Raw genomic sequence first — 71277 nt, 5'->3', positions numbered from 1 at the left:
TTAAAGTAGAGACACTACATACTGATATGAAGCTGACAATGAGCAGAATAGAGCCCCTCTAAAACCACTGTGCTTCATATTCTTTCAAACATCCAATGCTACTTTTGGTTCTATACACTACCAGACCACTGATTGGAAATTACATGCATTAAGTTAAAATTTCATTTCCTTTTTTTTTTTAAATATCATTGGAGAGAAGACATGAAAACCCTAAATCAGAAACAAATCTGCCACACAGACATACAGGTCCCTGTCCAAAAGCTTTTAACAAACACCAGGAAAAGAGAGTATCATTTGGTTTTCGGTACCCCCTCACTGGCAGCATTCATGATGGTAAATCCCCTTTATGAATCTATCCAAAACATTCCACGCACAATGGCTGATGAGAAGAGGAAGCAAGCAGCTGAAATGTATTTTCTGTTCAAACATTCACACTGTAAACAGAACATCTGAAACACTTCCTGATATCAGAATTGAGTTACAACACAGCTGTGTCTTAGGGCTGCTTTCATTATGATGATGTTGAAGAGGAGGTCACGTAGCTCAGTCTGAGTAAAACGATCAACTAAATGATTATGTCTGTACAATTAACGTCATATTAAAGGGGCCATATTCTGCTCATTTTCAGCTTCATATCAGTATGTAGTGTCTCTCCTGGGACATGTCTCCATGCTTTAATGGTTATAAAGCTCTCCATTTTTCTCATACTGCCTGTACTGCAGCACCTCTTTTCACCCTCTGTGTGAAACCAGTCTGCTCTGATTGGTTAGCTGCCCCTGACTGTTTGGTCAACCTCTTAGAGGTGCCACGAGTGTTAGTAGTGATGTCACGACATTGCAGAGGTAAACAAAGGAGTCTAATGGAGGCATTTCAGGCGGTGGGGGAGGAGTGTGTGAGAGAGAAACTCCCTCTGGAGGGAACACAGGGATTTTAGCCTTTGCAGACCATTTACATGCACAGAAACCTAAAGAACACAATACAGGAAAAATCACAATACGGCTTCTTTAATCTAACACAGATGTTAGTGTAGAGTTGTGTTTGTTGGAAAGGAGGGAATATTCTACTAATTACTCAAATGACTTATTACTTTATTTCAACTGTATATCATTGGCCTACACATGAATCTGGTTCTGACACATCTCTCACGGCTTCCTTCTTTCCATCAAGCCACTTAGATGCCTTAACAGAGAGTTCCAACAATGTATCCATTAATTTACATATTAATATTACACTCTACACGAAACAGCCTTAATAGGGCCTCTTTAACAACCGCTGTCCAGTTGTCCCGCTCAGTGTATGTTTGGAAACAAAAAGTGGATATTTGATTTTTGTTTTGAAATTGAAAAAATGTAATTGAAATATAAGTGTTTTCCTTTCTCAGGGTCAAAAGGGCACTAACTGAACTTAATTCATTTTTCTTCTTCATAAAACAAAAATAAAATCACCACAGAGCAGAAACATACACTGACCTTTCCCTGACATGCACTTACTGTATATCATAGCATAATGCAGTATATAAAAGCTTTTGTTACATATGTGGTTATAAGTTTGAAATGATTGGATGTTTCTAAATCAGAATCTAGAACAACACAGCAAATTGCTGCAGTGATCATTTGTGACGACTGAAATTGTTTGAAAACTTTAACAACCTGCATCAAAGCAATCTATTATCAGGGCTCCTAAAGGTTTGAGAATAAAAGCTACTGCTACTATGCTAACAGGACGTTTAGCCACATGACCCAATACAGGTCCTGATTTATTGACCAATGAAACTGATAAGGATGAAAGTAATAAAATGTATTTCCCCAAATAATTTGTAATATTTCTTAAAGTTTTACCATTAAAATGTACTAGTGGATACCTCCTAAGGCCTTCCCTTTACTAAGTGTGTTTCTAATCTGCTCATTATGTACTTTTCAGTTTTTGAATGTAAAGTTTTTACAGTCACAGTAACATGAGTGCTACACAGTCTGTGGAGCCTACATGTTGACCCAACTTCCCTTTTGCAACATTCCTCTGTCTCTCTCTGTCTCTCTCTCTCTCTCCCTCTCTCTCCGTGTGTGTGTTGAAGAGAGCAAGGTGAGACTACACAAAGGAGCGATTGAGCGAGTGAGAGTCAGCTGCAGAGAGCTGTTAGAGTGAGGGAGTGTTAGGCAAACTTAAAGCTAGCCAGAGAAAAATTGAAGAGGATCTCTGCTGACCTGATAACTGGATTTGAAAAAGGGAAAGAAACTCATTGGATACCTAGGAAAAAGAAAGACATAGGGTACATAAAGGAAAGGGTAAAAAATAGGGGAAGGGCCTGAAAATAAACATTCAAAGGGAACCCAGAGGAAAGGAAGAGGAGGGAACTGATACCCTGAACTACAGTGAGTATGTTCCGGTTGTATTTCAGGCTCTAAATACACTGAAAAACCTGAAACGTTGACTTCAATGGAATCTGTTATGAACTGTATGAAAGTTGAAAGCAATAATATTAAGTTGAACCTATTTTGTATTTAAACTTGATATTATTGCTTTCAACTAACCTAATATAGTTATGTGAAATGTTTTGACATACATTTAAATAAAGTCATTGTGTTAGTATCTTCAGTGAACCAGCTGAGACTGGTATTGTTTAGTATGCATAACATCGTATGTTGCATTTACAGTTAAAACTACAAACGTATCCTTCCTCTCCTCGGATCTTTGCCACACATGTTTCCATACCACTTTCTTCACGAGAATTGTTTGTTTTGTTTACATTTATAGCATTCTGTGTTATTCTGTGCAACTTTTAAAATGTTAAATGGTTTCAAACTCAATTCTAACGTTGACATCTACCAGTCTGTGATAAACCATCAATTCATATTTCTCTGATCTTAATAAAGTCAAAAAAACATTAGCCTTTTGTTTTGTGAGAATGAGGTCTGTTGAGCATACATCTGAAAAAAGTTCAGAAAAATGTGTAGAAATGAGTTGTAATGATATGGGTTTAAAAGGTGTATCCCAGATTTGGGTGATGATTTGTTAAATATGGTTTATTAACAGTCAAACCAGTAAAAAAGAAAGCAACCAAGTTTTCCATGCATTTAAACTCTGGGCTGTGATAGAAATGATCATTTCCCTAACACCTCATGGGTTGTCAACCATGTCAAAATATTGATTATATTATTGAGATGCATGGTTGAACAATGATACTAGTGATGTGCGGGAACTTGTTGGTTGCGTCTGTGTGTTCTTCCCACAGTGTGAACACACAGGTTTCCTCACTGTTCGAGGTGAAAACACAGTGTTGCACAATCTGTAGAGTTGATTCCCTTCATTCTGGCAGTTCAAAGCATGGTGCAACCTGATAAATTATGAGTGTGACAAATATAACTTGAGGAGATTATGGATTCATTCCAATTTTGTGCAAATAGACTATTAAACATAGCTTTTGACCGGACAGACTGATGAAAACTGACTTGTAGAAATTATGCCATACATGAAGCAACACTCAGGTTACTGAAGCTCTTACTTTACTACGTTTATTAAATTGTTTACTCGGCTGGTTTGCCATTTATATATATTCACATCACGTTATATTTTTCTCTGAAGTTACGTTATGCTACAGCACTTCTTAGACAACACGCTGCTGCAGACCACTTATCTGTTGTTTCATCTGCTCATTTGTGTACATGTGGCTTAACCATTTGCATACTTGGTATTCAAATCATTCCCAGGAATAGAGGTTAAACATCAGTCTGTCAATAACAGCACAGAATCTTTCCGAGTTATGTCACCTTTGGACATTTATATAATGTAAAAACGTATATTACATTTCATTACATTAACTGACACGTCTTTTGGCTGACACTTTTATCCAAAGCGACGTACAATAAGTGCAATAAACAGAGAATCAAACTGCGCAACGAGGAAAGTTCAGATATATTCACTTCAAGCAACTCATACCATTGTTAGTGCTGATGAATTTGTTACAAGGCCTAAGCTAACTTTATAAAGTGCTTTTTTTTGTGCAAGAATTGAAATGCCAAGATGAAATTGACATTTTCAGTTTGACTAAGGAAGATCTGCAGAGTTCCTGCATTCACATAATAATCAACTTTGCATTGAAAAAACTGAAATGTTGACTTTAATTAAATGTCAACATTTCATATAACTCTATAAAGTTCATTTAAAATAATACTGTTAAGTTTAACCTAATAGTTTTTATTTAACGTAAATATTATTGCTTTCAGCTAACCTCAGTTATGTTGAATCTGTTGACATAACACATTTATTTAAAGTCAACGTTTCAGTTTTTCAGTGTGGGTGGTGTTTCAGTTCTTCGATGGGAGTTGGGTGGGTTTCAGGTCTGGCTTCTTTAACTGGAGGTGGACCAAATTCTTCCACACAAAACTACCAAACATTTCCTGATGAAGATGTGCAACAGGTCTTGCCATGTTGAAACACGGGACTGGAACAATAAATCAATAAAACAGTATAAATAAGAAGAATAAAGATTGGGGGTGTTGCTGTTAAAAAGCTAATCTTAAAAGGTGCTGTCGTTCTGAACTCGGTTATCAGCATGCTGTGTGTGTTTTTGTGTGTTCCTATCCATAGATGGAGGTCTACACTGTAAAAGTAGCAACTGGTACATCAGAGTATTCAGGCACCAACAACTACATCTATGTGACCCTGGTGGGGGAGAAAGGAGAGAGTGAACGCACCCTGCTGGACAACCCGGGACTGGACTTCTGCCGGGGAGCGGTAAGTGTCTGTAAAACTGTGATCACTCAGCGTGCTGATGTGCGTTTAAACAGCAATACCAGCAGTGGTGGCTGGCCAATAGAGGGCGCTAGGGCGCCGCCGCACCACTCACCTCACCACATTTCCTTGAATAAGTCATAACAAAAATTAAATAAAAATGAAATAATTAAATAAAAATATTTCGAAATATTTGTATATATTTTTTTATGTGCAAGATAAATATTTCATAGTTAATGATGAGTAAAGTTGTTTCGTTCGTTGACATTGTCTGATTGGTGACGTATTTCCGCCCTGGGGCGCAGGAATCTTTGCCCATAGACTCTCGTTAAAAGTTGTACATGCGCAGTAGCTCCTCTTCAATACAAGAGATAGGACGATGTTGGGGCGCACCTCTCCTGCGCCCCGAGCTGAATGCAGCTGGATTTGGCGGCGGGGCTGACGTCACAGCCTTCTGTCATAAAGTATGTGTATTGTCCATGTTATATATGATATATATTATTTAAATATATAGATATAGAGATATATCTAGAGATAGATAGAGAGATAGATAGATAGATATTTATTATATATGTATATTGGCCCTCTGTATAGTAATATAGCACATCTGTATATTTGTTCATACTACATCTGTTTATACTATGCCAATTATTCCCACCTCTTTATACTGCCCTTATCTTTACATAATCACTAACTGCATATACTGTACATACTCTATATATCGCACTTGTTTCTCTTTGCACTTCTATATCTATCTATAATGTTGTTTTTGTTGTTTTCATTTATGTAAATACACTCGTTTGATACCTTAGTACATGTATGCGTGTGTGGAGAAGGAGGTGAATTATGTATATTAGAGTCACTACACGTGCTTTTATTTTTTATATACATTTTGGAGTTATAGCCCCCCCTGGAGAAAACTCCACCAGCCGCCACTGAATACCAGGTATAATTAAACGTATTCCTTCCTTCTCCATCAGGTGGGTGAGTACAAGGTGAACAGCCCTTCACATTTAGGCCCCCTGCTGCTGGTCAGACTGGAAAAACAGAGGTACTGGTTGGAGGATAACTGGTTCTGTCGCTACGTCAAAGTGCAGCTTCCAGGAGACACAGAGCTCACGTTCCCCTGTTACCGCTGGTTTATCGGAGACACCAAGGTGGAGATAAGGGAGGCAACAGGTAGGACTTATCAACTCCTATTGTTCCGCTTGAAAGGTACCTTTGAGCAAGGCAGCCAACTCTGAACCGACTGTTCGTCTTACATTGCAATGGGATTCAGCAACTGTCTCATATAGCCAGGCATTAGGCGTGACTTGTGATATGCAAATTCTGGTTCACGATATCTGTCCAACTGATCTGCGATAAACCGGTCGTAATATAAACCAGCCTGTTCTGAGGTAGATGCAAGCAACCACTGATATTATATTACTGAAAAGAGTGCGACGAAGTTGTGTAGTGTCTAAACTACATCAGTTTCCACTATCGTTAAGGTTATCGAATGTATTGAGGAAGTGGACCTGATCACATGATGTCACCCATTGATTTTTGGAATTCTTTTTAGGAACCTTGAGTTACATTTACCGGTAGTCATTTTTGGAACCACAACTGAAAGGAGAGGACAAGTGAATGCTGAACAAGACATTTTGAGGCGACAATTTATTCTCAAAAACTGTAAAAGGGATAATGTTGCAAGATAAAAACATATGGACAAAGTCACATTTCACTTTGAGAAGCAAAGGTTGCTCTCTTGGTTTAGGTATGGCTAATGTTACACACTGAGTTGTGGATTGGGGGTTACAGCTAAAGCAACACCTAACAAATAGTTGTAGTATGTTTTCCCTTTCAAAAAGAGGTGGATGATGCTTGTGTGTCGGGAGAGAGGAAGGTAATAAACAAGCTTTATGGCCAACTGCCCTGGGGTTTACAACCTGAAAACTGAATTCAGCCAGTCCACATTCATATGACTTAGACATGACATTGTACCTGCTAGTTGAAAGCACTTCTTCCCTTCACGATAGGTCGGGACGTGTCACGTGGGCGGACTTTGCAAAAAAAAGTGCCTTAATGAAAAAAAGGGACCTTTAAAAGTCCGCCAATGGCAACCAACTTATTTGCAAATTTGGATAGAATGACGATGCGGACAGAATAGAGATAGGGGGCTTTTATGAAAAGGCAAGTGTATCAGATGTCAGTATCACATGCCAAATAAAGGGAGCCTATGTTTCCACCCAACAAACAAACAAACAAACAAACTGTGAACTGAACTTATGCTCAATATGCACTTTCATGTTTCCCTCCTCTCCCTAGCGAAGACCCCAAGGCAAGATTCCTTACCCCAGCTGCTGGCACACAGGAAGAAAGAGCTGCAGGAGAGACAGGCAACCTTCAGGTCAAACACACACAAGCTCATAAAAACACACCTGCACTGTACAGACTGTGTGAATAATATTTATATGTATATGATGCACTGTTTATTCTCCTCTCTCAGATGGGTCACATGGGCTCCGGGGATTCCCAGATGTATCGACGCCAAAACAGAAGCTGAGTTACCCCAGGATGAACGCTTCGACAATGAGAAGAGGAGCGACTTTGAGCATTCACTCCACTACGCGTAAGTGGTTCACACACACGTTGCTCAGTTTTGTTTATCCTGCTGTCAAACTAGATGTCGTTCTCACCAAGAATGTTGTTCCTTTGATAAGATTTGACTCCCTACACGTCAGAACGATAAATAGGTTAATTGCCAAGTATATTAACACATACGAGGAATTTGCCTTGGTTTATTTGTGCAGAATCCGGAGGGTCGTGCTGGACTGACGATAAACAAGATATTGTTTGCAATGTGATGCTCTCTCTCTCTCTCTCGCTTCAGCTTGCTCGAGTTGTCTCTGAAGAAACTGGCCATCAGGTTTGGGAAGTCTTGGAATGACCTGGAGGATTTCAAACGAATTTTCTGGAAACTGCGAAGCCCCATAGCCGGTAGGTAACAGAGTGACTACAAGACAACATGTTGCGACATGACTTCATAATAACACAGCAATGAAAGATGGGAAATGAAATATATATAAAAAGATTAAGTTGTGTAAACCTAAATTTCCCAAAAGGATCTATACCTTGAATGTTTTGAGTTCCTCAAAAATCCTCTTAATTTTTGAGTTAAGATCATTTTTTATTAACTACGGCTATTTTGCGGATAACCTAAACCCAAATGGAAAGATAACATTTAACTGAACTTGTGCCTCTTGTTTATTGATGCGTGTGTCTGTAAGTAATCAAAAATATTTAAGTTCTGAAAACATTAGTCTTTTTTATCAACTCATAATACTAAAGTCAATCAGCTGCCTTCTTCTTCTTCTTTTTTTAGCCCTGGTAACTTTTTAGGGTTTTTAGTGTTGATTATACATACAGAAAGACAATGGGTTGATTACTCATCCAGTGTGTGTGTGTTTGGCCCAGAGTTCTGTATGGAGCACTGGAAGGAGGATTGGTTCTTTGGCTACCAGTGTATGAACGGCTCTAACCCAAGGATGATCCGCATGATCCGCAAGCTGCCAGAGAACTTTCCAGTTGTTCCCAACATGGTGCAGAGCTCCATGGCTTCCAGAACCAACCTGGACAAAGAACTTAAGGTGGAGAAAACCTCTACATCCTGTTGATGCAGGCTTTAACATCAAAACAAATGCAACCTCAGAGTCATGTTTTTAATGTTTTTGTATAATTTTATTGACGAGTGGGTAATTGAAAACACATTCAACATTTCAACATGACACAAAATGCCATGTTCTGTGTAGTAGTTTTTCCTTATTACTGTCTTCTGACGTTGTTGTTCTTCTAGGTTCAAATACACTTTCATTGACATTTTCCCTTTGTGAAGTAGGTGCTTCCTTCAGAGTCATGTTTGTCTCTAAATGGTTCCTCCCAGGCAGGGAACATATACCTGTTAGACTACGCCATCATGGACGGGGTTCCCACCAACACGATCAGAGGGAAACCTCAGTTCATCGCTGCTCCACTCTGTCTGCTCTACCTGCACCCCGATGACGGACTCATGCCTATTGCTATACAGGTACATTCATCTTAATCTATTTAACTCCTATTGTGAACTCTGAAACTCGGAGTACCCCAAAGTTTTCATCTCTCTATATCCAAAGGACGCAACACTTCTCATGGTAAAATCAACCCAAGAGAGTACAAATATGGACACTTACTGGTTAAAACTGACATTTTTTTTACTGTTGTCCACATAGGCTTTAATCCTATTCATTTAAATTTACGCAACATATGCCAACAGTGCAAATCGCCCAACATATGTAAGTTAGCACCCGGCAGTTTCTATGTGCTGTGGACCCCTACTCTACATTTCTACATAAACTTTGGGGGACTCAACATTTCCGGGTCCACAGTGCTGAGTAGCTACGGCCCATATAACAATAAGCCTTTAAACTCTGACTGCCGTTTATACTTTCCCTTCCTTGTCCTCAGCTGGAGCAGAATCCGGACCGCGACACACCCATATTCCTGCCCAGTGACCCCCCCATGGCCTGGCTGTTGGCTAAGATGTGGGTGCGTCACTCTGAGTTCCAGGTGTTCCAGGTGCTGTCCCACCTGCTCAGGACTCACCTGGTGGTAGAGGTGTTCTGTGTGTCCACTCTGAGGCAGCTGCCTGCCGTGCACCCCATATATAAGGTACACATCCTCGCTTTCAGTTCGATTATTCATCTAAGTCGGTTTACAATTGTGGTTACAAGGTCATGGTAATACCATACCATCTTAATGACGGACAGTTCAGTGCTTTGTTGTTATGTGAGTTTCCTGTTTCCCGGTGCAGCTCCTGTACCCTCATCTACGCTACACTCTGGAGATCAACTGCAGGGGGCGCACTCAGCTCATCTCGGCTAATGGCATCTTCAAAAGGGTGTGTCACTCTGAAAAAGAACAGTTCATCGGAAGGTTTTACATTACTACGGAAGAGGATGAGGGCCGCATTTGAAAACATTTTGGATGTGACCAAAAGTAAAAAGTAATTGAGTTCTGACTCTTTTTTTTGAAAGTCAGAATTCTGAGAAAACAATCTGAATCCGAGCAAAAACATCAGAACTCAATTTATTATTATTTTTATTATACATCCCAAGAAATAAACCTCATGTGGCCCAAATCCTCCCCAACTTATCTGATGTTTATGTGATATGACATTATTACGGTTTGATTTCAAACAATCCGACTGTAATGACAGAGCTAATCATGGTGGTCCTGTGTGTGTGTGTGTGTGTGTGTGTGTGTGTGTGTGTGTGTGTAGGTTGTGTCTACAGGGGGGGACGGCCTGTTGATCCTGGCTCAGAAGGAGTACAAGGTGCTCACCTACCGCTCCCTGCAGCCCCACCACGACTTCGCTGACAGGGGGGTGTCCCAGCTGCCTAAATACTTCTACAGAGAATACAGTCTGATGCTGTGGGAGGCCATACACAGGTACACAACACACACTCACACACTAGAAGTATACACACTCTGCTTTGATCTGCAAACAAGGACAACAAGGATCTCAGAAATGGGTAATAACAGACCAGTTAGAGTGTCCTTGTGTTTGTAATGTTTCTGGTGGAGCTACAGAAGGGATAAAAACCACCTAAAATGTTCAAATGTGATCCGAACATTGCAAATATTATATTAAAATGTATTAATGGGTAGCAGTGTATCAGTCAATATTTAGCAGATCTTACTTCCACCCCTAACTTTCCATAAAGGTCCATTTTATTCCATAATAATATTGTAGATATGAATTATCATGCCTGTACACATTTAATTATAAGGGTCTTATAAAGCCATATCACACTGCAGGGTGTTTTACCTTTCAATATTATTATTATATATTGAGGTAACTGATATTATTATGTTAGGGGTGGGTGGGAGAGAAACTCCCTCTGGAGGGGATTTTATCCTTTGCAGACCATTTACATGCACACAAACCTCTAGATCACACTACAGGAGAGGGAGAACACCAAGAAGCATAATAGGGCCTCTTTAACATTGACATATCAAACACAAATGATTCATCTAAAATGATTAAGTCTTGATAGGGAAAACAATTATTATGATGGTGAAAGAATTCAGGAACTATTCACCTATTAATAAATGACTTGTTGTCAGGAGAAAGTTCCTTTCCCATAGGTTACTTCCTCTGTTCTCCTCTAGGAGGGACATTGATTTGTCATTGATGTGAAGTATCTGTATCAATAGAGCAATTAAAATGTAGGTTAAAGTTGATATGCTTTATGTATTTGTGACCCTTTACGTGCCTCTCTCTCTAGTTTTGTCTCCGGCATCGTGGGCCTTTATTACCAGTCAGATGAGGACGTGCAGGAGGACCTGGAGCTCCAAGCCTGGTTCAGAGACATCACACAGGAAGGCTTCGCAGGGCTCCCCAACTTTGGTCCGTTAAATGTGTATCATTGTTTTATGTTTTATATTAAGGGGTTACAATGTAAAGACGTGAAAAACAGAATAAATACCTAAAATATATTTATTTAAAAATGTGACATCTATTATGCTTCTTAATCTTGATCATTTCCCTATGTTCAGGTCTGCCCAGTACGCTGACCCTCGAGGAGCTGTGCACCCTGCTGTCAGTGGTCATATTCATCGCTACAGCCCAGCACGCTGCCACAAACAATGGACAGGTGCTGAAACACACACACACACACACACACACACACACACACACACACACACACACACACACACACACACACACACACACACACACACACACACACACACACACACACACACACACAAAAACACACACACACACACACTGAATGGCTCCTTTTGTTTATGGGTGTTCTGAAAGATGGTGTGAGCTCTGAGATGTAAATCACTGGGGGAAAGAGCTCTGATTCTCTCTCTGTGATGTTTCTTCCAGTTTGACTGGTGTGCCTGGGTCCCGAACACCCCCTGCACCATGAGACACCCCCCACCAGCAGACAAGGATGCTGTCACCATGGAGATGATCATGGCTACCCTTCCTGATATCAGCCAGTCCTGTATGCAGATGGCCATCACATGGCATCTGGGGCGAGCACAGCCAGATGCAGTGAGTGTATCTGTCAGGGGAAAGGTCCTAACTTAAGGAGGGCTCCATTACTTCCTCTCGCGGCATTTAAGTCCTTAATTTGTTTCCAAATGTAACGTTGCATCACATAATATTTATTTAGCAATCCAGGCAGCATATAAATAAAAGCGATCAATATAAACTTCCTTGATATAAAGGAAACAAAAAGGAGTTCTATGTTTAATCCAATATAACAAAAAGAAGCTGTCTAAATACTTTACCACTTCACCGTCTTTATCCGCTGTGTCCCTCCTATCACACACACACACACACACACACACACACACACACACACACACACACACACACACACACACACACACACACACACACACACACACACACACACACACACACACATTTTTAAAATTATTTCATTTTACATTTCATTTATCAAGCACTTTATCAGGTGCTCAAAGTCGCTTTTAAGGGGTAAGTCAAAAACAAATCAACCAATAAAAGAGCATTTAACGCAAGGACACAGCATTAATCACACATTAAAAGCAAATATTTATTGACAGCAAAATGAGAATTATTAATAACCTAAATTACACTAATATGTTTTAAATCCCAGTGAAATTTCCCCCAAAAATAAGAAAGTAAGTTCAAACCCTTTAGCAAAAATTCAAACAATAATAATCTTATCATAGTAATAAAATGGCTTTAAAAAAAGGATAGTCAAACACCTGTTGATATGAATTCACTTTCCTCTGTAACTTCCTGTTTCCTCCTGCCTAGATTCCTTTGGGTCAATACGCTGAGGAGTATTTCCTTGAGGGGCAGGCCCTGGAGGTGATTGACAGGTTCAGAGCAGCGCTGAAGGAGATCGAGGAGCAGATCGTGCGTCAGAATGAAGGCCTGGAGCTTCAGTACCTCTTCCTCCTGCCCAGCCGCGTGGAGAACAGCATCACCATTTAGAGAACACACTGCGTTATATTCAATGTTGTTATAAAAAGAAACTCAAGTATGGAGAAATATTTTTGTATGTGTATATTAAACCATTTATGATGTTTAGGGGTCAATATCACCATAAGGTGCCTTTGAGACTTAGCCATTTCAACACAAAAAAAAAGCTGAGATTTTCCATTGAACTTCATATTCATTTTTTCATATTCATTCGAGATGTTATGCTGTTAGAAATGCATGTTGGTCAAGCTCCAACACTTTTAAATAAATTAACAATGTACATGCAAACTATGACAGGGTGGACATTTTTGGCTAATGTTAGCATTTAATGAGCACATGGTGGACCTTCAGTTAGCAACATGATTGAGTTAGCAAGGGGACTGTACTGTTTTACAAATATATTTGGAATTTCTGAAAGGTTTTTATATTATTTGATATTTCACTATGACAGAGTGGACATGTAAAGCTTGACAGCATCCGACCACACACATAATATCATGAAACGAAATGTAAGTGTAAATATTACTCTGCTACAAGCCACTGTTTCAGCCTCCATTGAAGAGAGACAACATGATGGTAGTGACGTCACTGAAGACATCAGTGGGATACCTATAGGGCCAGTTACCCCATAATGACAGGGTGGACGGCAATTTCAGGGACACATGCAAAATGTTGAATATGATTATGAAAATAGAATATACATGATCAAAATGACTTGTTTTTATCAAATAACTTGTTGTGGACAATACAACTATACAATTTCTTATTTTTATTTAGTCTCATTTAACCACTTATTACACATTGTAGTAAGCAGAGCAGTGTGTGGGACATGCCAAAGTCACGTACATCCAATGAAAGAAACTGTATAAAATGAAGGAAACACATTTTCAAGAGCCTTATCATTGTACTGATATGTGTGTAAATGTTTGGCCATTTATAATAAGACCTCAGAGTTTCATTATTCTGCTACATTTTCATGACGACTGAGTGATTCTGATGAGGACACCAAAGGCACTTTATAGTGATATTGACATTTGGTATGGAATATGCAGAGTGTTGTACAGTGGTGGAAGAAGTACTCAGATCATTCAATCATTACTTAACTAAAAGCAGAAAAGTATTGCCATTAAAATATACTTAAAGTAACGAACGTAAAAGTACTTGATATGCGTAATGGGCCATTTCAGAATGAAATATATTATTTCACTTCATTAGCAGTGTCAAGCATTCATTTATCCATCACAATTCGATACGTTTGAGCTAATTTGATCTACTTGTTTGTGGATTTGGATATCTTAGCTTGAAATGAACTGCTAACGTTAATTTGTATTTTATTAGATGATTTATCACTGGTTTTATCTCATAATCTGAATCTTTAGAGTAACTAAAGCTGCCAAAGTAGCATAACATTTGAAGACTCAGGTAGAAGTACCTCACATTTGTACAGTACTTGTAGTACTTCATTAAACTACACCACTGGTGTTGTACAAAGTTTACAATGTTTTAATTTGGAATATCAGTAAATGTATTTTGTCATAAACTAATATTTTTTAAATATATTATATACTATTATAGCTACATCTTAAAAGATATATTTACAGATGTTGATGTGTAAAAATATGGATAGTCAACTAACTGTGGATATGATGTACTGTTGAAATGTAAGGACATATAAAAGTATAAATAAAGGACATTTTACGTTTGTGAGTGCGTAATGCAGCTTTTAACCATAAATAAGAGAATATGCTGCTCTTCAGAAGTACCTGAAGGAAAGTAGTAATGTGATCCTAGCACAGGAGGACACTGACAAAATATAAGAGCGACTTAGTATATTATGTAATAAAAAGTCATTGTATAGCAAAGCATGTCAAAAATCTGTGAACAATTACATAATATAGTATGTAGAATGAATTAAGACAAATTAATTGAGTATGATCCAAATATTACACTGTAAATAAATAAATAGTATGTCGAGAATTAAAGAAAACATGGTAAAGTATGTCGAAAATATGCATACTTGGCATATTTTCGACATACTATACTACTATTCGTTTTTAAAAATATTTCGTAATGGTCAAGGCAGTCTACTGAAGATAAAAGCATGGACAAGTTTTTCTAGATCCTGCTGAGACATTAGTCCTTTAATCCTAGATATGTTCTTCAGGTGATAGTAGGCGGACTTAGTGATTGTTTTAATGTGACTGTTGAAATTCAGGTCAGAGTCCATGACTACACCTACGTTTTTTTGGCATTAGCTGTTGTTTTGAACAGTGCTGACTGAAGCTCAGCGCTGACCTTTTTGTCGTTCCTCCTTCGCTCCCAAAACAATTACCTCAGTTTTGTCTTTGTTTGATTGGAGAAAGTGCTGACTCATCCAGTCACTGATTTGTTCAATGCACTAAGTTACTAGGTGTTTTAATTGGAGCATAGTCTCCTGGTGAAATGGTAATGTAAATGTGTGTGTCATCTGCATAGCTATGGTAACCTGTTTTGTTGCTTTTCATTATCTGAGCCAGTGGAAGCATGTAGATGTTAAAGAGAAGAGGCCCCAAGATGGAGCCTTGAGGAACCCCTCTTGTCATATTGGTCAGCTCTGATGTGTAGCTGCCTATAGAAACACAGTGTTTCCTGTCCTTTAAGTAAGATTCAAACCAATTTAGAACTGTTGCCGAAGGTCCCAACCAGTTTTCTAGTCGGTCTAGTAATATGTTGTGGTTAACAGTGTGAAATGCAGCGCTGAGATCCAATAATACTAACACTGAGATTCTGCCTCTGTCTGAGTTTAAGTGGATGTCATTGAAGACCTTAACAAGAGCAGTCTCAGTGCTGTGGTGCAGGTCCAAAGCCTGTTTAAAAACTACTTTTTCAATGATTTTACCTCAAAATAGGAGGTTTGATATGGGCCTGTAATTATTCATTGCTGAAGCGTCCAGATTATTCTTTTTTCAGAGCGGTTTAATGACTGCAGTTTTCAGGGCCTGTGGAAATACACCTGAGTGAAGACACCTGTTTACTATATGAAGTAGCTCTGAGGACATGCTATGAAAAACAGTTTTGAAAAAGCTTGTAGGTATAATATCAAGGCAGCAGGAGGAGAACTTCAGATGTTGAATGATGTCCTCTAGGTCTTTATCATTATCTGATGGAATTGTGTCATGGTGATTGAATTGATTTTAAGTGGACACAAGGACAACACATTTGCTGTACTTGATACAGGAACACCGACAGCCTGTCTGATTTTCTGAATTTTGTCAGAGAAGAAGGAAGCAAATTCATTGCAGGCCCTGGTGGATTGAAATGCAGAGGCTACTGACACTGGGGGGTTTGTTAGTCTCTCAACGGTAGCAAACAAGGCACGTGAGTTGTTTGTGTTTTTGGCAATGAAGTCGGAGAAGAAAGACTGTCGTGCCTTTTTAAATTCCAAATTATAAAACCCAAGTCTTTCTTTATAGATTTCAAAGTGAACCTGGAGATTTGTTTTTCTCCACCTGCGTTCAGCCTTTCTAGTCTCTCTTTTTTCTGTTCTCACGCTCATGGCCTTTCTCCATTAGCGTGAGAACAGATATTTTCTTGCCACACACCTCCTTTACCTTAGTGGGAGCAATGGCATCTATGACTTTTTTTACTTTTGAATTAAAATGATCGACTAGCTCATTTACTGAGACGTTAGCGAGGTCTAGTGTGGGAGAAGACTTCTGAACAAACATTTCCCTTGTGTTTTCAGAGAAGTGCCTTTTTGTGGTCATTTCTTTTTGAACATTTGTGTGAACAGAAATGGAGCTCTCAAAGAAAACACAGGAATGATCAGAGAGTGCAACATCAGTCACTGCAACCTCAGAGATGTTCAGACCCTTTGAGATGATTAAGTCTAGGGTGTGCCCCTTGTTGTTCATCGGAACCGTTACATACTGAGTCAGTCCGTAGTTATCCGGAACACAGAACAGTTCTTTAGCCCGTCTGTCCTCGGGCTTGTCAACATGGTTGTTAAAATCACCAACAATGACGAGACGGTCAAAGTCAATACACATTATAGACAGCAGTTCAGCAAAGTCATCAAAAAAGCTAGCACAGTATTTGGGGGGTCTATAGATGTTTAGGAACATAGCTCGAGAGGAGCATTTCAGGTGAAGGGCCACATATTCAAAAGATGGGAAGGTTCCATAAGAGGTCTGCTTGCATTGAAGGGAATCATTAAGCAATTAGCAACTCCACCCCCTTTCTTATGCATTCTAGCCTGACTCATCAAACTAACGTTGGGGGGGGGCGGGCGGGGTTGATTCGATAAGAACAGCTGCACTTTTATTTTGGTCTATCCAAGTTTCAGTCAAAAACATTAAATCCAGATTGTGCTTGGTGAAACAATCCTTGATTAAAAATGTCTTTCCTGCTAACGACCTGACGTTTAACAAAGCTAGTTTAAGTCGTTCAAACTGTTTTTTCATCGACATACTATACTACATCGTTTTTGGGAATATTTTTGACACACTACAGTATAATATGTAATTCTTATAACATTTTTGACACTTGGAAGCATTGATAGTTTATAACATCTGAATTTTAGTTTTATTAGTCAAACACAAGAAAGTCCAAGTAGGGGAAAATACCATTTTATTCTTTTTTAAATATCAGACCATTTGAGAATAGTATTGACTTGTTTAAAGGAACATTTAACAACCGTGTTGTGCAGTGTGTGCAAGTTTGAACCTTGGTATTTCAATAAATAGCCAATATAACCACAAATATGTAAGTTGCGTATTATAAAACTTAATTTACTGCAATTACAGATGATAATGTCTTCAGACGTTGAATGATCCAGCTTACAGTGCGCTGCACTCCTGCAGGTTTGAAATTAAAGGACTTATAAGCATGTAAATACAAATATTTCCAGGATTTATGATAAAGCAAACACCCTCATACATTTAATACGAGCTTGGAAATAAATAGAGACAGGATATGATTTTTGGAGGCACTGTGCGGAGATAAGTAAGCACGAAGGAAATGTGATCTAATATTTAACATTCCAAACACAGCTGGACACTGGCAATTTTAAACACATCAACTTGTACAGTACATAATGAAAGAGGAAATCAAGACAGTACCATTTACAACCCTTACATTTGCTTAACTCTGGAAGAACCAGATGCCTCCAGTGGGATTCTTCATGGCACAAACAAATCACTTTAGCACTTGCGATCAGAGGTAGAATCAATGTAATTTCAAATACAGAAAGGTGCACGACATTGATCCGCTCGGAGACAGCGTCCAGTCTCCTCCCTGACGATCATCACCGGGGGTTTAAATCCTGAGACGAAGGACAATGATTGGAGAACTTCTCAGCCAATCAGGAGGCACTAGTGCACCAGGTACTCCTAAAGAACAGAAAACACATTCAAACTTTATTTTTGATCAATTATTCATCAGTTTTATCATTGAATATAACACTGGTTAAGGACATGTTTAATAAACAATAAGAGATGCTAGAAGTACTCACGCTTTTTCCTTTAGTAAAAGTAGCAATACTACAGTGTAAAAATACCCTGTTACAAGTAAAAGTACTCATATATATTTTGATTATTGATGCATTAACGTGTTTATCATTTCAATGTTGCGATTGGCAAAAGAGGGGTGTGTTTTAATGACTTCATGCTGCTGGGAAGTTTTACTTATAATAATAAATGAAAGGAATTATTTGATTTCTATTTCCTATTAATAATGTGAATCTGAGAGGTTGGACCATTAAGGGTTCCTTCTCTCTGCATTACTGCACACCTGGGGATAAGAGATGGAGAAACGGATAGAATATTGCAAACTAAATACAAATGTAATGCTCTTTTTTTTTTATTGATATATATATTATTATTGGGGCTAAAGCAGCGAGAATGTTTTCCTTTTTCTCCAGAGCCTGCTGATTGTTTTTAGTAGTGTAGACCTGCTAAATAAAAGGCTGCACATGTAAATATGTGTGTGTGTGTGTGTATGAATATGAACAGGGCTACGAGTGTGTATGTGTGTTTTGTTCGACCCATGAACTGTACGAGTCATTGCCTTTTAACCAGCTTTAATTTAACTTTAAATAAAACTTTAAATACGTTACTGCTTGGATTCTCCATTTTTTCCCTTTTATTTACTTATTCATTTTATTTCCGTTTTTTTGTTGTTGTGATTTACCTATACTATTCGTAGAAATATGAGCTTATATCTGAACAAAGTGCATCATTTAATAAAATAAGCTGATCAATTTAAAGTTTTTTTTAAAAATCCAGGATTTGACAATACCTTTAATTTCTCAGCACCAGTTAAATCCCACATCTATATAACCTGTTAGAAATATATTCAGCACAAACCTCGTTACTATAACAGAGGAAGAAAGTTTTGTCCTGTTTTAAGTATTTATGTACCTGAGGTCTGGACTAAAAACAATAACAGACTACAAAAGGACAACGAGTGGTGCTGAGGAAGTGTCTGTATCTCTCCCAGATGAACTGAACACATTTTATGCAAGCTTTGAGAGGCCCCTGCTGTGGGGGCACAGAAGGCCCAGGATCCCTGCTCACTGGTTTTAACCAGTGCAGATGTGTGTAGATCTCTGAAAAGGATTAACACACACAGGGCTCCTGGACCTGATGGCATCCCTGGCCGTGCTCTCAAGGTGTGTGCAGTTCAGCTGGCAGATGTGTTCACAGGCATTTTCAATAGGTCACTGCTCCAGTCTGTAGTCCCCACATGTTTTAAAGAGTCCATCATTGTCCCTGTCCCCAAAAAGACAAAACCCATCTGCCTCAATGACTACCGCCCAGTTGCACTCACCTCCATCATCATGAAGTGCTTTGAGCGGTTAGTCAAAACTTTTATCACCTCCTCCCTCCCTGACTCACTGGACCCCCTGCAGTTTGCCTACAGGGCAAACAGGTCCACGGATGATGCCATCTCCCTCACCCTCCACACTGCCCTCTCCCACCTGGACCAGAGGAACCCTTATGTGAGAATGCTGTTCATTGACTACAGTTCAGCATTCAACACCATTGTGACCTCCAAGCTCATCATTAAGCTCAGGGACCTTGGGCTCAACAGCGCCCTCTGTGACTGAATCCTGAGCTTCCTGACGGGCAGATCCCAGGCAGTGCGGATGGGGAACATCACATCCTCCACCTTGACCCTCAACACCGGAGTCCCTCAGGGTTGTGTGCTCAGCCCTCTCCTCTACTCCCTGTTCACGCACGACTGTGTGGCCACACACAGCTCCAACACCATCATCAAGTTTGCTGACGACACGACCGTCATCGGCCTGATCACAGACGGCGACGAGACGGCGTACAGAGAGGAGGTCAGAGCCCTGACATCTTGGTGCCAGGACAACAACCTCCATCTCAACGTCAGCAAAACAAAGGAGCTGATTGTGGACTACAGGAAGAGGCAGAGAGAGGCACACACACCCATCACCATCGACGGGACTCCTGTGGAGAGAGTCAGCAGCTTCAGGTTCCTCGGGGTAAACATCAGTGAGGACCTGACATGGACACATCACACCAGGGTCATATCCAAGAAGGATCGACAGCGGCTCTTCTTCCTCCGTCTTATAGCCTGTGATATAAGACTGCTGAACTCCTGAGCTCTGTGAATGTCTACTCGCATCCGTTTATAGTACACACATACAATTGACCATAGCCTTGAAACCGAAACTTGAGACCAATTCAGTGGTTTCTTCCTCTGTCCTTTACTGTGTCCAACCTTTGAATAATCAAATAAAGGACTTACTTCGTGTGAGCTTTCATTGCAGCAGAGAAGAGTCGACGGACTAGAGCAGCGCGATGAGCATGTCCAGTAATGCCCACCTTGTTGTCTGATGTAGATCTCTGGGGGGATTATGGTCGTGTAGGATCATGCGTGAAACAATCAGGACAGACCGTTAAGCATTAAAGGACTGACTCAAACATTTTGGGATACAAGAAATATTCTAGTATTGTGGTTGATATGATGGATAAATTACCCCACATTGGGAATCATTTTTTCCAGCGCAGTGTGTCATGCCATACACAGCAGTTAAAATAAGATAGAATAGTATCCTAAATAATTTGTACATAGGAGAACAATGATACTTTGTTGCTATACGAATCAGCCGAAAAGTTAAGGACGATTCTGATTTTCCATTTTGCTTATTTATATTTATGTTTGTCTTAAGTTGTAAAATTGATTCTATAACTGACTGACATGTATTTTGGTTGGAATTCACAAAATCTGGAGGCTTGCCAGACATGTAGAATAAAGTTTAAGCATTTGGTGCTCTTAATTGTTCGGACTGTTTTTTGTATGTATACACCAGAATGCCTTTATGCAATATATGCGGCCTTCAGCATGAATAGGCTCATGCGCTGTGGGCAGGGATTGGGGTGCGAGTAAGTCTTACCTGATGTTTCTGTCAAGGTGAACAACTCTTCAAACAGCACGGCTGAGTGTTGTGGAGAATCCCAGCTGAGAAGGGGGGGTGGGCGGGTTGTCAGGGCCTTTTCTCTGTGCTGTGAATTAAATCTATAATAGTGTGACTTAAAGACACGAATGTTTCCTTCACATCGAAATATAATGGGACTTTTTTCAAGTGCAACATTTAACACGGAGATACAGGCAGTTATAACATTAACTCAATTTATTGTATTTATTTATATATATATTATACACATCTGCCATACATATCTGTTTATAGTACACATATCTATATATTAAACATATCTGCCATATACATCTGTTATACGTAATATATGCATCTGTCCATACCTCCTCATTCAACAGTGTAAAGTATTTAAATACTTTCAATGTATTCCACATATGTATATATTTCACATCCTCAAATCTTTATTGTTGATATTGTAAATATTCTTCTCTCTTTTTGCACTACTTTATTTATCTTTTGCACCATGCATGTTGAGTTGTTGGAGGAGCATGGGACATAAGATTTTCATTGCCAACATACGTTGTATATGCTGTGCATATGACCAATAAAACCTTGAAACCTGAAACCTTGAGACACAATCAGGGGTTTCTTCCCTTTGTGCTTTACTGTGGTCCAACCCTTTGAATAAATCAAATAAAGGACTTCACCTTCCGCTTGTTGAGCTTCATCTGGCAGCAGGAGAAGAGTCCGAACAGGACGTAGATAGCAGCAGCGATGAAGCAGTTGTAGCCCACCTTGTTGTACAGATCGTAGATCCTCTGCGGGGGGTATGGTCTGAGGGGGAACATCATCAGGAGACAGACACAGTTAAAACATTAAAGGAACACGTCAAACATTTTAGGAGATACAAGAAAATATTCTTAGTATTTGTGTGTTGATAGATGGATAAATTACCCACCACAAATTGGGGAATCATTTTTTCCCAGCAGCAGTGTTGTCATGCATTACACAGCAGTTAAAAATAAGATAGTAATATAGTATCTAAATAATAAATAGTATAAAGAGAACAATGAATACATTTGTTGCTAAGCTACAGAAATACAGCCCCGGAAAAAAGTTAAGAGACGACTTCAGCATTATCATTTTTCTTGATTTATTATTTATAGGTTTGTCTTAAGTTGTAAAATTGTATTCTATAAACTACTGACAATGTTTCTCTGTGTTGGAATTCAACAAACACTGGAATGGCTGCCAGACATGTAGAGATAAAGATTTAAGAACATTTGGAGTGGTCTCTTAATTTGTTCCGGAGCTGTTTATATTTATATGCTATACACAGATCCCTTTATGCAATATTATGCGTGCTCAGCATGAAAGTATGGAGCTTCAGTGCAGCTGTAGAGGCAGGGATCTGGGGGGTGAGACAGTAGAGTCCTTACCCCTTGATGTCGTCTTCTGTCAATGGAACATCTTCAAACAGCACGGCTGAGTGTGTGGAGAAGAAAATCCCCAGCAAGGCCTGAGAAAGGGGGGGTGGGGGGGTTGTCAGGGGCCTTTGTTTTGTGTGTGAATATAAATACTATAATAAGTGTGATTAAAGAAGACCGAATGTTTCATTACATCAAAAATAATGGGACATTTTTTCAAGTGCAACATTTAACAACAGAATACAGGCAGTGCTTATAACATTAACCTCAAATATAGTATTTATTTATAAAAAATATAGAAAAAGATTAGTCAAAACTCCTGCTATACTATGTCGATACGATTCCAGTATTTTAGTCATTTTAAATATGTGAGAGGTCATATTATATAATGTTGAAAATGATTATATTATTGTTATATGTTATAAAAGTATAATGTTATACAGTTTAACCTCTTTCTTAATCTAAGCGGAAACCCAGTTGATTTCAAGTACTTTAGAGAAGTGTTGACTCATCTTCACGCTCATTAAGCAGAAGTGGATATTAACAAAGTATATTTACTCATACTTTACTGTGGATTTACCTGAGGCATGAAAAGTGCTATACAATTTAAGTGTATTATTAGTATTATTATTGTACTTAGTGTAATTTTGAGGTAGTTGTTCTTTACCTGAGTATTCTCAGTTAATGCTACGTTATACTTCTACTGCACTACCTTTGAAGCTTTGCTTTACTTTTAAGATATAGATTATTTGCCAATAAAAACATCGAAATCAAATATTCAATGAACATATATTTACAGGGTAAGATATCCAGCAGCAGTATATAAAGTTATTTAAATGTAGCTCTAGCATGTTGATATAGAATTCATCAATAATCAGAATAGTAACCCAGAAACTCATGACACCTTTCTGAAATGGGCCATTACTTTTACTTTTGGTACTCCGAGTATATTTTGTGACTGATATTTTAAGACTTCTGCATCAGGAATAAATTGAATGCTGGACTTTTACTTGTAACTGAGTACTTTTAAAATGGAGTATTGCTACTTTTACGTAGTTATTTTTTTACGAGTATTTCTTCCAACACTGTGATTTAGCAAGTTGTAATTTCCTGCTGCTGTTCGTGATAAATAGTTGCCTCATAAAGTGGAACTCAAAAACTAACTGGGAAACCTGTTCTCTGTGGGAACTGTTGAAGTGGGACTGAATGGCTGTAGTCTGTCAACGAGACTAAAGAAGTAAACAAAGAAGCTTACTCACCAGCATTATCACCCCCCACGCGCTCAACACCATCCCGCACGCGGCTACTTTTGGTCCACAAATTAACCCCCGCATGATTAAACGGTTGTATTCCAGAAGAAAGCTGATTTACTGCTGGACAAACTTCTGTCCCTGTGCGGGTCATGTGACTGTGACTGGAAACCGGAAGTTTCCCGGGTGTTAAATCCGCTGAGTTAAAAGTTAGATTTAATTAAATGTCTCATCACTTATTTGATTTAATTACGCAAAATTATATATTAGATTTGAGGATACGACATAAGCTAAACAATAACACAAATATGTACATAAGGAATACAATTCCATTAATGTCAGTATGAACACTTTAAATCACGTGACCTTACTATCCGTCACTCATCTAACTTTTCTTTGCATTGCTACATTCATTCAATGTCGATAGAATGGGAATAACAGGGAAGCCTTCCGCTAACCCTGGTCATATGCTTCTATTGTGTTATGTATTACCAATATGAACAAAGCACAAATAATCTGTGTTTGGCTCCTGTCTAAAACAAGAGCACATATTTGGATTTCATTCTCTATCCTCTCAGCAGTGATTGGCTGCGCTGGCTATGACGAAGCGAGACATGACCGTGACGTGTTAATACGCTGCGTTCGAGTTCTGTCGGAATTAATACAAACTTCAGTCCACCCAGACAACAAAACGGAATGATACATTTCTTTCTGCATTTCCTCTTACTTAGCACTTTCTGTGTTTTTTTAATGTACAGTTTTTTGACAAAGTCTTGTAATTGTGGTGGTAAAGAAACAATATGGTGCATTCAGGCTGCTTCTTTACGTTGTAAAACATATATACCCCCTGTTTATTAACAGAAAGTGGCCTCAAACTGCTAACAAAAGGCTGATTACCAGTGCTAAACAGTCCAGTTTTATATAGTCTACAAGAAATGTTTCACTTTTGCAAATGAGTGACAACTAGCCTAACATTGTAAAACATAGACCTAACCTATATATCAGTTATAACTTGTTTGTAGTGTGTATAATTTAGGCTTCCATTGAGTTGCACCTACACTGCCTAAGTGATCTGTTTTAACATGATGCCAAATATGTTCTGACTTTAGCTGATGAAGTCTGCCTTGATGATCTTTTGAACCCAGATACGCCTGCAAGGTATATTGGGACATTTAGGGCTGCAAAAGATGCACGATTGTTTACTCCACAGTAATAGAGAACATCTTATGTGTGCATCCGTATTTTATGAAGCCAAACAATCAATAGACATATTGTATTGCAGTGTGGTGTAACAGACTAAAGCAATTCTTATTTCCTGAAGAGTGCTTCAATACTTGACTGGCTGCTAACATTTAAGAAACCCAGCAGATTTCAATGTGAGTATAACACCCCTGCATGTTTGAATTTCTTACGGCACAAAATCAAAATGTCCAACTTTCTAGAAACCTGTGTGATAACTAATTAAAGTACTTTAATGTAAATGTTAACATACATCTATATTAATGCAAAAAGACTTTTCAGTTTGTCCATACCTAATGTTTATTAAAGTAATCTTCAATGTATTAAGTAAAAGTAGAAAAGTATACACATGAAAATGTACTTAAAGTAACTGAATTAAAGTACTTTACTGTGTACTAACACTCATCATATTTATTGATTACAATTATTGATGTATTAATGTGGTTATCATAGCTGTAAAGGTGGATCACATTTGAATGTATTATTTACTACAGGTGTAACCAAAGTCTTATTTAAGTGTTACTTAGATACATGAAATTAAGTGAAAGTTAAATATTTACCTCTCAATTGTAGTTGGTTAGAAGTTGTGTCGTGTCCTTCAAAATTGTACTTGAGTGCAGTACTAAATATACTTAGTTACTTTACACCACTGACGTAAATCTCTCAAACACAGGGCGAAATAATACGAGTGTCATCGAAGGTGAAGATTACGAGGAGACATCGAAGGCGGCTTACGCATTATCGTTTTATTGTGTGACTTATTTGTGTGCAGTGTAACCTAACGCAGACACACTTTAATGCAATATGCAGCACTGTGTACAATGTCGGAGTTGTCCAAGCAGTAGCAGTTTAAGAGCAGAATTGTAGCTGCTCTGCTACATCAGTATGAGCACCAAATGCTAACTTGCCTAGCTACGCTGTTAGCATCTTAGTAGCTGTTCCGTCCAATTGAAGGCAGCATTGAGTCCTACTAAACAGACTACATACAGTCCATGGTACCGAGAAAAGCAGCAAAATGACCTCAGCTTCCACTAAAGTAAGTCATTTTTACATATGAAGCACTGAGAAGTAGATATCCCATGCAGTTAGCCCGGTTTAAACAATAGCACGTAATGTACACACAGGCAGGAGCCCCTCAGTGTTTCCCGCTGCTGTACAATAACAGTGTATGGTCACTTCAGTGTGCAGAGATGGACGTAGGAAAGTTGGAGACTTTTATCAGTTCTCTCGGAAACGCTTTCCAAATCAATTCTCCCGCCTAATGAAATTGATGTGCCCTTTATGTCTTCTAAATGTCTGATCTGTTTTAAAGTTTGTGCAGTCATTAATCAGCCCTTAAATCAGACTGTAGTTCACCTGGAGTAAATTCAGCAGCTACCCTGCAGTATACAAAGCCATTCAAACTAGCTGCACCTTTACCAGCTCTGAGAACACAAAAATACTTAAATAATTGTAATCTCCAAATATGATGTTATTCGGAAATGAGCCATTCTGCATCAAAAGTACTTTTGTTCAGCTGCTTAAAGTATATTTTAATACTAATACTTTTGTAATTTTACTTTACCATATTTGAAATGCAGGACTTTTACTTGTTACGGAGTATTCACACACTCTGGTTCTTCTATTTGTACTTAAGTACAATATCTTAGTACTTGTCCCACATCTGCTTCTTGGCCTTAGTTTGATACTCCAATATTAAATGTTTTTGTGTCAGAAAAAGGGAGTACATCCCTGGAACCACCCTCCAACATCATCATTATTCATAGATTTTTTACAATGATATGTGAGGATTCTTCCCGATTGCATAACTGATGTAAGTGCTTGTTCCACAGGTTGGAGAGATCTTCTCTGCAGCGGGAGCCGCCTTCACCAAACTAGGAGAGCTCACCATGCAGCTTCACCCGGTGGCAGACTCCAGTCCTGCAGGGTAACACACTACTACTTCTTAATATACAAAGAATACGTTAACCTGTTAATAATACTAAAGTCAGTTCAGTTCCCATCCTCCCTCCAGTAGTCAGACAAAGGGCACCGTGAAGAGGAAGCTGTATGAAGACGGAGCTCTGCCGGCCATCTCCGACGGGCCTAAGAAGGGTACCAAGAAAGCCAACGCTGCTGTCGCCATCGCAACGCAGGGCACTCCAAACGTCATTTCCGTGCCCACTGGTCGGGGCGTCGTAGCGTCAGGACTACAGGGGGCCCCCTCCAGACAGCCCGCCCTGAAGAAACAGAAGACTGCAGGTGGGTCAGGAAACCTGCACGGATACTACAAAATAAAAGCTCTCTGCTGTTCATATCACAACCACTGCTTCATCACACCTGACAGTTAAACATATATCAATCAGTTATTGATCTCCATCAGACAACATATCTCCAAAAGCATCATATTATTTATATCTTGTCTGTCTGTTTCTATTCATTCTGTTGACACCTGGTATTCCTGCACATTTGCAGGTAAAGGTCAGGCTACACTCATGAGTGTTACTGCTCTTAGAATCAGATTCCAGCAGTGGAAGGCTGCGAAGCATTTTCTCTTAAAAGATTGTGATCCAAACATATCCAAAACTTCAGAGCGTGGTAAAGGACCAAAAGTCCAAATGTATTATAAACGTAGCAGAAATCTAACAGCCCCCTAAATTACATTTATATAAATAAAAAAATCATGTTTTCTAAGGAGTGATGACATTGTTGACATGAAGGTATTTTAAACAGTTCATCACCATACCACTGGAACCGCTGTCATAAATATAACAGATTCCTTTTTCACCATGATTGAAAACACTACGTCCATTTCATTTAGTCACTTATGTAATTCAATTATTTGATGATGATTTTGTTAGTAAACAAGCGTATCAGACTTATTGTATCTGCTTTGTATCTTTAAAATGGATTGTTGGATCATATGGAAGTATTATTTCCATCAATCAATGTTTGGTACCGTCATGTCTCAACAGTTTTTCTTTCGTGTGTGTGTGTGTGTGTGTGTGTGTGTGTGTGTCTGTAGACGTGACCTTGAGTGCTCTCAACGACTCAGATGTCAACAGTGATCTTGTGGACATGGAGGGACTCGGTGAAGGATCCAACTCCAAGAAACTCAACAACTTTGATCAAGGTGAGTTCAAGAACAGCTCCGGAAAGCGCGGGGTTTAAACCAGGGCTGGGGACAGAACATTTATACTGTTTGGACCTGGTGGCTTTAATTCTAACACGCAGGCAGCATTCAATAATTCACAATCCCATTTATACACCGCCAGAATGAATCTGTAAGCACTTCTGAGAGGGCCCTTAAACAAATACGCTTTTAAAAATATGATTTTATAAGAGCTGTTTTTAAAGATTCAGCAGGAGCCGATCGGATATTTATTTAATTCATGTAATGGTTTTGCACAATAAAAAAAGTCCACAAACACAACAGATAACAAATGACATACAGTGCAGGGACAGGCAACATTTAAATAAAATAACCCTGATTGAATATGGAACCAGGCATCATACCGTGGTTACTTTATTTTTCAGGTGTTTTTTAAAGCAGTGCAGCGATGGACAGTTTTTATAGTCGAGCTGAGCACATAAACTCAGATGTAATTCTGTCTGAATTTGTTGGCCATATTAAAAGCTTCCCCCCAGACTTCAGTGCTTTAATGTTGGTGCTTTTTTCTGTCTCCACAGATAACCTGAACCTGGACTCGGGCCTCATCATGAACCAGAGTGACCTGTCTCTGCTCTCCCGCTGACCCATCGCTTCCCGTGGACTCTGAAGTGATGGACAGAACTATGGAGTTAAAACCCAAGTTGTAAATAAAAAAAAAGAGACTTTTCCTCTGAGCCAGAAGACGCTGACCACCCACATCGGGACAAAGATAGCCAGAGTATTGAATACTGTGTTGTATCGTGCGGGACTCTAAGAGTTATCAGCACTTTCAGAATCGTGTTTGAATCATTTACCTTTTTTTACTGCTATAATTATTGTTTTCGACCATTTCCTCTCCTAATTGACTTTTGCTCTGTAGGAGCATCCAAAACAAATGTGAGGAAGCTGTTCCAACATTCGTACTTCCTGTGTTTCTTTATAAAGAAGTCAGGAAAACAAACACAATGCAGCAGAGAAACCTCGGCTCCATCAAGGACAGAAAAAGCGGGACAGAGTTTAGTTGGATTGTATTTCATGTCCTCGCCACATCTTGCTAAAGGTTGTATTAGCAGGTGATTACACACGTCTTAGTTTGGGTTAAACATATTTAAGTAGTTATTAAAGTCTTCAGAACAACAAAGACATGTTGGAGTCCTGTCTGAGTGAATGGCTGCAGTGTATTTAGTATGCTTTGTCTGAATTGCTTCCTTCCTTTTATCACGCCAGTAAAAGAGCTACAACCGTCAGATTGTATTGTCAGAAACACTCCAATAATGAACTAACAATGGTGTTGGCTTATTTTTTAAGAGCTGATAAGTATGAACTTGAGTGCAGTACACATTTTGAAGGCCTCAAAAAACACGAGTTGTTGTGGAGCAGTAATTTGGATATATACTGTAAATGTAAGTCATAAAAAAAATCTCTTCACTTCATTTTGTTTAAGAAAACAATCCTCTGCACAAAAGATGGCTAAAAGTTAGAAAATGTTACTTAAATGACCGGTTTTCTGTATTTGAGGTATAAAAAGGTAATAATTGTAATTATTAATACTCTGGTTGAAATCATGATATCACTCAAGCTGTCTGAGGATGAGAAAATTCAACAGTAAATATAAAAAATAAACTTGTATTTATTTGACTTACATTCAAATGAACTGTTGAAATTCTAATAACATGACAAGGGATGAGTTCTGTTAGTGTATTGTAGAGTTTACCTTCATACATAGTGCAATTCAAATATTACACATGCTTGTTAGTTGAGACACCTCACTATGTTTTATCTGTAGAGAATATTTTATAGGGACGACATTTAGGAGGGAGTGACTGATAGTGATTTAATAAAAACCACTAGATTGCACTGATGATTTATTCATGTGTATCTCCAGTTTATCAAGTGGGGTTAGGGTTAGTAAAAATAACCACAACACCATAAAATCCTCTCCTTTTTTGGAAAATTATCTCCTTGGTCCAGTTGGAGATTCTATTTGCGGTGCATTCATTTTAATTGAATTCCTTTTCCAAAGTTAGGGAAAGTGAGCCGAGTGAAATCAGCAGTGTAACTCTGGCCCCTGTGTGAAGAAGAGACATGAAAGAGGAGAACAGCAGACACTGGATTTGTTTTTAGTTCTTTTATTCATCATTAATGTGACAGTGAATTTCCCAATTTAAGATCAATGAATCATTTTTTCTCAGTGGTTACAAAACAAGTATGAAAGGTTGGAAGACATTTCCTTGTTGAAGGGGAGTGTGAGTCTGACAGGAGCAGCACACGTCATACTGGTAATACAGACAGAGGAACTACCAGTAATGATGTGCTGCTACCGCCTGGCACACGGAAGGTTAACCCCAAATACTCACAATCAATGTATATCAACTAAAACTGTAAAGATAGCATGGCTTTTACAATGTGTGTCGTATACATGTGGTACAGAAATGTATTTTATTTGTACCGGTGTGTTAAAGGAACTACTCCAACTCCATGATGTTCAGACTGACAGCATTTTTTGTTTCTACATTTCATCATCCCGTGTTTATATTATCCCAAACCCTTTGCGAAATACTTTCTTCCCATGTTAAATAGAATAAGTAGACTGAACATTTACAGAGCTCACATTTTCCTAGTCCACCTCTTACAGGGAGCGTTCCCTTCCACCTGCTGGAAGACACAAATGAAAATAATAAATATTATTATTTTACCAAGTAAAACAGATAAACTGCTCCGGCTGCAAGCATGGACAAACTAACTGACACCAGAAAAACAGAGTACAACCAAACATGTCGTCTTCTGTGTCTAATAAAATGACCATGAGCCAATCAGAGTGGAGTAATTGTCACACTCGTATCATTTCTAAGAGGCAATTCAGCTTTTTGTTAAGGCTTGGATTCGCAGCAGACTGTGATTCATTTTGTTATAATCTATCTTCAGCCTGACTCTTCCACTGCCACAGAAAAAGGAAGTAACAATGCTGGTGTGTTTTATTCTTTCCCCAAAATGAATTGGTTTGAAGAGTGAGGAAGACACAATTATTTAGTTAACACCGGTAATGAAAAGGAAATGGTCCTCCTGCTGTTAGCCCTCAAAATAAGGAGAAATAGGAAAAATGGAAGTGGATTTGCAATATTTTACTCCAGTGACTCATGACACCACTCAGACCTGTCATGGCTGTAACAGATCCTCTGGTTTTACACTGAACTGGGTAGAAGTCAGGTTCTGTTTGTAATTTCCCTTTTTGAACAATAATTGACAATACTTAAAATAAAAAGGCACACTTTTAAAATTCAGTCACTTATTTAATTCAATTATTTTACCTAAAAGAAGTACCAAAAATTGCCAATGTGATACAATTTAATTCCAAACAAATTCACTAGTTCTAGAATTTCGACAAATTCACTTTATTGAAAAAGAGCGTAACCACTTTCCTTAATGTGATAATTTATCACACTTTCATTTAGGTGATCAGAGCCCATTGACATAATGTGGTGTTAAAACTAAATGCCTTGTAGGACAGTGTGTGAATAAAGGCTCACAGTTTTCATTCTTACACAATGTTAATAAAACACTAATCGTGAACCCTGCTTTAAGGTAAAAATACAAGTGGTCTAAATACAATAATTCTAGATATTTTAAACTTTTCCTCGATGCTTCTGAACAAAACAAACCAAGAGTGTCATTTAGCTGCTGTCCCATGGGCACTGACACAGTGAGGCAGATGACACACACACATACGTGGACAGAGGACATGTAACACCTCTGACCTTTCAGAGGACAGACGTGGGAAGAGTGACTGCAGATACTGGGAGCTCCCAGTGGCTGCTGGGAATCCCAGGGCTCACGGTGGCAGCACAAAATGATTTGGAGTGATTCAGCAAATATCTGCAAAACATGATGTGCTGCTAGAGCGCACCCTGGACACCGAGTCCATCACATTTACTGGCTCACACACACACACACACACACACTCACACACACACACATGGAGGAAAAACAGTTTAACACTCAAAGAAATAACAGGGAAATCCAAACCTTCCTTTTCTCTTCTTTTACAATATCTTCATTTAAACGTACAACACAAAAGGATTTCTCTTCAAGCAGCTCAACTCAGTCCAATAATCTGCACTAAATGACACAATTTATTCTTTTATTTTAAAGATTAATAAAGAGAGCGTTTTGGATGTTCTGTATTATTTGTGAGGGGAGTGTAACAAACAAAATGGTTGAAGAGAACAAAATGGAGGAAGACAGAAAGAGGAAGGACTAGAGGTGAAGAGTCCATGAGACACACTGCTGTTCTGCTTTAAGAGTTACACAGGGAAAATGGATCAAATATGCAGAAAAGTGCAGAATAAAACCACTGAACAGGGTACATTGGTAGAATAACAATCCCCTTTTTTGTTTCCTCCATTTCTATGTTTTTTCCCAGCCTGTTCCACATGTCACAATAATCATTAAATATGTTTTAGAGACAACATCATTAAAAGTACCACAGAAAGCTGCACACATTTAGTAACCCTGCAGATTGTGCCTGTAGCTGTGTGAAAGGTCCCAGTGAACATGTTAAGAACACCAAATGTCAAACCCTAGGCAATGACCCGCCTCAGTCTGACATGCATTCTTTTATTTACGTTTAATTTCATATCTGCTTTTAGTGTCATTTCTATACACTCACATGTTGACACTTTCTGTGTTGCTATATTGCTTTTTTATTTACAATTTCTAGTGCACATCTTTACCCATAAAAGAGCCCCAAAGAGAGCCAGATATTATTTTCGTTACACTCTGCTTGCAATATGTAATGAGAATAATCTAATCTAATCTATTCTAATATTAACCAGGTGATACAAATTGTTATTTTAAAAAAACCAAAATGAAAGGAATAAAAAGTGGAATGGATGGGAGAAGAGTTAAAGATGGAGGGTTAGATCAGCTCCTGCTCACATGACACACTGGGTAAGGAGAGAGGGGCTGCTGGTGTATACAGGCTATGCTTCAGAGGCAATTCATCCCTACTTCATTTTATTATTTTACACGTTCTCCATCCTGACTCTATTCAGCAGGTTAAAGTGCAACGAGGATCAGTCTATCACAATTATCAATAAAACTTGGATTGTGCTCAGTGGGGCAATTGGTTATGAAGCAGTTGGATTGACACACAAAATACACACACTTTAAAATAACACAAAGACCAATAAGGAAACAAATAACAGTAAATACTCAATTAAAAAACATGAGGAAAACAATTCATAATCAGGAGTCATTTCTTTAACAAATGCAAAGAATGCAAGGTATGACATTTACACAGGAAGCAGGGAAAAGCAGCAAAGCCCCCCCTCAGGGTAAACGGACACCAGTTTAGCCAACAAATGTTTTAATAAAATAAAAAATACAAACCAAGAAAAGCCTGTAAATGGATCCTATTTTACAAGTGCTGTTGTTAATTATGAAGTTAATTCATTCCATCACCCAGAGCAGCTTTAATAATGCCACATACCCAGAGCTGAGCCACGTGAGTCAAATTAAGCTGTCCATCAGAAAGCTGAGTTTATACCCAGAGGACAGGGTCTGTTTTTGGCTAATTTTGCTAATTATTTAACTAATGATTAATAATAAAAACATCATGTCTTTGAAAACTGTGAAGAGCATTTTTTTAATCACATTATGAGTTCTGGTGTGTCTTCAAAAGGCCAACATTCCAAACCCTAAGACATTTCTGCTCGATTAATGACTCCAACAATTAATTGCTTATTAAAAATGTTGGTAAAATGTTCTTAAGTTCGACAAATGGTGAATTAAGTCCCTAATTCACCGTTAGACTACACTATAAATGGCATGTGAGTGTAAACTCTGAGGTGTGCTGTTTTGGGCTGCAAATAACACTTGTTTTGTTTGTTTTTATCTTAAATTGAATATATTCATTAATTAATTAATTTTCTTCTTGAGTATTTCATATATATTTTTTCTATTTTAGAATATAATGAAGAATGGCTTCTTTTCCCCCTCAATGCAATGTTGCTTTTATCCAAACAACAGTCAAAATCCCCAAAATATTTATTTGACAAATAAAAAAGCATCTCAATCCAGAGATTGCATGCCTGAAGTATTAATTAAAACCTTTGTTTATGAATAATTGGTTATCAATGGAATAGTCAAATAACTGACAATTGTTTCCACACGAAAATAAATGATATAAAGTACACATGATACATAATGTAACCGTAAACTAAGAGTTGTGATATCCTTTTACTGTAAATCTGAAGCAAGGTTTGAGGGCCACAGAGAGGGAGGCCTGTAGCACCACACCCTACTTCATGTACTTAAGATTTTACCTTCCGAAAAGTTTCATCTAAGAGGTAAAAACACCAGTTTACTTTAATTATCTGCCACCAATTACAAATAAGAAAATCAAATAGCTTTTTAAAAATCTGATTAAGAATTTAAAAGGTGGGGTCAGCATGTAACACATATGAACGTGATCAAGTGTAACTCCTGCTGAGTGAAGCCTTATTACAGAGCCATACGACCTGAGCCAGTCAGAAAGAGCAGTGCTGAGGGATTCAAACAAGAGGTCATGTCAGCAGGGAGAGCAGACAAGCTTTAAATTCAGACCCAAACTTTCAGCTTCATTCAAAAGAAGAAAAAAACGGAACCAGCCAGAGAGTGGTAGACAGAGGAGGGGGTGAGGCAGAGAAGGAGAAAAAAAGAGCACAACTCAAATTGTAGTGCAGGGAAAGGAGGGAGAAAGAAGCAACGCAGAGCTGAGAAAAGCTCCCTCTGTGGCCTGCTGCTCGCTTCATTCACATCAACAGAGGCCATTTTAAACGCTTCACAGAGGAAAAAAGAGATTCACTTACCGTCTGCTGCTGAGATCATTAACCAAGTGATGGGAGCAATAACTACCCTGACTGCTGCCTAACTAACACTAGTTATCTGAAGCCTCTCTGCCCTCACTGTGTATGTGCTCTTACCAAAAGGCCAGTGACACCAGCCAGACACAAACTCAGCTATAACTAGTCCTCAAAAAAAAAAAAAAAAAAAATAGCAATCAACACTCACATGCTCACACGAAGAGATACACATATTCTACATTCAGGCTGCAAAGATATTTCAATAAAAATCTAAAACGTCACACGAACCCATGCTGCATACAAAAACATGTCAAAGGGAATATACCCAGTCTACTATAGTGACAGGGAGAACAGAAAAAAAGGCCTGTTAGGGGATTGCTCCTGCTCCTGTTCCTAGTGAGAGGGGGGGTTTCAGGGGGGGTTGGGTTGGGGGGGGTCCCAGTCCCAAAAATTGGCCCCCCAAAAACTGAGTGTCCCCCCCTTAATCCTTCCTTCCTGGCCCTTCACATCTTCACCTCCTAGCTATGTGAGTGTGTGTGTCCCCGTCCTCCTCAGTGCTGCCTGCTGCCTCGCTGGAGCCCCAGCTACGCACACTGAGACAGTGAGGAGGCTCAGTAGGCATAAAAACCTACAGGGCTGCAGCCTTTTTCCCTGGCCCTCACTTTCTACAATAAAATCAACATTTTTGGGGCCGCCGAAAAATCTGAGAAAAAATAAGGTCGCCCCCGTGGGTGTGTGTGAGACAGGTGTGAAAGGAGGGATCTGCCGGAGCTACTGTTGGGGAGTAAAAAATTAATTTGTTACGAGGGCGAGGGGGCTGCTGCGCTGCGCCGAGCGCTGAGCTGTAAGCCTGCCAAGCTGCTCGGCTGTCAGACGGAAAGAAAAAGACTGAGGGTGGGAGGAGAGGGAGGGAAATAAAATGAAGAAAGTGTGGCTCTGAGAGGAAGCTCTTTTCCCTTTCATGCAAAAAAGTAGAGAGTAAAGTTGCAAAATATAAAGCATAAACCACAGAGATGACATGAGGGGAGTGAGAGCAACAGGCTGGCTCTTACACACACAGACAAAGAAGGGAAAGGGCTGAATGGAGGCACAGGTGGAGAGGGCATTAAAGCAGAAATATGATGCCAAATGCACTGATAGCTGGGATACATGTTAGCCTGGCTCTGCTGTATTTTCTCGTGTAATTTGGTCATGAGATGGGAGTCGGCGGGAAGGAGGCCGGCCCTCAGCATGCAGAAAGTGCTGCTCTCAAACTACACAGTTTTACCAAGAGGACACACAGGCCCTGCCCACCCCCTTTCTGTTACCCGTGCACACAGAAAAAGAAGTGCACATACAAAAAAAGAGGTTTTGCTTTCTGCTGAATAATGACTTAAGAAAAGAGACAAAAAATGGGCTGAATTCTCCAGCACTCCATTGTCCTTGCTAACAGGGAGGCCCCTGAAGACAGGGCCTTCTAATTTTACCCTTATTGTACTCACTAGAAATTATCTCACTTACACAGAAATAATGACCATCAGGCTCCAGACTAATCCCATCAAATCGTCCCAGGTGATAAAAATGTAAGGCATGGCATTAAAAATGATGCATCCAAGATTACCCTTTTAAAGGCACAGCCCAAGTTTCGATCCTCAGTTTTGATCACAATAAGTCACTTTAAAGATTGGAACTGAATGCCTTGGTCAGACTCTCACACCACTTTATCTTTAATATTGTGGTACGTCCATTTTGTGTTCGACCACAGTAAAGACGTGGCAGTTGAAGAGCTGGCCCTTTTTTGTCATGTGAAATAGAAAAAGGGCTTCAGTGGAAAACAGGTGTTAAGACAAAGGTAAACTTTTGGATATCTACATTAAAAATCAGGCGATGGCACCAGCTTTAAATAACCAGCTTTAATTAATTGTTTAAACCTTTTAACAGATTAATTGTTAGTAATTCATTGGGCAAAACAACATCAGGTTGAAATGAGGGGATTTGCTGCTCTTCTCCATTTTATATTTTAGTAAACTGTATATCTTTGTCTTTTTAATGTCTGCCGAACCAAACGAGGAAGCTGCACATGTCACCTTGGGCTCTTGGAAAATTGGAAAGGACTTTATTTTTTCTGACATCTTCTAATTTATACAAGGCAAAAAGTCAAAAATGTAAAAAAAATATGTTGTTTCTGCCCTAAACAGCTCAGTAGATTATTAACTTTACATTTAAAAAAAGACTAATAATATGAAGGGTAGGTAACATCTGAACATGAGGGTAAACCATGGCAGATTTAGGTTAATGAATACAGCTTAATGTAATACAAAAGGAAAGTCATTTTTTGGAATGGACAGTGTTTCACTTTCTGAAAAAAATCGAAATTCATTTAAAGCCTACTCTGAATCATCTCCTTGAATATGACGTGGCACTAAAATAAGTAATCAGTTGATAGAAAATAGAAAGATATCCAGAAGAAACTCAATAAATCCACTCAGCTTTTGAAAATCGGACTGCTTTTTTAGAAAATGTTCTTGTTGATTTCATTGTGAACTGCACTTTGGGGTTTTTGGATTGTAGCCCAGACTAAGAAAGCTATTTGAGAATACATAATTATTTTTCCCCTCTAAAAAAGGTGTGATAAACAAAATGTTTACTTAAAAAAATATATGAATAAATACAGTATCGGAGCAGCCCCTGCTATTTTACTTCCATGTAAGCACCTGTTTTGGCAAATCAATCTGTATTTATCTCCAAATAAGTTACATTTTCCAGAAATACAGTTCCTCGTATTAAGACGAGGTTCAGTTGACTACTCCCCTTTCCTTCTAGATATTTCAAAGAAGTCACTAACTTTTAAATTCATATTTCTTTTACAGAATTTTGAAGACATTATATGATTGTCTTCACTGAACTTAAATGTAGGGCTACGGTTGGTATTTGTAGATGTTATCCCATAGTGAAACTGTATATTAGATTTGAAAAACAGTTTAACTAAATGATTGCTGAGCATTAGGAGAGGGCCAGGGGAATATGTGGACTTCTCAATGCATTCTGATGAGAGACCCTCAAACAGTTCCAAATGACTACACTATTTGATCCATATGTGAAAAATGTGGCTCTCTATATACATTTAAAAACTGCCTGCACTGTGAATTGATAGGTAATTTTGTTAGAGGTTAAGGTTCTAATAGTTAAAATAAACTGCTGTTTTTTTACACTTTGCTCGAACATCACACTTACATACACTTCAAACCCAGCTCTTGATATGACATACACCACATTCTAGCATGTTCGTGAGGGACTATTTTGTTGTTACATGTACATTACAAATTACATTTAACGATATATTATGGTGATAATTATTAGAAATAAAAAACTCTTAGTTAGTTATCAGATACTTTAATGTATATTTAGTTGACTGCACCTGTAACCTTGTACCTAACGAGCTGTGTGAATTGGTGGTAATGGGTCGGACTGTCGAAAGTCTGCTCACACTGTACTGACAGATGACAGACAGCGCGAGCCCTCGGGAAACTGCTGAGTCACTATCCCCCCCCCCCCCCCCCCCCCCTCCCAAAAAAAAGAAAAAGAACGACGATTTCGCTCTCGTTTTTTTCCTTCAAACTCTAAACTGGATTAAACTAGTTTATCCTCGAACGGACTGCATTTTTAGCAATACTTCGATTTAATTTAAGTGTTATTTTAAAGCATATTTAGTCAGGCAGGAGTGGGTTGGGGTCTTTGGGGAGGGGGCTATGACTGGGGGAGTGTCCGCTTGCTTAACTTACTCCACTAAAACTCTTTTGTAAAGAAATATAAAACAATTCCTTCCATCTTAATGTTAGCCCGTTTGTTAAAAAGGACTACGACTTTTTAAAACCTACTTGCCTTGATGTAAAAAAGTATAAATGCGCAGCTGAAAAAATAGAGCCACGTAAAGCTTTGTTTGTAATGCGACACAGCCTTTGTTTTAAACAGCAGCTCATTATTGCCCACTAAGCAGGGGGTTACACAACGGTTTCACTGTAGTCTACAGTAACGCCAAAACCACTCAAAGGAGCTTTCTTTCTTCAAAATTATAAGAAGGAAGAAAAGTATACTGCCTAACCACATATTAATAAAAAGCAAAAGTATCTCACACAAAATAAAAAAATATATATAAAAAATATTTGACAGAATTGCTTACCTCCCGAAGAAGAAACATGCCCAAGAGCGAAATGATGTTAAAATATTCCTCGACTTACAGTAAATTATGAAAAGAGGAATTAAGTGAATGTATTTGAAGCCGGACTCTCATTCTGTGTCAGTGGAGGATTTGAAAGTGGCGCCAACCGCTCTGCTCCTCTGCTCCCCACACACCGTCACACACACAAAAAATAAATAGAAATTCAAACGAGCGCGCAGCAATATTTTACGAGTACCAAATTGTGCCTATGGACCAGCACGATCGATCCCCGTCGTTACTTTTGAATAATATCACTCCTGTGATTTTTATTTATTTTTTATGTTAAATTAAAATAACCGTCACAGGCTTTTCAGGGCCGCGGTGCAGCACGGGAGATTGTGCAAGGCGGTTGTGTTTTGAATTTCTAACCGGCCTGAGAAGAGGAGGGCAGTGTCTCCCCCTGCAGGGGCCGTGTGTGTGTGTGTGTGTGTGTGTGTGTGTGTGTGTGTGTGTGTGTGTGTGTGTGTGTGTGTGTGTGTGTGTGTGTGTGTGTGTGTGTGTGTGTGTGCGTGCGTGCGTGCGCGCGCGCGCGTGCTTATCTTTGGGACTATCAATTCAAACTCTATACATGTGCATGCTTGCCATTGAAACATATACTGTATATATATGAATTTAACAAAAAAGTCCTTAAACTCTCCTTGCTATCTTTGAGAGGTGGGCCTAGCTGTAGAAAGTATGACAGTTGTCAAGAAAGTAGCCGTACAGTTCATGGCCCCACTTTTTCATTTATTATCTTTCAAATATGACCACACTGCCACATATTTAATCACTTTTAGTGCATAGTATTCCAAGTCTGCATTTCCACTATCATTTTTGACACATTGTAACTAGTTCCGGAATTTGCCACATCAACAAAAATAAATGTGGTAGATATCCTCACAATGTCTTTAACTGTAGCTGACTCATTCTCTCAACCTTACTGTTTAACTGTAAGTACATCACAAAAGAAAATATTTTAACCTCCCTGTGTTTGGGAGGTGCTCATTTTAATTTAATTGAAAATAAAGGCAAACAAATAAATGATTGAAACAATGAAACATCTTGAATTAAAGCATATGACATCTATTAAGAACAAATTCAAACGTTTTCAACCTTAAATTTATTTCAAGAAAAGGCATGTGTCACAGGCCTATAAAAACAGAACAAACCCATGCAGTTTTGGATTCCAAAAGTCACAATCTACAGGGAAATAATTAGCATTTCCACGTTAATGAGATTCGTTGTTGAGTGTTTTGCACAGTGTTTTGTTACATCAGTAAATTCTTTTAAAGTAACCCGTGAAAGGACCCTCATTTACCAGCAGAGGGCCCCAGAAGCATGAGTGCTAAATGAATAATGGTAAATGGGAGTTGGATCCAAAATGAATATTATGACATATAAGCCAAAGAAAGTGTGTTTGGATAATAAAGACACAATGCACAATCAGATTTATATATTCAAGCACACAAAAACTCAGTATTATTATAATTATAATTTTTCAGAACTCAATGATTTACAGATACCTTCATTAATGCATTGCAATGCATGCATACTTAATTATAAGACTTGCTCTTTGATATGATTTAATTGGTAAAGCAAGTGTATCTCTTACTGTATAGGCATATCGAGCTAACTGTTTCATTTAAATGCAAGAGGTAAGAATTTAATATCAAACCGTGCTATACTGTAGGTATCTGGGTCATCTAGTGCTTTATTTCATCTAGTGCCTCTAACAAGTAAACTGTCAATCCCTACAACACTTCAGTTAAAGTCAGGTCTAGATTTATTTATAAGCATTATCACACAAAAATGCATCACATTTACAGAAAAACAGTATTAGAAAAGGTTCTAACACTGTAGTTAATTAAGATAATATACGTGCCTGTAGAATAAGATAGTGATACAGTTATAACCTCAAAAAGCTTTAAAATAGTAAAGACAAAAATAAAACAAATTAGCACAGGGTGAGGGTAACATTCATGTCATAAATTAGCCAAATAGGATGCTGTGGGTTAAAGTCTGGCGTTATATAGAGAAAAAAAGCTACTTTAATGTAGGAAGACTTTTTTTAAAGGTATGGAGGCTCTGAATGCATGAGAAATCACCCAGACAACACAAAGAAGACGGGTTATATAAGATCTGAGACGCAGCTAGGTTTGCGGAATGGTATCGAATGTAAAGATGGAATTTAGCAGCAGTGTTTGAATAACTTAAAGGCTTTCCACAGATATCTGGAAAGGTCTGGTCAAGAGAAAATCATACAAACAGTTAAGTCTGGAAGAGTTGAATGAATTAATCTCAAATCAATAATTTCATTCATGAAAGCAAATTGTAAATCAGGCAGTCTCTATTTTAAGGGAAATTAGGCTGTTGCACTCAGTTGTGCGCAAAAATATCTTTGTCTTAAGATACCAGTTACAGGTTCACTGAAATAGCAAGCGTTACTTTGAATTATGTGTAAAGTGAGTTGCTTTTCTCATACATAATTAGTATCAGTGTAGAGTAAATCTCCTACAGTAGATTACATTACATTTTATTTGACAATCTCAAAGGTTCCCTAAATGAAGGGGAGGGTTAAAGGGCGACTGCCCCAACATATTGTCAACAGAATACTCACAAAACACTTACACATGGAATGTCGCACCACAACAACAGCAAAGCTTGCCCAACACATTGCCATGACAGCATCTGAAACCAAACAACTTTTGACCACAAGCATATTTGTAACTTCCCTAAAACGTGCAAACCAAATGTGTCTCTCCTTTTTTATCCTCTGCAAACGATTCTGTCAATTGCTGTGTACTGTATACAACACAAGTATTTCCATGCTGGTGAGACCTTACGTGTGCACCCATATTCCCATTTGACTAATATTGGCTTCTTGTCTCCCTCTTGTAGCCATTCAGACATGGTAGAAACAATATAGTATCTGAAACACAGATGAGATTCTAACACCATAGTGGAGACTCACTTTGGCCTACATACTGCATTTACCCACTGGCTAACTTTCAAACTTGAAGCAGCTCAGCATATAATTAAACATAAAAGCCGTATTCAAATTCTTGCTTGGGTCTTCTTATAATGTATATTATATATATTACAGTATGTATATATATATATATATTATTATATCTAGAAAAATCATACAGTGCTTGAAATTGTAATTAATTATTTAATCCCCCATGAAAACACTCACTCAAGTATATATCTGATTTTCGCTCTGTTTATGTATGATGGACTGTTGTGAAATTCTTTATTCTCCTTATTGTCAATTCTGTCTTCCAGCCCTCCCTCCTCTGCATGCTCTCCTTTTCCCATCGTCCTCAGGGGCAATAGAAGTCCACCATGATGATGAGTGTTGGTGTTGACTGCCTGGCAACAGTGCCCTCCCCCCTTGTCTTTAGTCAGGAAATAAAGGAGGGCGTTCAGCCATGCGTTGAACGAGGCCAAAGGCCTCGTGATCTTGTAGCACATGGAGACCATGGTCATGGTGTGACAGGGGACTCCCTTGGTCACTTTCAGCAGGAGGAAGATGGTTCTGGTAACATGAAAGGGGAAGAAACACAGAGCAAAGAGAAGGGTGATGGTGATGATGGTCTTGATAGATTTACGTCTGCGATTGGCATAAGGGGAGTGGGCACCAAGGAAAATGGAAGTCCCATCATCTCTTCCGAATGTCCTTGGCAGTCCATTGCTTCCTCTTTTTCCTCTCGCAACTATTGAAAGGCTGCTTCCCTCGACTCCTCCATTTCCTCTCTCTCGCCGATCTCTATAGGACGAGGGCTGAGAATGCAGAGTCCTAAATATGGTCAGAACAACTTGAGAGTAACACCAAGCAATTATGGAAAACGGCAAAAAAAATCCCAGCAAATGGAGTATGATGCCATAGGGTACGTAATCACTAAACTCCTTATCTATGGCGTCGTCCCAACAGTTCTGGTACTCCTCAATGACCCCTCCCATGTTACCAAGGCTAGCATTACCAAGAATCGGTGGCACTTCGTGGCTTGGGGTGTCAATACCAGTTGCATTGCCGCCAAGCCCTCCCAGTCTTGTCACATGACCAGTCTGAGCAAAGCGAAAGATAGGGCAGGTCAAAGCAAACACTACCACCCAAACCACCACACAGGTGGACTTGACAGCTTTCTTGGTCTCTAGTGTGATGACTTTCATTGGGTGGCAGATACCGAAGTACCTGTGGACAGATATACAAGTGAGGAAGAAGATGGAGCAGTACAGGTTAAAGTAGAAGAGAAAACGAACCAGGCGGCACATGAAGTCCCCAAAGACCCAGCGGTCACGCATGACGTAACTAGCCACGAGGAATGGCAGTGACAGGCCATACATGAAGTCTGTGGAGGCCAGGTTCACCATGTAGATCAGTGAAGCATTCCAGCGCTTGGTCCGGCGGAAGGAACGGTAGAGGATGATAGAGTTCAGGGAAATGCTGAAGAGGAACGTGAAAGAGTAACAGATGGGGAGGAAGATGTACTTGTAGGACTCGTCTATGCTGCAAGATGCAGGTGGAGTGGTGCTGGAGGAAGAGGAGGAGTTGAGTAAGTCATTGAGTATTGAGGTATGGATGCTGGGAGGATCTCCACTTCTGGATGACATTGTGAGGGATGAAGTGATTTTCATGGAAGGGAGAAGCTGATTAAGACGGTGTCTGGTACATTTGGGGATATGTCAATCCTCTCTGACATTCTTATACCCTTTTGGTAGTTCTGTATGATCCAAACAGCAGATTTTTAGAGGAATTCAGATGGTCAATCCCATGGATGGGTGTTCACCTGGAGATTAAAACACAAATTAGTCATCCATCTTTACATTTTTAGGAACTTAGATCATGAATAGTATTTATTTTTCAACTAAGAACTAAAGTGTTTGTTTTTATGCTGATGATACAATCTTGCATGTTAAAGGGTCTGCAAACCAGCAAGGCCTTCTCCAGCTTCTGCTCTTAACAACCTAAGATTGCACTAAATCTCACAAAGGAGTTGAGTATCTCTACGCAGGTTTTGGAGTGGTTTTCGTCTTGTCAGAATCATTGTTATAAATTGAGGAACATAGGAATTGGATGAATGAATCCCAAAACTCTTAACTTTCCCTCTAACTTCATTCTTAGGTCAAAGTCTGAATCGTCCCAATCTTCGGTTCATGATATTTAGTCTTAGCTTTACTTTGCGTGCAGTGCTATAAAGGCCAAGTGCTACGTAGCAATCGTTAAAACGCTAAACTAAGATTGTGACCACAGTTAATATTACCATGTAAACATTAGTATTTCCAAATGTTATGTTAGCATGCTGCTGATAGTATTGAGCTGAGGAATAGCCCTCTACCTGGCTCATATTACGGGGGGGGGTGGGGGGGCAAGAAGTGGTTCTCCCAAGACCTTACCTCCACCCGCCTTTTGAGTATGGCCTTTGCACAATCTGTTTGAGCTCCTGCTGTATGCTGCTGATTCTTAGTGCTTGTTTGCCTTCCTGTGTACAAGGGTATGCTGCTGATTCAGTCTCTTCTCACCCCATTAACTCAGCAATAAGTAACCACACTTCCCCTAGATGTCTCCATGCACCCTTCTGTACATTGGTCCTGCTTTTGCCCCCCTGACTATTTACTATAACTCAACAGTGTTGTCGTAGATGCTTCCTGTCGCAGCTTATGCATTTATTTCTGGATTACTGTAATGCACTTTTTGCAGGACTGACAAAGCAGGTGTTACATAATCTCCAGTTTATTCAGAATGCTGCAGTCAGTTATACCAGAGGTTTGAACCAGCAATCCTATCTTCTTCAATGGCTCCCAGTACAAATAATAAGCAATTTTAAGATACTTATTATGTTATTGTTTTTAAAACCATTAAATGGATTTAAGAAAGTAATGATACCTTCAGTCATTATGGTCCTACTCTCTGGTATTCATCACCACATAAACTAAAGTCTGCTTGAACTGTGTATTATATTGACAATTATGATTTTCTTATTCATTTCTATGGTGTTATCCTATCTGAAATGCTATAGGTTTTATATCATGCCATGTATGATTTTTTGACATTTTGTTTATCTATCATTATTAGGCACATTTAGTCAGCACCTGTCGTTAAAAAAACTTGACTTTACAGTCGTAAATCTTTCTTTGTATGACATATAGATGGGCTACAGCATCATCAGCGTAAACTGAACTAAACAGGATCACCTAGGCGATACTTCAGCTCTCTCACCATCATTATTAGGATCAGTGCGCAGGCAGGTGGTGCAACTATGCCTGTTTGTCTAAGTGCAGGTGAGCCACCTGCATGTTGTACTATCAATTCACTTCAGAGTTCAACTAAATAAGGGTAATGTGTCAACCAGTAACATGACATATTAACAGTACAAAGTACTCTTAGATGTGAAAGGTCTACAGCCTATGACCTGAACATGATCTTACGACCCGAGACAGGTAATGATTCCGAGCTAAAAAAAACAGTATTACATTACAGACCTGCTTCCTGGTGTGTAACTGTAAATGATTAATGAAATGGGCCCCTATTAATATTTTAGATAAGCATTTACCTCAGATTGCATACGAGTTTAATAGATCAGGATCTTGAACTACAACATTTTGATTCGCACAACACAATGTTGGGATGTCTAGAACACTCTATGTATTTGCTTGAATTGAACAATCTGTCGGTGAAAACCAGGTTTAGCTTCTCTTTTTATCAATTACAAAATCACACAGTAATGCATTCACTTTGAAAAAACATTACTGGATGTTCCCTGTGAACATTAAAGAAATGAATGGAAGTCAATGGATGTTTTACGTGTTTTAGCCACTTTACAAGTAAAAAAGTATGTATTAAAAACAACACATCAATTACATAACAGCTGACCTTTTAGCAAAGAATGTGTTTTAGGAAAGTGAATAAATCCTTTTCTTCCATTCGATGTCTCCATTGACCTCCATTCATTTCGATACAATATAAACTTTTGAAATGGCAGTTCACAGTAATGGATTATACTATCTAAGCTTGTTTTAAGAGTCTATTAATAGATGTATCTCACACAGAAATAAATGACTGCTTGTAATGGTAGGAAGACACTTACCACAAATACTTTATAAAATTTGTTTGGGACTTTTCATGGTCTTTGAAATGTTTTCTTTAATTTAGTAAGACAACATAATGATTTCCTTGAGAAAGGTGTGAATTTTAAACATGTCTTATGTTCTACATAGAGGTCAGCTTGGATTTTAAAGGCGATCACATCCTGCTGATATGGATATGCACAAGTGGTGACCAAAAGGAAGTTTTAAAAGTGTTAAAATAAAGTTTTGACACAAGGTAAGACATGTGTGTTATACTTTGGCCTGATATTAATGTTTTGATTAGATCATATCTCTAGGAATGGATGTTTTTCTTGCCTGGACTGCATGGCACAATTAAAGAAGTTGTTTTCCAGGAGCAGCTAATAGCTTCTGGGAAATCCCACTCCAGCCTGGTGCATCATCTGCCTCTAAATCCATATATTTAATCTCATTAGGAAATGTTCTGAGGCAAGTTTTTAATGTAATTAAAGTTAGTAACAAATCTTAGACTAATCTTTTAAAATGGATTGACTTCTTAAGCAAACACTCAGGACCCAAAATAACCTGTGTCTCGAGAGATGCATTAGTGTTTGTGTAAAGGGACCTGCACCAAACTCATAAATACCTGCATCACTGCAATCTGCTGTCGGACAAAGAGCTTACCTCAGACAGCGATGACTTTTACTCCATATGGCTCCTTTTCCTGGTGACAATCGGAAAAAAACAAGAAAAGACTAAAACATCCAAAAGACTTTGACTGTATGTCAACGGCTTCAAAACACCTTTTCCTGGTTATTTAGAACAGCTGATGAGCAGTGGTCAGTGTGGCAGCAGTTTGGTTGATCTGTGACCTTGACAGTTGGACCTCTTCAGCTTTCACCTTTTTCTGCTGCTTCTCTGAGCAGTACAGCCAGTTTCTATGGTAATTCAGTCCCTCCCCCTGTCCCTCACTGTGTGTCATCCAATTCTTCTTCCCCACTTCACCTTTGTGTGGGTGTGTGTTTGTGTGTGTGTCCCTCTCTTCTCACCTGTTGAGTTGAGCTGGATGTTTTTCAGTCACGGCTGATCACCCTGAGGACAAAGACAGATTAATGGAAATCACCAAATCACCATGTAGGCATTTCATTCACACTATACTTACACTGATCCTCAATTATATAATGTCTGAATTTGTTGGAGTGACCAATAGCGACTTCCTTACCCCAACTTTCCTCCCCAAAAAACCTCAAATACACTGTTGCCCAATATATTACAAAAATCGGGTGACCGTCAGGGGAGTCTCAAAAAACCCACACACGAATGCACAGCGATCCATGCACAGAAAGCGTTTTGTGTATGCAGGTTCAGCGGCTTGAAACGGAAAAAAAAACCATGTGTGGATCAAAGATACACATGTAAAACTTTATTCTGTATTTTAATTTTATTTACATGTATGTGAAAAGGAACACATTTGTGTGGGCATTGAAAATACAAGTGTGCATTTGTGTATTATGAGACTGATCTGACCCCGTACTATTTTCAATTCTTATCATGAGAAAAAAACACACTACAAAATCTACTCACAGAGCCAGATGTAAGAATCTAAGAAATCTTTGATCAAAAACATTTTCATATTTGATGCTCATTTCAACACAACACAGACATGTCTCAAAAGCACTGACACACACACACACACACACACACACACACACACACACACACACACACACACACACACACACACACACACACTGGAACCATGTGTGAATGGTTCCATTCCTTTAGAGGAGATTCTTTTTCACATACCTAACCTTAACTTAACCTTAATTGAAGTATTCGTCTTAGAATGTAAGGATTTACGTAATGGGGAGCTGTCCCCAAAAGAACATGTCCCCACAATGTGACATATACAGACACAGAAACACTCACAAGCAAATCAACCTGCTCAGCGTAAAGAAACTGCTCACACACGTTTGTTTTTTTCTGAAACTAATACTTTATTTAAAGGCGCAATCCGTGATCAAATGTAAACAATATAGTTGAACCACTACTGAAATTAAGAACACAGTATTAGAATGTGCAATCAATCAATGATTTTTCAATACACAGATTAATACTTGACTGAGTTACAGGATTCATGTTTTTCTTTATATTAGTTTGTAAATAGAACAATAACGGTAACAAGATCCTGCTTTTATAGTTCTGTTTTAACGTTCAGATTAACATGCATAAAAACAATGTAAACACCGAGTACAAGGACAAGACTGGGATTAGATAAAACCAGTTTCTGCTTCCAAAATAATGAAGAGGAGTTTTCCACCCACATCTATTAAAGCCAGACACACTACGCTGCCTTAGCTGTTGGCTGCGTCATGGCCCTCAGAAACTTTAAATATCAGCCACATGATACACAATATTGGTACTTTGTATAGAAGCCAAATATATGTTGCTGATATTCAAATATTTGCTGGTTTCTTGTGGGGAAAAATGTACTGTATTATAATTCTTCTCATGGCAAATTCAAGACAATACATTTGATTTAATTAAATAGCTTCTGCTTTGTTAATTTGTTTTGTTCTGTGTTAGGCTAAGGTGATTGAACACTTGTGAATGACATCCTGAATTAGCTGCTGTGTGTGTAGTTTAACAGAGAGAAAAAATAAACATATCAAAACTTGTGCCAAGACTGTCCCAAAACTACTTGATTGGATAAGAAAGATTAAAATATTTTACCTTACATACCAAAGACAAGCACTTAAAAATGTGCATAATTTTGTGTACATTAGACCACATTCAGTTCTTTATTAAGTCCCCTTAAAAAGCCAACATTTAAAATCACATTTAAAAAAAGAAATCTGAAATTATTCAGAGAACATGACTACACAAAATACAGAGATTGTTCGGTTGGCAGAACCAGCAGCTTCTTAACAAAATTCCCTTTTAAATTGCAGTTTTTAGAAAAGATACTTAACATTTATCGTTGACAAAAGAGAACCCTCATGTTACATAACTCAGAGTCTGAATTTACACGTGACAGAAACTAGGAGAGCTCAATCTTAGGTTTTTCTCTCAAATCAAAACTTCCAAAGGGGGTTCTTTTTTTTTACAGCAAAAATCGGTGTCTGTCTGAGGACGTTACAAAACTGCGTCTCCACATTTCTTGTCCACATGAGCTGAGTCACTTGGTAAATCATTTTTAAAAATCAGTTAAGATCCAACGTCAAACACAGGCTCCATTGCTGACCAGTTGCACGAAAGAAAAATGTAATTAAATAGAGCGCAGTGTACAAATACGACTCTGACTGGATGTGCATTTTTCATGTGCAAAATGTTTTCAAATGTTTCCCTTTACATTTTTTCCTCCACGCAGGAGGTCTTTTTAGCTCGATTTTAGGAATTTTACAGTCCTGATCTTTGTGAAACATGGTTGAAGGGTGTAGTCAGGGCCAAGGAAAAAACCATAAAGTTTGTATCCAACCTCACTTCTGCGAGATAGGGCTTCTGTGCTGCATTCAAGAGGTGTCGGGATAATCAGAGCGTATGCGGAGGAAGTGGAGATGAAGCTAGCACTGCTCTTCTTTTCTGACTCGGAGCAAGAAGGCATATTTCCCAAGAAAAATGGTGGCGTGTTCCTTTAAGGATGTTGTCCCACTTACTCTGAAGTTGATGGAAATACCATATGGCTCTGACATGGTTACCATGCCGACCATACAAAGCTGGTTCGGTCGCAGGGGTTCTAAACCACTCCTGGTGTGTGAGACATACACCTCTTTATAAATAAAAAAAGAGACAATAGCATAAAAAAACAAACAAGTGAATGTCTTTCAGGAAGTGACACTCTTCACAGTGATTGGCTGGTCCGACCCTTGGGGAGGGACTGACTGAGATGTTTGTAGAGCCACTGTGGCACCGTCTGATTCAGCAATGTTCTCACACACAAACGTTTGTGGGACATAAAGACCGCCCGGGGGAGGGGTTCACAGCGATGTCAGATCCTGGACCTCCAGCAGCATGGCGTCCTGCTCCGTCCTCAGCTGGTCCCGTACCTGCAGCCGTCCCACCAGGTCCGAGCTGAGGTCTGACGGGCACACAGGCAGAATGACACGTTTAGAATGCAGTTTAATTAATCATTGAGATCAGAATGGATTTTATTGCCAGGAACGTTTACACATACAAGGAACTTGCTTTGGTGTGTGTTATGGAAACCAGTTGTAAGAGACGTTGCACATTGCTGCTCCACACTTCCTCTTTAAAACTGCACAGCTCTCCACTTTGAATATACTGTAGTATGTGTCATATTTGACTGTACTCAGTTTCTCACATATTTATATTTTGTGTACATATTGTCTTTATTTTTCATTTGTGACAATAGTCTGTAAAATAGTTTTGAAATAACTAATATAATAGAACTTTTTTTTGCTCTTTTCTTTAAAACACATTTGAGTGTTTCTGTGTCTTTGTCTTCCTACTTGGTAGTTCTGAGATGATAAAAAATAACCTATTCAACATAAACAAATATTTACAGTAGTATTTACACAGAATATAAATATAAAATAAACAACAAACCATACATTGAATATACTGCAGATTTTAAGAGGGGTAGGCATATATAGAAATGTGCAAAAGTATTCAGAGAGATGAACATGGCTCACTATTAAAAAGAACAGTATGTTGTTCAGATGATGTGCATTCATGTAATTCATAATCTCCGGGGGGGTGGGTCAGAGTCAGTGGGGTTCCCAGGGCTTATTAATGAGGCAGGTTAACCCTTGTGTTGTTTCCCTATCAACTGTGCAACACTTGTCCTCATGGTTGGACCATTTATAAAGCATAAAGTATAAATGATCATCTGTGTTACACCTTTTAAGCCAACTGTATTGGTACTTATTACCTCAAGTTTTACTCTTCTTTTTCAAATGTATGGTCAGTGGACCCCGTTTACACACAATCAAACCTTAAGTAAGAAGTAAGTGCGTGCGTACCTTGTATGGTCTTGCTGAGAGACGCACAAAGAGCATTCAGGTCCTTTATACTGAAGTTCTCCAAATCAGTGCGCTCCACATGTCTTCTCTGGACCTCAGGATCACTGCCAGCTGTAGCCTGAGGGGGGAGGAGAGGAGAGGGTGATGAGAGGTCAAACGAGGGAATAGAAGAAGGAAAAGAGCAGGATGAGTAGAGAAGAGGAGGAAAATTAAACAAGGATACATGGAGAGGTCCAGAGGAGAGGAAATGGAACACAAAGAGAAGGCAGAAGAGAGGAGGAGAGAGTAGAAAAGGAAAAGAGAAGTAATGGAGAGCGAAAGAAGAGAGAGGAGTTTGAAACAAGATGATAAAAAAGGTCCAACGTGGAGGAAAGAGAACAATGAGAAGAGACAGAAGAGAGAGTAGAGGACCAGAGAAAAAGGCAGGAGGAAAATAGATGAGAAAGGAGAGGATAGGCCAACAATAAGAAGGAAGGATCAAGGAAAGGAGATGAAAGGAGAAAAGAAGATGAGATATGAGAGAATGAAAGGAGAGGAGAAAATCAGAGAAGAGGATGAAAGTAAAGGAGGAGTGGAGGGGGGGAGCTGTATATATATCATTTTCTGGAGCTCAGCTCTCACCAGGGTTTTGTGGTCTGTCCTCAGTCTGTCCCGCAGGTTCCTCAGAGTATTCCGGAAACCTCTGGATTTGGGTTTCTCCGGCTTGGCAGCAGGCGGAGGATTCTTCTGGACCTGAACCGTCCCTCTCTGCATCAGCAGGGACGGACACATGGAACATCAATTAAGAAATGTATATATATATAGGTATATATGACCATTTTTGTTGTGCACTTGCTCCTCTAATGTTTTGAGGATCTGGTGTGAGTTACCCTTGTGCTGCCGCTATCCTTGCTGGTGTCGCTCTCCTTCTCCCCCTCCTCCTCACTTTCACTGTCGTTGATGAAGCAGAGCTGAAGGTTCATCTGGGTCTGCAGCCTGAAGGACACACAGCAGGTTTAATAACATCTGACTGTTTGAATGGTGTGTTTGCTGGAAAAATTAAGACTCCCAGTAACCAAACATAAGTGGGAAAAGTTTAAATAAAAGAGAACTTTAAGGTTTCAAATCGGGCAAACACAGCTACATCTGGTGGCTTGCAGACATTGTTGCAGCCCTTTAAGACCGGAGCCAAAGCATTACAACACCAGCGGTCTAAGAATAACTTTTTTAAATATGATTCATTTTAGATGTTTTACTCCCTCATTGTGCATCTTCCGTTCATCAGGAAAGAAAGAGCGGGAAAACTGTCTTTGATGATGAAGCCTAATGTTACTATTCAAAGGTCTGGTTTATCAGTGAGGTATGTGGCACAGTAGACCTCAGTGCTGATTGGCTATTGGTTCGTGATCTGTCACCTATCAGATGGTGCTGTGGGCGGGACAACGAGCGTGACTACAGATTGGTGACTTAATACAGAAACACAGCAGAGTAGCTCTCGTTCTTTTTCATTCCATTTTGTGAGTTTGCACTGGCCAGTTGTCCTCATATTAGACTTTTGTAGATTTTTACTTCAAACTAAACTGTCGCCCAGGCACCAGGACAGCAAACTTATGCAGGATAGTCCATTATCCATTCCAAAGATGATCAATTAATACAATGGCTTCTATGGCAATCACTCCTTCACATGTCTAACAATAAATTCCATATCTAGCAGTGCTTTAATCTGCCTTCAAAACAAAAGCATTAACTTCAATAATGAGACTAAATTATGATCAAATGACTCTATACAAACTGCAATAAAATGAATGTAAAACTATAAAATAATACAACTTTAAGATTACGACAAACTTAAAAGTGCTGATTATTGTAGCCTATAATTGGTAAATTAATAGAACATATTGTGTTACTTTTAATCACTGATCATTGATATAATACCATGGGACTTTGGTGCAAATAATCTGCTATCTTTTAGAGATTGAGACACTTAAAAATGAAACGTATTACAGTTAATCTTTACGTACCAAAACGCTACAGTGAGCTTTGGATGTCTCAAGCTCAGAGATGATACACACCAATCCCAAATGACATCACACACATGACGCAATGCTCATGAGTAACAGGCTGTTTTGAGGTGTGTGTGAGTGAGTGAGTGAGTGAGTGAGTGAGTGAGTGAGTGAGTGAGTGAGTGAGTGAGTGAGTGAGTGAGTGAGTGAGTGAGTGAGTGAGTGAGTGAGTGAGTGAGTGAGTGAGTGAGTGTACCGGGAGGTGAGAGCCAGCACGTGGCTGTTGCAGGCGTCGTCTCCGTCCTCCCAGCTCTCTGATCTCCTCCCTCTCTCCTCCGTCCAGCTGACCGGAGCTCTGCCTCGCTCCAGAGAAACTCCGCTCTGAAACCAGGAGGGGCGTGACTTATTCTGAGTTTCTTTTTTATTTCTGTGATTGCTATTTGCTTCTGGGATTTCTTTAGAATGACTGTTTAATAATAGCCATTCCAGACATCATCAGTTTGAAAATGCCTGGAAAAACCTATTCAATAATAATTAAAACTCTGATTCGCTGCACATTGTTTATTTAATTAGACTTACTAATTTTATATTTAGATTTGATAATATTTGTTATAATACTTTAAAATGTGCTCCTTTTAAATTTAGATAAATTTGGGCCAAAAGTTTTGATCATTCTAAAAACTAGAATGTATTGGATCAGTTCAAGTTTTGATCCTGAACTTTTAAAGAACACAATGATTATTCAAACTAAAACAAGTATTTCAAAAGATTATTCAGGTTGACTGTTTAAGTTCATTTTAAAAAACATTTATAGTTTGATGTTTTAGTCCTTTTGTTTTCATTTCTAATTCCGCTTGCCCTGTTGCGTGGGGGGGCGGGCCTTAACTGAGAGGCACTTGGAGTCATGAGTGACAGGCCTTCTGTAGTCATTGTATAGGAGTTGTAGGTACCACGAGAAATATTGCTCAAAAGCTTCTATACACAATTCTGCCAGGATTAGCCGTAAAACAAAACTGATGCCCGTGATAAGGTTCTATTTAGAGAGCTGTTTTTCATCGTGCTTTGCAAAAATCATGGTATAAGAGCAATAAAATGTGCCAAAGTTCATTCATTTTGACCCAGATTTAGCTCCATACTTTATTTCGAGTCTTGCCCAGCATTGACAGGCCAGGACGTCGAATAAAAAAACTAACTTTAATGTTTTAACGCATGAGGTTACAATGGTTATCTTGTTTAAACTTAGACTGTTAATTTTGTCACAGATCTAGTTAGGATTTGTATTCCAGGGTTTGTGTTCCAAAAAGAGTCTAAAAGTAGGAGAAACTCTTCTAATAACAGGCTGCATCAGTCCTGATTATAGCCACGAGAGTTCTATGACCCTCAATAAAAGTGTGAGTTCCCAGCACTAAACACCCCTCTCCCAGATATCACCCGCTGACCTTTGCCCTCTTCTCCTTATTCTCCTCCTCCTGCTTCTCCAGCTCAGCGATTCGCAGGCTCAGCGCCTCCCAGTGCATGATGGGAAGGCCCAGGTTGTCCTCGCCGTAGCCTTCCTGCCACACCAGCGCCGCGCACTCTGAATCCTCTTCCTCCTCCTCCTCGTTGTCGGCGTCGTCGTCGCTCCTCTGGTCGTCCTCCGCCTCGTTGCTCTCCTTCTCGTCCCCCAGCTGCCTCTGTCTCTCCTTCTCCCCCTCCATCTCTAAAGACAAATATACAGGTTCAATGTTGTTGTTTCTGATTTTAAAGGCTGCATTACATCACAGTGATGTCATCTTTCTGTATTTAACAAACGTCTCTAGCTGTTCTATCATCAGCTTTTTACCAAGCTGTCATTTTATTCTTGTTACTGTTGACTTTTTATGAAGAATCACTTTCTTTGTATAAGTAACAAAGGTCAACCCGATGGAATTGTTGGAATATCGATAAAGAGCTATATTGTAACACATAGTTAGATTTGTTTGTATGCGTATTGCCCAGCCCTAATGCTCATCATATTCTGGGAATCTGGAGTTTCTAGCAATTTGCTGGAAGTGAAAATACAAATACGCATTCACAATTTCTCCACCAGCTTTGTTTCTGCCAGTGTGAAGACTTTGAAACCGCTCTCATTCTTTGTTTTATTAAACTATTTCCAGTCCAGGTAGATGGATTTGTAATGAAGCGTCTCCTTGTTATATGAACAAAGGATCATTCAAAAATCATTATTTTGAAGGAAACAAAGTAACACCAATCTCAACAGATATAAGTGTTGTTACAGTTTTTAATTATTAGGTGGGATTGGAAAACACTTTATACACACAGCCCCGGAAAAATTAAGAGAGCACTTCAGCATGATCACTTTCTCTTGTTTTATTATTTATAGGTTTGAGTTTGAATTAAATTACGTTTTATTGTATTCTCTAAACTACTGACAATGTTTCTCTGTGTTGGAATTCAACAGACACTGGAATGGCTGCCAGACATGTAGAGATTGAGATTTAAGAAACATGTGGAGTGGTCTCTTCATTTTTTCCGGAGCTGTATATACTTTTTAACTTTTATCCAGGTTGTTTTATGATTTCTTACATTTTTCATACAATAGAATGACTGCACAACGTCTTTTTTCCTCATCATAACAAGGTCAATTTGAAATAAGAAACATAGAGAGAGGAGACTGCTCTTAGGATTTATTTGAGTAAGTTGAACAGTGACTCAGTTTGAAACTGTTGTTTTCTTTTTTTATTGGTGCCTTTTTTGTGCACAGGTCCATTTGTTTAACTGAAGAATCTTGGAAATTGTTTCTTAATCTATTTTAATCAACAAGCACTTTGTTGTATTTTAGGAGTATCGTAAAGGTGAGCAAACTTCTGTGTTCAAATATCGTTTTGATATAAAATTGTTGCTATTGCTAAGATATTTCTCATGTCATATAATGCAGAATATTAAAAGTAACAGTACAGAATAAATCTTGTCTCGTCAGATTTAAAATGATGCATATTTCTATACAAAAAGATCATTTTGAATCCAAATTTAGACTGCAGAATTAATACTTTTGCTTTTTATACTTCAAGTACATTTTGTCTTGATAACACTTCTGTACTTTTACTTAAGAATTTAGGATTTTATTTGTAATGGAATATTTTAAAGGATCTGAGTACAAGTTTCTAGCACTAATTATAATCAAGTAATTTCATATATTTTTCCAAAATGGGCCTTAAGGCATAATGAGTACTTTTACTACTTAAAGTGTAACTTGATGCTGATATTTTACTCAAGTTACATTTTAGATACAGGACTTTTACTTTAGAGTATTTTTACAATAGAGTATTGCTACTTTAACTCAATTAATAAGTTTGAGTACTTCTCCCAGCTCTGGCTATATGTGTTTAGACAACATTTAAATATTTTACAACTCATTTAAAAACAGCCTAAAGGAAACGCATACTCCAAAAGTAGTGTTATCAGTAGTGACAGGTATTGAATTGCATTAGAAGATACTGTAAGTAGCAAAATGCCGATTTGTACCTTAAATTCAAGCATGCTACCATAAACATGAAAGATGCATATTAAAATGTGAAACAGTTAGTGAAACAGACACGTCTTGGTGTGGTTGGACCCCAGACTGTGTATGAGGGGTTGGACTCATTGGTTTTAAACACTGGTAACGGCTCTGCCTAAAATCAAAGTTAGACTAACCAGCGTGTTTCAAAGTTATTTGAATGTACCACACCAAACATGAATGGTTAAAAGGTAACTTACCACACAATATAAACAGGGCTAAACTGTTGTCTTTGTCAGAGAAGTAGAAGACAGTTTTGCCACATAACAGCCTGTTAGCTCCTTCAGCTCCTCCTTGTTATCTCCCCGTCCCTTCCATCAGGAGCTCTCACTCTGCAGCCAGAAGAAGCTGAAAAAAGTCCGAAAGAGCGGCTCACATCTCCCCCTCTCAGTCTGCAGCCTCTCTCACACTGCGTCCCGGCGGCTTGGAGTTCTTTTCCCCTATTATCATGCCAGAAATCCACTCATTCTTAGACCAAACACACTAACAAAAGACACAAACTTAAGGAATTTCACGCAGGAAAAAGTTGGCATCTGGAAATTCGAGTCCTCAACTTCCTGGCAGTCCCTTCAAAATAAAAGCATGTTTGAAGGTTAGCTTAGCTTACTTTATCTAAAAGGAGCTAGCTGACCCCTGTCCAAGGTTGGACAATATAACCAGTGAGGGAAAAAGTATAACAATTCTGTACTTGAGTAAAAGTACTACTACCACCCTGTAGAAATACTTATTTAAGGTAAAAGTACTGCATCGAGGAAAGATACTTAAAAGTATTTAAGTACGTTTAGGTAGGAGAAAGTATTGAAAGTATAGTACAAGTACTAATTGAAAGAAATAATTGATTGTTTACCCACTCATGGTTTTTGTTACTTAAATATAATGTTTGATGGTTTAATCTCCAGTATACCCATGAGCGTCATTTTGTTAGAAAAAGTAGTGGGGACACTTTTTTCATTTTTGAAATAACACTACTGAATTAAGCGCTCCCTACAAACAATACATGTTCTTACAGTATTTGTATTATCGTAATGCAAAGTGGTGTGGACAAAATTGTCCCCGGCATCCCCATTATAAATGACTATGGGTATACCAGATAATCATAATCCAAAGTTAATTATTGTCTGTCAAATTCTGAATGCATAAAGTAACTACTGAATTAATCTGTAATTTTAATTACTTTGTGGAGAACTTTGTCTATACTGTGGCTGGATATCTTAAAGGGGCCCTGTTCTGCTTATTTTCAGCTTCATATCAGTATGTAGTGTCTCTCCTGGGACATGTCTCCATGCTTTAATGTTTAAAGCTCTTTATTTTTCTCATACTGCCTGTGCTGCAGCACCTCTTTACACCCTCTGTCTGAAACCAGAGCCCAGTCTGCTCTGATTCATTAGGTGGCCGGATCTGTTGTGATTGGTCAACCGCTTAGAGATGTCCCACCCCTTAGCCTATCACGTACAATGTGTTGGAGCGCTAGCCAATAGAAGCGCAAGTGTAAATGTAGTGAAGTAAAAAGTGCGACCTTTACTTAAAAAATGTAGCATTTACTGAAAGTATAAAGTATATATAAAATGTCCCCTATGTGGGAAAAATAAAGGTATTCATTTAAATATTCAGGTGAAGTACAAGTACCTCAAATGTGAACTTACGTACAGTACTTGAGTAAATGTACTACGTTACTTTCCACCACTGTATGTACTGGATTCAAACTAGTCTACTTCTAATGATCAAATGACGTCAAAGCATTTGGTAAACACATTTTACTAAAAAACAATGAGTGCATGTCAAATTAAGAGACACAAGATGCATAAACTGTCATGTATTCAAGACTTCACAAAAAACAGCATTTTTGTAAATTACAAAGAAGGGCCCTTTATTCTCCACCATGCTTTTATTCTATCGCTCACACTGTGTTTCCGGTTGGACCGGCTCTCTGCTGTGTAAGCTTGACGCAGTGAGGAGGAGGTGGAGGTGAAGCTGTCCAGTTTCACCCGTTTCCATTATTCTGTCCACATTCAAATGTATGGAATGGACAGTTGGTGGTCTTCACGACTCCGGGTCTCTATAAACACTTGGTTAAATACTGTATGGTGCGGATATGTTGTAGCATTATGCATGCGAAACAGATGATTGAGTACATTTACAAAATAAAGCCATTGTTTCCCCCCCACCAACAAGTTCTTGCACGCAGGTAAATGCGGCACACCCAGGACCGGAGACCCTTGTCATGACGAGATTAAGCAGGCCACACCGGTGTCCACCTGGTTGTGTATTCTATATATATTTTGAACTTGATAAATATACAATTGACTTGTAAATGTATAAATTATATATACTTTTATATGGAACACAGGACTTCACTCGTGTATTTTTTTATATAGTGTTGTATTGCTTCTCTTGCCAAATGAAGCGATTGCCTAAGAGCTGTTGGGACTTGCAATCGTTTTTAACTTTCACACATTTACAGTTTAAAGTAGAGCAGTAGTTACTCTACCACCTCATAGCGGCTGCATATGGTGTGTACTTTTTTCACATATTTGTACTTTACTTGAAAATGTCCATTTTATGCTACTTTATACTTCTACTTTAACACTCATAGTAACTTTGTACATATGAAAACACACACTATACTCATTTAGTATAATGCAGTACGGTACTACTAATCTACACAGTATTTCAAGTGTGTACATTTGGTCCACATCGACAAACTACAATATTTTTATGCTCTGACATCGAGTGTTTTTAATTTTGATCGTGAAGTACATTTTGCTGCACTTCGTACTTGCTGTACTTTATATTACTCAGAAATAGGCCAATGTGCAGAATGAATACTTTTACTGTTTGTTCATTGAGTATATTTTCATGCTGCTGCTTTCATACTTCTACTGAAGCACATTTTTGAAAACAGGACTTTTACTTGTAAGGGATTATATAAAAAAGCATAGTATGTGTACCTTTCAAAGAAAAGGATTAGTAAAGGATTGGAGTATTTCTTCCAACACTGGTTCAAAGAAAGAACTTTTACGGAAATACTATGTACTATATTTCTGGAGGGAATGTACATTTTGCTCTACAACATTGTAGTAGGAGTTACAGTTACTCACTTTTTATGATAGAAGAATAAAGCAAGAAATATTTTTTTTGTTGAAGGAGCAACTCCAGATTTTATACCTGATAACATCAGACATTTGAGTATTCATTTATGATTGTAATCATCACAATAATAATAATAATTTAACTTTCCTATACCATGAAAGTAACATATGGTAATTAGTAAGTTAGGCTTGCTGTCTAAAATGTGGGTTCTTGACTCATTCATTAACTCTATTGACAATAATATGAGTAAATACAAGACTAAAACTATTCTGGGAAAATGTAAAACTGTGGATGATAGAAAATAAAAGCTTTTTAGCTTAAGATATATGACATAAAAATGTATAATGGGCTATAAACCAAGGAATTCATTCAGTAATTTACATTCATAGAAGTAAAGAGGAAATTGGGTAATTTCGAAGACTCGTATTCGTATGACTAAAAAACACTTAATGATTCATCTGAGGCTTGTGTGGGGAGAGAAATGGGATAAATATGACAAAAGCATTCAGAAGTTGCTGTAGGTACAGAGCAATGCACTAGGTGGCAGCATGAAACCAACATAGTGAGTAAAGGAAACTCTTATATTTTGTCTGAAAACATGAGCTTCTCTTTTTCCTTTCATGTGGGCCCTTGGGGTCCACAAAACAGGTTCATAATTGATGACAAAAATAGAAATAGTCATGGCTAGTCCCATAATTATCCCATAATGCTGACATGGTATCTTTAATTACCATGATTTTGGGTTTATGCACACATTTTGATCTCTTTTCCCCCTTTTCTCAGAAAATCCCACAGCTGATGGTGCATGCTGGACTCAATAACAGCTCAGTGTGGACAGAAGCAGCACGGTGTCTTTATTTCTGTTGCTATAGCTTAACCAAGTCAGCATTCATGATACACAGAGACATACTGGGAAGCTACAGAAGCCTTCAACACGTACAGTACTAGTGACTGGAACAAACAACGATGAGGCAGAGGACTGAAACCAAGTCAAACAAACAGAAAAAGGATTTATGGCACTCATTTTTTGTCAGAATAATATTGCTTTTAAAACACAACCTCTATCCATCATCATTGTTGTTTAATCACGTTATATTTTCACTGCATTTAAATATCAAATATATTCCTTTACTGATATATTTATTGCTAACATTAAACGTACCTAACATTAGAGATATATTAGTCACTTTGATAATAGTTTTGTTCAAAAGTACAAATTTTACAGAAAATAACAGTCCAAGTTTGGAAGGATATACTGGAAGGACATGCACAAGGATCTGATAGGAGGGCAAGGGAAGGAGGGCTTAAGCGGGGGTCTCCCATTGGATGGGAGAAGCTGTCACTCACACAGCCAGTCACACATGCATTCTTCACTGGTATTTTAGACATCAGGTACAATCCTTTATTCATATTTAGTTCTTTTCAAAGCTAAACTAATATACTCCGGTCCATAAATAGGAGCTTTACATGCCAACAGAGACACTTTGCTGGGACAGCATTCAGCCAATCAGAGCTCTGATTCAGTTCCCTCCTTGTGAATACATAAAAATGGCAAAGAGGTTGACAGACAGGTACAGTGACATCACACACACACACTTACACACACATGATGCACAACACACTGGGGGGGGGGGGGGGGGGGGGGGGGGGGGAGTGAGAAGGCAGCTGAAGTCATAACTGATTTTCTTTTCTTAGAAAGCCCCCAAAGTTCTGAAAGACCTCTTAATTTATTTGGATTATCTTGTTTCCACAAAACAATAACGTGCACAACACATATGGAAGTTTTGCACAGGTTAATTTTGGGCACTCAAGATCAATGTGTATTGCAAACCAGATAATAAGTTAGAAAAAACGTCTTGATAATAACACATATATACTCAAGATGATAACCTGTACACACAATATTATATGGAAGTTCTTATATTAATGCACATAAAATATCCAGTTTCAAGACTTTCAGGGCTCAAAATCAGCTAAACCATTACTTTCAAATGTTCTGTTTGCAGATTTGAATCAGACAAGGCGTCACTGGTACAATAAAAACAGAAAGTAATTCTACAGAAAATAAGAGTCGGGTGCGTGAAATATTTTTTTAGACAATGGTTTTGAGTAATAAAATAATTGTATGTTGTTACCTTCCAACATCATTTACAGTGAAATGATGTAGCTATATTATGGGGTATGGTCAATCTAAGCAGGATGTTTTTTATTAATTAAATAAATTAGGTCTTCAACTTTTAATTACATTTTAATAATTCATCTTCAGTGCACACTGTGTAAGCTGAAACTCTCACACACAGTTCTTTCTAAGGAGAAGAGTTATGCAATGATGTATTTTTCTGACTGTCTTTTCATCTTTCCATCACATCTCCACCTCTCCTTCTGCCTCATCCACCCTCCCCCCACTCCTCCTCCTCTGTCCCTTTCTCCTTGCCTCGTCTCTGTACCTTTCCACCTCCCTTTTCCATCTATCCATCCATCCAGTGTTGGCTGGCAGGCCAGAGGCTGAGCAAGCGCTCTGTCACATTATCCCGCTGCTGAGTGAATTACTCTGCCTCCATTAGACTAACGAGAAAGCGGGAGGACGGAGGACAGAGATGGGGGAGGGGGCCCGGGACGAGGCCGAGTAGGGAGGGGAGCGAGGAGATGGATGAGAAAGGAAAGAGAGATGATGAAGAGGAGAAAAGTTTGATGGGGTGGAAGGAGAAGTATACGAGTGGGGAGGGTGAAGGATGAAAGGAAGAGAGTGGGAGAGGCAGGAGGGTGGGTGGAGGTTGATTAGAGATGAAGATGAAGCGGGAGGAAGACTGAGAGGCAGAAAGCAGGGGCGGTGGTGGTGGGAGAGGAACAGCTGCGGGAGGAGATGGAGGATGGGGAAGGAGAGGAGAGCGGGTTGAAACACCCAATGAAGTAAAGAAACAGAAAGATTAAAGTAAAACAGATTTTTTTAAAAGCAGGGAGGACTGTACCAAACAGAGAGGGGGCGATAAAAAGTCAAATGGATAAAAAAGCAGGGAGGACTGTACCAAACAGAGAGGGTGTGAGATGTTTTTGGAATACATCACAGCTGTACATGACACTAAGTGGATCACACACACACACACACACACACACACACACATACACACACACACACACACACACACACACACAAATTCAGTGCAGTTGAACAAAAGTGGTTTCTGAACAGGGCTGTTAACAACATTTTACAAGGAGGGAGGTCACATGACCTCACAGCTACGGCCATGCTCCTGCTTTTAACATCCCCCCAAACAGATTTGGATTGAAAGACGCACACAAAAACAGTTAGAGTTCAACACATTATGCCGTATATTTAAAGGGTCAACTGTAAGGGATTATGAAGATAAGGTTCTTCATTCATAAGCAACTGATTCCGTCTCACTGTAATAAATGTCAAAATGCAGTTCAAATATACCTACAGGGATCATTTTCGTACAGATTGTGTGACAAAGGATTATTATTACAGTATTACATACATTTTTTTGGTTCAAGGGTACTGTTTCCAAATGCTACCACCCAAAAATGCTAAAGCTAGACATTTTAAAATGCTTAAATAGTGGCTTTAAAGTTCATCATTTTTTACACAATATGTTCCTTACAAATTACAATCTAAAATGTAGTATTTAATTCACTCCCAGCAAACCTAAGAGTAAAGCTGCAAATATGTATAAATCAAATCTCAAAATCAATTTAAAATCAAAGTCTAAATTGTTGTTTTTCAATTTTCGCTACTAGTACCCCTAGGGGTGTACTGCAGGGAGTGTGTACTGCAGGGAGTGTGTACTGCAGGGAGTGTGTACTGCAGGGAGTGTGTCGGATCCTAACTTGAATTAAAAAAAATAGCAGTCATGCATACTTCTTTAAATAAGGAAACTATATATCCGAAGAAAAAATGTGATTTAAATTCGCTGAACCACATTTTCCATATTCAAATACTATGTGAACGTCAACTGGCGCAACAAATGCATTCACATTTGATCAGTTGAGAACCGCTGATCCACATCACTTCATTTGCCATTCTGAATTAACTTCATGATGGTTAATAACCGTGGTTGTTAGAGATATTATTATTAAAAATGATCCATGGTGAAATGCCTCACTTTAACTCAAGGGAGCAGCTGTTACCAGATAAGGACATTTGAACACATTTCCCATTTTACATTATCAGTAGACATTTTCAGTTCCTCTGCCCACCCCCTCTACCCAATTCCTGTTTATCTACGCTGATATGCAAATAAGACAGTGACAGGTATGGTTTTAAACCGCTGACACAGGGCCATAAATATCAGAAATGAGTTATTTCTGTTAAACGTCAAGCGGATTTAAGTGAGCTTTCTAAAATATAAATTAGGCACCAAACAGTTTACACGGCTCCATGGACCTTTCTCACATAGCTTATGGCTTTACCACAGGAGAAATACACGAGACAGAGTGCAGCAGAACACGCAGGAACTGGGAATAGCGGTCATTATAGTAGTCATGAACAAAAAAGGCCTTGACAGAAAGTGTTGTTGAGTCCAAAAAACAAAAAAACCCTGATATGTCGGAAAGAAGGAATCCTCAGAAACAAAAGATGAAGATCAACAGAACAAACAGTAAACCAGCAGTGGTGCAGTGTCATGGGCCTGTTAAGTTAAACTGGGGGCTTTCAAGCCACACACACACATACATACATATGCACGCACACACCCACACACACACCCGAGGTAATGACACATCTTTGACATTTGTAATATTCCTCCTTATTGATGACAACTTCCCTCCATAGCCCTTTCTTAGCTTCCACAGAGACACACAGAAATAAAAATAACACATAAATAAATAGTATAAATAATACAAATAAAGATAAACAGTGCCTGTGTGTTTGTGTGAGGAGTGAAACTGAAAAAAAAGGAAAATGTTTTAATGAAGTTAGACTTCACTGAGGGGGCTATGGAGGGAAATGGCAACAGCATGTTCTCTCTGCCTTCCCCCCTTCCCGTCGTTCTCTCATGTCTCCGCCGAGGCTCTTAGAGGTCAGTGCAGCGCTCCTGCTTGCTGTAGTGGTCGAACTGGCTCTTCCAGTGCATCATGTAGGAGGACCAGCGGTGGAACTCCACCTTCCACTGGCGCTCTGCCTCGTCTATGTTGTCTGAGAGAAGAGACACAGGAGAGAGAGGTCAGCAGTGGAGTGCTACTGGAGCTGTTCTATCGCGTTTCCAACCCAGTTTTGATTTGACCACACCCACTTCTGCAAGACGAAAGCATCAACGCACCATCAGAGCCTCACCATCGGCGCTTTCATCCCAAGACATTTGAATTTGACAGCTACAGTCGCTTCATAGAGCTTATTTTTCAAAGTAGATCAATGAGAACAGCGCTTTTTTAATATAGTAGAAGATCACAGTCACATACCTGATTTACTGTCAATTCATCTTTTAATATTAATTCACCATGGATTTGAAAATAATATGTAGCCTAATAGCACATTTTTTAGTTTGTCACGTTTTGAACAGAAGTACAGTATTTGAGTGTATGTACTCAAATACTGTCGGAAGGTATTAAATATTCCTCTAGCCTTAGACTGCTGTATCGTTTTTCAGCATGGCTTGCATTTGCACTGACTGCAATGGGAGTTCCAACAGCTGCTAAAAAAGGTGGGACTCTGGAGCAGTACACTCCCCCCCAGTGTAGTTGTCTCAAAGTGGCAGGAAGGGAGGGAGAGGGACTGTGGAAGAGAGTTAACTTATTCTTTGGTGTCTGATTAACAGTCCATATTGTTAAGCTACAGTAGACGTGATAATACTTCAGCGTGGTTGACATGAGGACGGCACCTTCTTTGTACATCCATGGCGCAGTCTTGCAGAGCTACGTTGACGTGTAGAGGGCAAGGTTAAATATCAACTTGGTTAGGGTTGGGGTTTTGCATAATGAGTGCTTTTACTTTTGGGACTTTAAGTATATACATTTTGATTGCAGCACTTTTACTTGAAACTCTCTTGTACGTCTACTTCGGAGTACTTTTTCTCCTTCTGCCCCCATCCCTTTCTTCAAATTAAATAGGAAAGTTCCCTCAGCCCAAAGAGCACCATCCTCCATGTGGTGTACTTTTGTTAGAAAATGGCTTTTATTGAAAAAGATCTAAAGGAGATGTCAGGGATTTTTGACATTAGCTTTGTCTTCGAAATGTAGGCTTATTTGGATGCTATGCTGTATTTACCAAATAAAATGTCCTGCTCTGTACATCTCTTAAACATCTATATGTAAAAATACAATTCTAATTTGACCTTTATTATTATTATTTTAACAGCTGTGATAGCCTTTTTTTACTCTTAACTTTGCTTATTGAAATAAAATATTGCTATTTTATACAATTAAAATATGTGGACTTAATGATGAAAAGTTTGAGTGTTAACAACGACAGTGGGATTCATCCTCTGGGGACCATGAACATCTTTGCCAAAAATCAATGACACCAATCCATGTCTGACTTGGTTTTTTGTGATACCACTCTGAACACAATGACTAGTAAAGACCTGTATTCAGTCCATATGTCATGTTTTAAAGAACACGAAGTGTAAGGTGGTAGTGCTTACCGGTGATGTTGAGGAGGCGCGGCAGGAAGCGGTTCCAAAAAGCGCACATCTGGTTCCTCAGACCTTTGTGGACTTTCATTGGTTCAGTGTTGAGTCCGACGTGTTTCTGCTCGCTGACGGTAAACAGAGGCCAGCGCTTCTTGTTGTCCATCATCCCGTCATGGTTCACATTGGGATTTCTGCAGGACAAAGAAAAGGGACAGGAGGGAAGATAGATATAGTTAAAAAATACGCTCAATGCTTGTGAATGCCAGAACTAGAAAATACATTTCAATCATTTATATTTGTTATGCTTCTAAAACGTTAACGTGTGATGTGAGCATGAGATGACTTCCTGTTTAATGGAATGATTCCTCTTGATGTGAAAGATGTTTACACATTAACAAAGGTTTTAATGGTGGATGCTAAAACATAAATCAGTTCAAATCTTGGTTATAGTAACTAAGAAATTAGGAAGTTTAACTATTTTTTGACATAACAGTAACATAAAACATTACTCATGTCACACACAAACCTCTCTTCAGTTTGAATATTTACTTCATGACACAGTAGAACTATCCGTATAAGTAACAGGAATGGGAACACATATTGAAGCGTCTCTCAAGCAGTTATGGAAACACATCTGAACCTGAACCTGTTTCTGTGACGGACTGGAAGGAAATCAGTTCGGTACATGGCAGTTTAAGCAAAAGCTTTGCATCAGCATTCTACTGTTTCTGCTGCGGAGCCGTCACTCACTTACTCAGACAGAAGCAAAAAAAGTCCAGCAATAATTTGATTAGAATCATAAATTATTCTCCAGTTGTGTGGAGACAGAAGTAATGCATTTACAGTAATGGCAGGGCAGAACCATCATTTTGATATGTGGAGTTGTTTTAATTAATGAAAAGCATGTATTTGCTAATTATATCTGATCTCAGGATATATCTGGGCCCAGCGGATAAGGTTTAACCTTTAAAGGTCGACCTTGCCTCTCCCTAACGTCTACCTGTTAATGGACCTCTAGCTGTGAGTATTATGCTATGAGCTTAGGCTAAGCACTTCTCTGCGCTGAATGCTAATCAAATGCTAGGCTATCCAAAATGAAACCAGAAAAACACAAAGTACATCTGGATCTGAGGGGAAGGTCATTAGTTTTGCAGGTCACACATTTTAATACAATTAAATATTGTCCAATTTTTGTTTTGACACAGTCATAGCGCTAGGTGAACAGTCAGAGCAAAGCAAAATCAGTGGGCTCCATCCTCTGGGGACCATGAATGTCTATACCAAATGTTTTGCCAATCAATCTGGTAGATACTGTTATATTTCCTGCATGAGTATAACATTTGAAGTGCTGGTAGAGCTAAGAAAGGAAACGTGGAAAAGTGAGGATTTAGAATTCATCATCTGGGGTCCATGATCATCTTTGGCAAATTTCATTGAAATACATCACATTTTTTGGGGGGTATATATCAATCTGGATGAAAGTCAATGGCATTCCCATCACGGCTGGACATACCTCGGGATTCCCCGGAAGTATCTGGATCATTTGTCTTTACGGAGATGGAGGTTTGCTTTGCAGTAACATAACTCTGTGACTTCTGATCTATATCTGACCACCTCATCCACCCTGTACCTAAGCAACCTAATCAAGATGGACTGGTCTGTCCTCTCTAGCGTACCCTTGTCTCGCTCATTATAGTTCATAAGTACATTCTCCAGTCTGCGAGGCCTCACCCAGTTCGTGCAAAGTTGGCCCAGTATTTCATCATGCGTTGGCTCAGTTTCTCCTCCTCCAGGGTGTAGTTGAGTCTCTTCTCCAGGGGCAGCCCGAAGACAAACTCGATCTCGTAGCCGTGGATCACACCCATCCACTCAGGCCACGCCAGGTTGGACGCCCGGTGGTCGAACAGGTAGAGGTAGAGGCCTTCTCAGAGCCGGAGCAGGAGGAGAAGAGGACGATTGGTTAGTTTGTGCCTATAGGAATATATGAAACTAAAACATTCTGCAGATTATAGTAAACAATTTGTTTAGTGGATCTTTTGATATCTGTTACCTTCCTTTTCAAACACTCAAACAAAAGGGGGTTACTGCTGCAACAGAGGGAAGACTCATTTTGTTTCTGTTGAGTTTGAATAAAGTGTATTATGAATTGGTCAGCAAGTTCAAAATACTGTTTCAGTAAATAAAGTCTGGTAGCTTTGATGAGAACATATATTGGCAGTTTTTGTTTTCATCTAACTTAGTAAATTAAGGGTTTATTTTAGAATCAAAAGGAATCACAACAGGAGACTAAATGTTCTGCGTTAGATCATCTGATCTACTTCATGTGCAGTTGTTTTGTCTCAACAATGTGTTTGTTACTGTAATGTATGAACAGATAGATGCTTCTAACATATTGTATTGTTTAGATATCTGTTCAATTATTTGGAGAATAAAAAAATATAGAAAATGAGAAACTGGAAAATGTTGGTTTGGATCTATCCTTCCTTGGTTGCTGATTATATACCAATAAGCTATTAGGGCAATAATAGCCCTAAGAGAAATAGACATATTCCCTAGGATAACCATATCATATAAGCCTCTTAGAAAGAAAGCTGAGCAAAAATCCCAGTTTCTGGCTTTATGGGATAAAGAGTGCCAAACTTGAGATTGTGATGCACAAGCCTTGCTGATAAACCAGATCCACCCCTGCAGATCTTACCTTGTGGGTTTCCTCCCATGTTAGCTTTGAGGGCGTTGTGCTGGGCGTAGGAGCGAGCAAAGTGGGCCAGCGGGCAGATGACGTTGTGGTCGCCCACGATGTCGTCCATGGCTTCCCGGTTCTTCAACCCGTTATTCTCATCCATCCAGTCAGTATACTGCAGCACCACCGCCTCCAGGCCAATATCGTTAGCATGGGGTACGCTGAGCTTGACACCTGGCACAGTCACGTATTTGTTAGCGTTTTCACTTTTTAGGTACATTTTCTTTTAAGAACAAGATCTGAGTACTTCTTTCATCTCTGAATTAGTCAGACACTGGATAAAGAGAACTGTCAAATCATACAAACAGTTGAACAATCCTTGTATCAAATTCAATGACCGAGCTTCACCTTCCAGGAACTCCTCTCTGGAGATTAGGCTCTCGTTGTCCTTGCTGAAGCCGGGTGCTCCGTACAGCAGGAAGTAGGAGCCCTCGTCCTGGTTGACCCCCAGCAGGATCTGAGTGTCTTTAATGTTGCCTGAGTTGAGCATGGCCTCGGGAGTGTCGGGCAGGACCTCGCCGTCCACAACAGGGACAAATGAAAACCGGAAGAGGGCGGACCACGGCAGGACCTGTTCAGAACAGGAGGAATGAATTGATCTGAGTTTCACAAGATAGAAAACTCCCATAAGACCCCTGCATCCAGGCCAGCATTACAATTCACTTTTGTATTACACTAAGTTGTGTATTCTGGTGCTGCACCTTACCACATCTGGTCTGTGCCATGGGTATTTAATCACATTATATGATACATAGCTGCAGGCTCTGGCTGGCATTTTCCTGATTATGGCCAGGTTGGGCCGGGCATAAGGCCACCAACAGCAATGTGGGGAAAAGAAATGGTACCCGTTAGCCGGAGAACCCTTAATGTTGGAACAGCCTATCGGATTAGGGGATATACAGTCCTAAAGATTGTCAATAGGCTACCTATATGGTAGGTGCAGTGGTACATTCCATCGCTACCATCCCTTCAAGGTCAAGCGGTAAATAATCAAATAAAGAATATAATAATAAAAAATAAAAACTGCCATGGAGGAAATGCGTTCAGCAAGGCCAAGCCAATCGACCTGTTCTGAAGAGTAAATATATACCATGAGAAATTAAAAGATACATTTTTTTTCTAGTTGTGGGCAATTAATCGTAAGCAGCACGGATTTATGGCAGTATTCAATGTTTATTGGATGGTGGTTCTTGAATCCGGTCTGGTTATTTTTATTTATCGGTGTCAAGAAATCTATCATCTATCCATCTAATTTCATCTTTTGATTAATTTCCTAAACAGCTAGTCCCTGAAGTTTTTACAAACATCCCTCAAACAGCAAGACATACCACCAACGGTTAAATAATCCACATTTGGGGCTTGAGTTATTCTGACTTGATGTGTGTCTGTGAAAGGGAATTAAGTGCATCCCAAAACTGTTTACAGACTGTCTGCATTACCTGCCACTCCTGGTCGATGAGCTCCTGGGGGGATTTACTGCGCAGACAGTCTACCAGCTCCGTGTCATTGCCTCCATTGCAGCCAACCAGTTTGGCCAGCAGCGTGGCCCGTCTGCGGGCCTCAGCGGGACTCACCGAGGCCCAGGGAGAGTTGGGGACACCGCTCTGGAGGATGGCCCTGGTGAAGGTAGGTCGGCTGTCTGGAGACAAAAGGTGGAATCCGACGGAAGCACCACCTGCACTCTCACCAAAGATGGTCACCTGTTGGATAAAAAAAGATCAATTGAGAAACGAGGACAAACATCAGATCGCACCTTTATGTATTTGTACAAAGAATAGGATAAACACAAGAAAAAGAGAAAGAAACTAACCTGTTTGGGGTTTCCACCAAAGAAATGGATGTTATCTTGTACCCACTGCAGTGCCATCCTCTGGTCCAGCAGACCCACGTTGCCAGGAGCCTCATTGGAGCCGTGCAGAGCGAGGAAACCGAAGGCACCGATACGGTAGTTCATGGAAACCACAATGACCGTCTCACTGTGAGCTAGGTAACGGCCATCATACACGTCCAGAGAAGAGGCACCACTGTAGAACCCTGGAAATGTTAAATATCACAGTGTAGTAACCCATTGTATCACAATTTCAAACAAATAGTTAAAAGTTTTGCTGTTAAATCAATAAT

General features: G+C 39.0%; 6 protein-coding genes across 8 annotated transcripts in view; 2 read left to right on the top strand and 4 right to left on the bottom strand.

Moving 5' to 3' along the window:
• The first annotated feature begins 2073 nt into the window (after window positions 1-2073).
• On the top strand, window positions 2074-14444 carry alox12 (arachidonate 12-lipoxygenase). 2 transcript variants are annotated; one of them, XM_063900889.1, is made up of 15 exons: window positions 2074-2369; window positions 4585-4731; window positions 5709-5907; window positions 7036-7117; window positions 7217-7339; window positions 7601-7707; window positions 8185-8357; window positions 8606-8794; window positions 9211-9414; window positions 9557-9643; window positions 10025-10194; window positions 11034-11155; window positions 11305-11402; window positions 11648-11818; window positions 12575-14444. In XM_063900889.1, exons 2-15 carry the CDS (start codon window positions 4585-4587, stop codon window positions 12752-12754), a joined length of 2052 nt encoding a protein of 683 aa, XP_063756959.1. In that variant the 5' UTR covers window positions 2074-2369; the 3' UTR covers window positions 12755-14444. The 2 variants fall into 2 exon arrangements, with proteins under 2 accessions (XP_063756959.1, XP_063756960.1); XM_063900890.1 differs by having other exon boundaries at window positions 2076-2369; window positions 8651-8794.
• A 2889-nt stretch (window positions 14445-17333) lies between these two features.
• On the bottom strand, window positions 17334-24004 carry LOC134876236 (ribonuclease kappa-A-like). Its single transcript, XM_063901179.1, has 4 exons — window positions 23815-24004; window positions 22568-22647; window positions 21836-21962; window positions 17334-18111 (listed from the first exon to the last, which is right to left on the bottom strand). The coding sequence occupies exons 1-4, from the start codon at window positions 23887-23889 to the stop codon at window positions 18094-18096; spliced, it is 300 nt and encodes a 99-aa protein (XP_063757249.1). The 5' UTR covers window positions 23890-24004; the 3' UTR covers window positions 17334-18093.
• Window positions 24005-25732: 1728 nt separating this feature from the next.
• zgc:92664 (uncharacterized protein LOC436695 homolog) lies at window positions 25733-30653 on the top strand. Of its 2 annotated transcripts, none has more exons than XM_063901242.1 (5): window positions 25733-26080; window positions 26877-26971; window positions 27059-27285; window positions 28049-28156; window positions 28714-30653. In XM_063901242.1, the coding sequence occupies exons 1-5, from the start codon at window positions 26060-26062 to the stop codon at window positions 28776-28778; spliced, it is 516 nt and encodes a 171-aa protein (XP_063757312.1). In that variant the 5' UTR covers window positions 25733-26059; the 3' UTR covers window positions 28779-30653. The 2 variants fall into 2 exon arrangements, with proteins under 2 accessions (XP_063757312.1, XP_063757311.1); XM_063901241.1 differs by having other exon boundaries at window positions 25735-26080; window positions 27041-27285.
• Window positions 30654-40294: 9641 nt separating this feature from the next.
• Window positions 40295-47143, bottom strand: si:dkey-6n21.13 (P2Y purinoceptor 3). Its single transcript, XM_063901299.1, has 2 exons — window positions 46925-47143; window positions 40295-43983 (listed from the first exon to the last, which is right to left on the bottom strand). Exon 2 carries the CDS (start codon window positions 43829-43831, stop codon window positions 42386-42388), a length of 1446 nt encoding a protein of 481 aa, XP_063757369.1. The 5' UTR covers window positions 43832-43983; window positions 46925-47143; the 3' UTR covers window positions 40295-42385.
• Window positions 47144-49028: 1885 nt separating this feature from the next.
• si:dkey-6n21.12 (schwannomin-interacting protein 1) lies at window positions 49029-57303 on the bottom strand. The gene is made up of 7 exons (XM_063901333.1): window positions 56943-57303; window positions 54644-54903; window positions 53461-53585; window positions 52092-52197; window positions 51844-51969; window positions 51223-51340; window positions 49029-50318 (listed from the first exon to the last, which is right to left on the bottom strand). Exons 2-7 carry the CDS (start codon window positions 54899-54901, stop codon window positions 50218-50220), a joined length of 834 nt encoding a protein of 277 aa, XP_063757403.1. The 5' UTR covers window positions 54902-54903; window positions 56943-57303; the 3' UTR covers window positions 49029-50217.
• Window positions 57304-60665: 3362 nt separating this feature from the next.
• Window positions 60666-71277, bottom strand: part of ache (acetylcholinesterase (Yt blood group)) — a 25846-nt gene continuing 15234 nt past the window's right edge. Inside the window, exons 3-9 of the mRNA XM_063901334.1 lie at window positions 70967-71190; window positions 70596-70856; window positions 69505-69727; window positions 69115-69330; window positions 68148-68337; window positions 66429-66607; window positions 60666-64984 (exon numbers count right to left, since the gene is read on the bottom strand). Of these exons, the coding sequence (XP_063757404.1) occupies window positions 64863-64984; window positions 66429-66607; window positions 68148-68337; window positions 69115-69330; window positions 69505-69727; window positions 70596-70856; window positions 70967-71190 (1415 nt within the window). The 3' untranslated portion in view covers window positions 60666-64862. The remainder of the gene's footprint in view (window positions 64985-66428; window positions 66608-68147; window positions 68338-69114; window positions 69331-69504; window positions 69728-70595; window positions 70857-70966; window positions 71191-71277) is intronic.

This window comes from Eleginops maclovinus, chromosome 14, assembly GCF_036324505.1.
Source record: "Eleginops maclovinus isolate JMC-PN-2008 ecotype Puerto Natales chromosome 14, JC_Emac_rtc_rv5, whole genome shotgun sequence".
Classification (NCBI taxonomy): Eukaryota; Metazoa; Chordata; class Actinopteri; order Perciformes; family Eleginopidae; genus Eleginops; species Eleginops maclovinus.
Note: the sequence above shows the minus strand (reverse complement) of the source record. Positions and strands in the feature narration are given on the sequence as shown.

Coding starts and splice junctions, on each gene's coding strand:
- alox12 (XM_063900889.1), top strand. CDS start 4,585: ATGGAGGTCTACACTGTAAAAGTAGCAACTGGTACATCAGAGTATTCA. Junction 8,358..8,605: donor ACCTGGACAAAGAACTTAAG/GTGGAGAAAACC, acceptor TTTGTGAAGTAG/GTGCTTCCTTCAGAGTCATG. Junction 9,644..10,024: donor CTAATGGCATCTTCAAAAGG/GTGTGTCACTCT, acceptor GTGTGTGTGTAG/GTTGTGTCTACAGGGGGGGA.
- LOC134876236 (XM_063901179.1), bottom strand. CDS start 23,889: ATGCGGGGGTTAATTTGTGGACCAAAAGTAGCCGCGTGCGGGATGGTG. Junction 22,648..23,814: donor CGTGGGGGGTGATAATGCTG/GTGAGTAAGCTT, acceptor CCCCTTTCTCAG/GCCTTGCTGGGGATTTTCTT. Junction 21,963..22,567: donor ACAGAAGACGACATCAAGGG/GTAAGGACTCTA, acceptor GTTCCCCCTCAG/ACCATACCCCCCGCAGAGGA.
- zgc:92664 (XM_063901241.1), top strand. CDS start 26,060: ATGACCTCAGCTTCCACTAAA. Junction 27,286..28,048: donor GAAGAAACAGAAGACTGCAG/GTGGGTCAGGAA, acceptor GTGTGTCTGTAG/ACGTGACCTTGAGTGCTCTC. Junction 28,157..28,713: donor ACTCAACAACTTTGATCAAG/GTGAGTTCAAGA, acceptor CTGTCTCCACAG/ATAACCTGAACCTGGACTCG.
- si:dkey-6n21.13 (XM_063901299.1), bottom strand. CDS start 43,831: ATGAAAATCACTTCATCCCTCACAATGTCATCCAGAAGTGGAGATCCT.
- si:dkey-6n21.12 (XM_063901333.1), bottom strand. CDS start 54,901: ATGGAGGGGGAGAAGGAGAGACAGAGGCAGCTGGGGGACGAGAAGGAG. Junction 51,970..52,091: donor AGGATAGCGGCAGCACAAGG/GTAACTCACACC, acceptor CTGCTGATGCAG/AGAGGGACGGTTCAGGTCCA. Junction 50,319..51,222: donor TCTCAGCAAGACCATACAAG/GTACGCACGCAC, acceptor TGTGCCCGTCAG/ACCTCAGCTCGGACCTGGTG.